Consider the following 70975-nt stretch of genomic DNA (forward strand, 5'->3'; position numbering starts at 1 on the left):
CTCGACTACAACGGTTTTATTTGCTTTTTGCTAAGTTTCTTTTTCTTTTGCTAAGATTTGTGATGTTTTCAAACCAGTGTTTATCAACCCGGTTGGGCTGTCAACTACAAGTTGTCAGTACTTGACCAAGTTATAATCCGGAGACTATCAGCCCGGTCTGGTTTTGACTCATAGTCACCAGTATGGAATAAGCCGGTGTTTATCACAACCCAGAACGGTTTTGTTGTAAACCGGCATTATATAACAGGAGATACTTTTACTCCGGATTAAGGTTATTACCTTCATTACAAGGTTGGTCAGCCAACACTATGCCTAAAGGTTGCAGGTATCATATATTTCCATACTTGGTTATCTTTTACAACCTTGGTTATAAAGCTTGGTCATATCTATAGTTGGGTATCATGACCCGCCCGGTGGTAAACCGCCAGGGCGCTTTAAGCTTTTTATCTGCATGAACAACTGGAATAAATAGCTATGGATTATGAACACCATATCTCAAGCATGGCGGATTAATATGCATCAGTTGCAGATAAATATGCACGAAGGCATAACAGACCAAGTGTTTTAACTAGCCTATTACAAGGCGGTTCAGTGCCCAAAGGAATAATTGTTTCTCAATAAACATTGCAGTATGGAAGATTAAACCGGCCCCCGGGTTATGATCACTGAGCAGCTTGACCTGACGGCTGCGGGTCATCTTGCACCGGTTCTTCTTCTTCGTCCCTACCCAGCGACTGGATGTCAACAGTTGTCCAGTCGATCCCAGTTAAAGCTTGGAACACAGCTTCGTCGCTTATAAGGGTGGACGGTTCAATATCAGGGGCATAAGTGTGCTTACGGATTGGAGGGATCGGGTTTTGAGCCTCAGGAGACGGTGCAGCAACCCGCTTGTTATTGATATCATAACTCGCCTAATAATGTGAAAGATCAGCCTCTTCAGCAAGTTGACAAGCCAGTGGACGTACTTCCCGGTTTATGGCACAGAGACCTTCAGTGCAAAATTCTGATCCGTCTTCTTTCAAGCTTGGGTAGCCTTTAGCCACGTCCGTCGGGTCAAGATCAGGCACCCATGCTTTTGCCCGGGTTATCGCGGTCAGAGCGCCAGCCCTTGCAGCAGACCTCTTCAGCTCTTCTACCTGGGCAGGCAGCATAGATAGCATGTCTAAGGTATCTTTGATTAACGTCGGGGGCGGCTTATTGTGAGAAGCGGTGCAGATAATCCGTTGAGCGCCGGTATATAGTTGTTCTATCAGCGTATAGGCAGCCTTCAGCTTCTTCTGAACATCAGAGCCCAAATGACCAATGCGTTCCTGCATCATTGCAAACATCGGTAAACCGGCAACGCATGGGAAGATATGTTGACAGTATTGAAGACAAGATGCTTACCAAACACAGTAGCGGTCATAGCATGCACTTGCCGCTTTACACCAGTCAGCTCATCAACCGCGGGTTCAAGAGCGGCTTCTGCGTTTTCAGCCCTTTTTATCAAAGCGGCTTTTTCAGTCTCCCAATCCGCCCGCTCTTTGTTGAAGCCCTCTTTTAGTTTCTCCATAGCGCCTGGAGCGCGGGTCAACTCTTCCTTCGCTTTGGAGGCTTCAGCTTACCGGGTTTTGATGTTCTCTTGCAGATCAGCGGTTTGGCGTTCCTTCTTGCTCAGCTCCGCCTGTAAGAGACAGATACATAATGAATTGACAGTACATATTTGAAGTACCAAGCACATAACAAGTTATGCCCTTAGTACTTAGGGGCTAATGCATGTTTGCTTTTACTCAGAAATTTTTACAAAGTCCCAAGCACAATACAAGTATTAAGCTTGGCACTTGGGGGCTAATGTATGTTTGCTCAAAAAACTGTTGATACGGGAATTCTTCTACAGTCCCGGTTCATCTTTATAAAGTTAAACCGGCCCTTGGGGACTATACCAGCGAAAGAGCAGTATGGCAAATTTTAAGGAACCAGTTCATATTAACAAGGTAATCCGGTCCCTGGAGGCCACATATCCAAAGTTAAGTTATGACAAAAGTCCCGGTTTAGATCGGTATCATAAACCGTCACTTGGGGGCTACTAGGAATTGATGAACTGCAATTGGACAAAGGAGAAAAACAGTAGTTACCTCATATCGCTCCTTCATCAAGTTTACCAAACTAGCTTCATAATCATGGCTGGTATACAGACGGTTCAAGAAGCCAGAGTGAATGTCTTGAGCATTGAGATGGGCATAGCTTGATAAATCGGCATTCCATTTGCCTTTGCCGATAGCAGAGAGATCATCCTTGGCAGTATGTTTTGACAAAGCTACAGGATTGCCAGGAGTGGTGTGGCCAGTGCCAGTAATCATAATATCATCTTCTTCTTCGTCAGCAGCCTTCACCAGAGTTGGCGGTTTATCAGTGTCCTTAACTGGACTGACCGGTTTGTCATCAGTTCGGACAGGGCTGGTTGGCCGGTCTGCATGGCTGGTACTGTCAACTTGCACTTGTTCAGCTTGGAAGTCATGGTCTTGAAGCGGCGGATCATGAAGCATGGCATCAACATCGGTTTCTTCCGTCTCTAGAGCTGTTTCCGGTTCAGCAGCTACATTATCATCAGACGGTTTGTTTAACCGAGCTTTTTTGCTGGGTCTTGGCTTGGCGCTGCGAAAAGATAGACATAAGGATCAGTACAGTATGTAAAACACATCAAGAATAAAGACATGTGCATAACTCACCCAGGAACTGTTTTGAGGGGTGGAAGCTGTGTGGCCGAGGACTCGCCAGAGGATGAGTGAGAAGTACCCTGATAATTTGAATCAGACGGGTTAAGAGGCTGGCAAAAACAACCTGCTTTTGGGCATGAAGTATCAATGGGATAAGAGACCTCTGATCGGCGTTTCCGAACCGGACTGTTCGGTAAACTGGCGGAGGTAACTACCTGGCCGCTGTGCCGGGTTGTACGGCGAGCTTCGTGCTGCTGCTTCTTCAAAAGAAAGTTTGGGTCCAAATAAGCAAGAGGGTGAGAAAATTTTACTTTCCGGTTTGCTTGACGGATTTTTGATGTTGGCAGAGGATCTGAATCGGAGGAAAGAATAGTTACCTCTATGTCCTCAGCGTGACTGCCTTCAGCGTCGTCCTGATAATAATCATTGTCAATGAGATGTACGAAAAATGAACCAAGAGAGTCAAGTTCTACCTCTGATTCCGGATTACGCACATTGTCATCAGCTGGTAGATCGGAGGATGCAGTGGTCCTTCTCTTGGCAGGTTTCTTAACAACCTTGGTCTTTGGACGAACTGGCTTGACCGGTTTGTCTTGCGGTTTTGCCGGTTTATCTTGTGATGGTTTCTTGTTCCAAAACGGATCATCACCCTGTCAGAAAATAATCACATTCTCAGAGAATATTTGGACAGAAGCAAATTCAGATATAAAGGATTGTATGATTCTTACAGCTGGTGGTTTGTTGAAGGTGCATAAAGGGAGTAGTCCGATTTGGGCACAGACGGCCTCCGGTTCGTTCAGTATTTTGTTTACAGCCTCAGTGACTTCTTCGTCTGTAAGCTGAATATCAATGTGCCGCTGAGCATCCTTCAGACTACCCGTGTATTCACACATTAAACCGGGGCGCCGGCTTAAGGGCAGAATGCTCCAGCTTATCCAGCAACGAGCAAGATCAACTCCTGTCAAACCGTTCGCCATGAAGGCTCTAAGCTTTGATAGTTGGGGAGCGTAGTTGGCCCGTTCTCTTGCTGTCAAACTCTGAGGAAACGGGTGTGTGTTGCTCAGGCGTTCAGGGCGGTAACCCGGCAGGGGGTTTTTGTCAGATGGAGAGGTATCCATGCAGTAAAACCAAGTTTGGTTCCACTCTTTGGGGTGACTGTGGAGTTTGGGATGGGGGAAGGTGACTTCTTTCCTTTTCTGAACCGCCATTCTGCCCAGTTCAGTATTGGGTCCATCTGAGAACTCGGTGCGATGGTTTAAGTGAAAGAAATCCCTAAACAGTTCGACTGTAGGTTCCTCTTGGAGATAAGCTTCACAGAAAACTTGGAAGTGGCAGATGTTGGTAACAGAGTTGGGACCGATATCTTGAGGGCGCATCTGAAAATTGGCTAGCACATCTCGGAAATTTTTTGAACAGGGAGGGCTAAAACCTCGTCCGAGATGATCAGCAAACATGACTACTCCTCCATTCTTGGGTGTAGGAGGATTTTCCAGGCCAGGGACCCTCCAATGGATGACATCTTTCTTGGCTAAAGCGCCCGTTTTAACAAGGTGGTTTCATTGCTCCTCGGTTACTCGAGAGGGAGCCCAATTGCACTCATAGACTTGTTTAGCCATGACAAGGAAAATCTGAAACATGAGTATTACCGGTTTAAGATTTACATTGGACAACTATACAGCGGTATGAGGATACTAGCATATTGGTAAACCGGAGACTGGAAATTGAACGGTATAATGCATTGGCAGTTCAACAGGGGACTAATGGTATCTACCGGGGCATCATTTTTTCTGTGAGGTTAAACCGGCCAATCTGGTATTCAAAGGGTGTAAGAGAAGGAAGAAATAAGTTTCACATCTTGCTATGGTAATTTCAGATCTACCACGCGTAGGAAAAACAAAATATATTCTGACCTAAATTCCAGTGTACTGAAGGTTCACCAAGATGAGATGAGTTGGATATCAAACAGGTGCTGAAGCTGCTAAAGCACGAGATCTATGTGGTTTAAACTACTACCGCACGAGACCTATGTGGTTTCTGGATCTAGCCCATGGATATAAATAAGGGAAAAGAAGGGCGGCGACGAACACCGATGAACGACAGAAACCCTAAGTGCAGATCTATGGTAAGAGAAAGGGGAGACTTACAGATGATGTTGAGCAGCGGCGGCGCGCGGAGGAGCTCTGGTACGTTCAGGTTGATGCAGCGGCCAAGGTTGGTGCAGCAGTCGAAGGTTGACGGCGGCGGCTGAGGTTGAAGGTTCGGGCGTCGCGAGGATGAAGATGAAGCGAAGAGGCACGAGGGGAAAACTGGAAAGACCCCCTGGCCCTATTTATAAGGAGATAAACGACAGATGCGAAAATCGAGGAGCCGGATTTTTGGATATGAGGCGATGCTGTCGCCTCGATTGTCGGAGGCTCGTTAATGACAGGTGACATCACGGCGGTTTACCAAGATCCTAGAAGATGATGTCATGGCGGTTTACAAGATTGTGTGAAGATGTTGAAGAAGAAATTTTCTCAAGTATTGAGGATTGACATGAACCAGTTAAAATCAATCTGGGGCCTAATGTTGGGGATATTACTACTGGGCGTAAACCGGCCAGGAGAGGCCGGGTTAACTTCATAAGTAGTTCATCTGTATCTGAAGCCCATGAAGACAGACGGTGACGCTTCATGAAGGCCCAGGGCCCAAAGCCGGTTTAAGGCATGTAGACACAAACCGGCATTGAGATGCAAACTTGTGTTGTAAGATATGCGTAGCAGAGACCGAGTCGGGCACGATTATGAGCCGGCCTCGGAGTCTGTAAACCGACGGGCGTCAACCCATGTATATAAGGGGACGACCCGGCGGTGGTTCAGGGACAACAGACAACAACTCAAGACTCAGGCAAAGCGTATTTGCTCCCTGGTCATCGAAACCCCATCAATTCCATCACAACTAGACGTAGGCTTTTACCTTCATCGAAGGGGCCGAACTAGTATAAAACTATCTTGCGTCCCTTGTCCGCTTTAACCCCTTCAAGCTAACCGGTAGCGATGGCTCCACGACTAAGTCCTTTCTCTAGGACATATGTCGTGACAAAACCACGACACTAGTCGAAAGGGCTGTGTGGACGTGATGACCCACAAGTGTAGGGTATCTATCGTAGTCCTTTCGATAAGTAAGAGTGTCGAACCCAATGAGGAGCATAAGGAAATGACAAGCGGTTTTCAGTAAGGTATTCTCTGCAAGCACTGAAATTATCGGTAACGGATAGTTTTGTGATAAGGTAAATGGTAACGAGCAACAAGTAATAAAAGTAAATAAGGTGCAGCAAGGTGGTCCAATCCTTTTTGTAGCAAAGGACAAGCGTGGAAAATTTCTTATATGAAGGAAAACGCTCCCGAGGACACATGGAATTATTGTCAAGCTAGTTTTCATCACGCTCATATGATTCGCGTTCGGTACTTTGATAATTTAATATGTGGGTGGACCGGTGCTTGGGTGCTGCCCTGATTTGGACAAGCATCCCACTTATGATTAACTCCTATTGCAAGCATCCGCAACTACAAAAGAAGTATTAAGGTAAACCTAACCATAGCATGAAACATATGGATCCAAATCAGCCCCTTACGAAGCAACGCATAAACTAGGGTTTAAGCTTCTGTCACTCTAGCAACCCATCATCTACTTATTACTTCTCAATGCCTTCCTCTAGGCCCAAAAAATGGTGAAGTGTCATGCAGTCGACGTTCACATGACACCACTAGAGGAGAGACAACATACATCTCATCAAAATATCGAACGAATACCAAATTCACATGACTACTAATAGCAAGACTTCTCCCATGTCCTCAGGAACAAACGTAACTACTCAAAAATCATATTCATGTTCATAATCAGAGGGGTATTAATATGCATTAAGGATCTGAACATATAATCTTCCACTGAATAAACCAACTAGCATCAACTACAAGGAGTAATCAACACTACTAGCAACCCACAGGTACCAATCTGAGGCTTTGGGACAAAGATTGGATACAAGAGATGAACTAGGGTTTGAGAGGAGATGGTGATGGTGAAGATGTTGATGAAGATTGACCCTCTCCCAATGGGAGGATCGTTGGTGATGATGATGGCGATGATTTCCCCCTCCCGGAGGGATGTTTCCCCGGCAGAACAGCTCCGCCGGAGCCCTAGATTTGTTCCGCCAAGGTTCCGCCTCGTGGCGGCGGAGTTTCGTCCCGCAAGCTTGCTTATGATTTTTTTCAAGCTAAAAGACTTCATATAGCAGAAGATGGACACCGGAGGCCTGCCAGGGGGGCCCAGGAGGCAGGGGCGCGCCCCCACCCTCGTGGCCAGGGTGTGGGCCCCCTCTGGTATTTTCTTCGCTCAGTATTTTTTATAATTTCCAAAAATGACTTCCGTGGAGTTTCAGGACTTTTGGAGTTGTGCAGAATAGGTCTCTAATATTTGCTCCTTTTCCAGCCCGGAATTCCAGCTGCCGGCATTCTCCCTCTTCATGTAAACCTTGTAAAATAAGAGAGAAAAGGCATAAGTATTGTGACATAATGTGTAATAACAGCCCATAATGCGATAAATGTCAATATCAAAGCATGATGCAAAATGGACGTGTCAACTCCCCCAAGCTTACACCTCGCTTGTTCTCAAGCGAAAGCCGAAATCGAAAAATATGTCCACATGTTTAGAGATAGAGGTGTCGATAAAATAAAATACGGACATGAGGGCATCATGATCATTCTTATAACATCAACATATATGAATATTGTCATATGAATTCTTTTGATAAAGTAACAATCTATTCACAATGTCAAGTATGAATCAGAAACTTTATTGAAAACTAACAAACTATAATCTCAATCATTGAAGCAATTGCAATTTATCATAACATCGGAAAGAGTCTATGTAATAGCTTTTCAGCAAGTCCACATACTCAACTATCATTTAGTCTTTCACAATTGCTAACATTCACGCAATACTTGTGGGTATGGAGTTTTAATCGGACACAGAGAAAGATAGGGGCTTATAGTGTTGCCTCCCAACCTTTTACCTCAAGGGTAAGGTCAACAATAATAACTCATGCTGACTTACATCCAATTGGATATATATATCAGGATCGTACCAACACAATGTGCTTGCCAAAGGATAAAATGTAAAAAGGAAAGGTGAAAATCACCATGACTCTTGCATAAGGTAGAAGATAAAAGTAAAAGATAGGCCCTTCGCAGAGGGAAGCAGAGGTTATCATGTGCTTTTAGGTTGGATGCACAAAATCTTAATGCGAAAGAACGTCACTTTATATTTCCACTTGTGATATAAACCTTTGTTATGCAGTCTGTCGCTTTTATTGCTTCTACATCACAAGATCGTATAGAGCTTATTTTCTCCCACACTTATAAATCATACATGTTTAGGGAGCAATTTTTATTGCTTGCACAATGACAACTTACTTGAAGGATCTTACTCAACCCATAGGTAGATATGGTGGACTCTCATGGCAAAACTGGGTTTAAGGGTATTTGGAAGCACAAGTAGTATCTCTACTTGGTGCAAAGAATTGGCTAGCATGAGGGGGAAAGGCAAGCTCAACATGTTGGATGATCCATGAGAATATACTTTATTTCAGATATAAGAAAACATAACCCATTACGTTGTCTTCCTTGTCCAACATCAACTCTTTAGCATGTCATATTTTAATGAGTGCTCACAATCATGAAAGATGTCCAAGATAGTATATTTATATGTGAAGCCTCTCTTTCTTTATTACTTCCTATTAATTGCAACGATGACCAAAACTATGCTTGTCAACTCACAACAACTTTTAGTCATCATACTCTTTATATGTGAAGTCATTACTATCCATAAGATAAATATGATCCCTTTATTTATTTTTACTTCTTTCTTTTTCTTATTATTCACCCAAGATCATAGCGAGATAATCAAGCCCTTGACTCAACACTAATCTTTATTATATAGCTCACGGACTCGATTACAAAGAAGGATCATAAAGCAAAACTCATAACTAGATCAAACTAAAACTTTATTCTACTAGATCAAGATATTACCAAAAGGATCGAACTAAGAAAAAGGTAAAGATAGGAGTGTGATGGTGATACGGTACCGGGGCACCTCGCCCAAGCTTGGCAGTTGCCAAGGGGAGTGCCCATCCCATGTGATTATGTCTCTTTCTTCGGAGGTGGAGAAGATGGTGGTGATGATGGATAGTCGCACACTGAGCGTAAGAGATCCTCCAACTTGCGAATAATGCCCTTGAGTGCGACGATATGCTCCTTCAACAAAATATTTTCACTTGTGAGATACTTGTTTTGTATACGAGCTAGCTCAATCATCTTGAAAGCTTCAATCTCAGTCGGGGTAAAGAGAGGTGGAAGGATGTTTTCTTCTTCTGCTGCCGGAGCTTGATCCTCCGTGGCCTTCTTGATCCCATCATCCTTATTGATCTTCCCGGGTTCTTCTCTCTTCAGCTCTATCTTCATTAGCCAAGCATCGTTGTCACCATTGTTGGAGGAGGGGGACGACATGATGCCTGGCCTTGACAAATCTAGCAGAAAACAGCTCGAAACAAAGACAGAGGATATTTGCGTGATACGGTGGTCAAAACCTTCGGAGATTATATAATGAATTTTTACCGACTGAAAGAAGTAACGTGCAAGAAAACGGAGTCCGGAGAGCGCACGAGGTGCCCACGAGGCAGGGGGCGCGCCCAGGGGGGTAGGGCGCGCCCTCCACCCTTGTGGAAGCCTCGTGTCCTTCTCAGAGTGCTTCTTATTTTCCTATTTTCTTAAATATTCCAAAACAGAGAAAAATTGCTATTAGGACTATTTTGGAGTTGGTTTACTTACCGTACCACATACCTATTCCTTTTCGGAGTCTGAAACGTTCTGGAAAGTGTCCCTTATGTATTCCTCCAGAGTTACGGTTTCAATAATATTGGTTTCAACATTTATGGGATTACCTGAGATGTAATGTTTGATTCTTTGACCGTTCACCACCTTCAGATTTGTGCCTTCGAAGTTGTTGATTTTTATGGCACCAGAACGATAGACCTCCTCGATAACGTAAGGACCTTCCCACTTAGAGAGAAGTTTTCCTACAAAAAATCTTAAACGAGAGTTGAATAGCAACAGATAATCACCTACATTAAACTCACGCTTTTGTATCCTTTTGTCATGCCATCTTTTAACTTTTTCCTTAAACAGCTTGGCATTCTCATAAGCCTGGGTTCTCCATTCATCAAGTGAGCTAATGTCAAATAACCTCTTCTCACCGGCAAGTTTGAAATCATAATTGAGCTCTTTAATAGCCCAATATGCTTTATGTTCAAGTTTGAGAGGTAAGTGACATACTTTTCCATAAACCATTTTATACGGAGACATACCCATAGGATTTTTGTATGCAGTTCTATAAGCCCATAATGCATCATCAAGTTTCTTAGACCGATTCTTTCTGGATCTATTAACAGTCTTTTGCAAAATTAATTTAAGCTCTCTGTTGGTTAATTCTACTTGACCACTAGACTGTGGGTGGTATGGAGATGCAATTCTATGATTAACGTCATACTTAGCAAGCATTTTACGAAAAGCACCATGAATAAAGTGTGAACCACCATCAGTCATTAAGTATCTAGGGACTCCAAACCTCAAAAAAATAACTTCTTTAAGCATCTTAATAGAAGTGTTATGATCAGCACTACTAGTTGGAATAGCTTCTACCCACTTAGTAACGTAATCAACAGCAACTAAAATATGTGTATATCCATTAGAGGCAGGAAACGGTCCCATATAATCAAAGCCCCAAGCATCAAATGGTTCAATAACAAGTGAATAATTCATAGGCATTTCTTGACGTCTACTAATATTACCAATTCTTTGACATTCATCACAAGATAAGACAAACTTACTGGCATCCTTGAAGAGAGTACGCCAATAAAAACCGGATTGCAATACCTTATGTGCAGTTCTATCTCCAGCGTGGTGTCCTCCATAAGCCTTAGAGTGACACTTGCGTAGGATCTGTTCCTGTTCATGCTCAGGTACACAACGTCTAATAACACCATCTACTCCTTCTTTATAAAGATGTGGGTCATCCAAGAAGTAATGTCTCAAATCATAGAAAAACTTTTTCTTTTGCCGGTATGTGAAACTAGGTGGTATGAATTTAGCAACAATGTAATTAGCATAATCAGCATACCATGGAGCAGTACGAGAAGCATTTATGACAGCTAATTTTTCATCAGGAAAGCTATCATCAATAGGTAGTGGGTTATCAAGAACATTCTCTAACCTAGACAAGTTGTCTGCAACGGGGTTCTCAGCTCCCTTTCTATCAAAAATATGCAAAGCAAATTCTTGCAGCAAGAGAACCCATCTAATAAGTCTAGGTTTAGCATCTTTCTTTTCCATAAGATATTTAATAGCAGCATGATTAGTGTGAATAGTTACTTTAGAGTCAACAATATAAGATCTAAACTTATCACATGCAAATACAACTGCTAAAAATTCTTTTTCAGTAGAAGCATAATTTCTTTGGGCACTGTCTAGAGTTTTACTAGCATATTGGATAACATTTAATTTCTTATCAACTCTTCACCCAAAAAACAACACCTACAGCATAATCGCTAGCATCACACATAATTTCAAAGGGTAAATTCCAATCAGGTGGCTGAACGATAGGTGCATAAATCAAAGCTTTCTTAAGTATTTCAAATGCTTCTACACAATCATCATCAAAGACAAAAGGTATATCTTTTTGTAATAGATTAGTCAGAGGCTGAGAATTTTTTGAGAAGTCCTTAATGAACCTCCTATAAAAACCGGCATGACCAAAGAAACTTCTTATACCTTTGATGTCCTTAGGACACGGCATCTTTTCAATAGCATCAACCTTAGCTTTGTCAACTTCAATACCTCTTTCGGAAATTTTATGCCCCAAGACAATGCCTTCATTAACCATAAAGTGGCACTTCTCCCAATTCAAGACAAGATTAGTTTCTTCACATCTCTGCAAAACTCGGTCAAGGTTGCTCAAGCAATCATCAAAAGAGGATCCATAAACGGAGAAATCATCCATGAAAACCTCACAAATATTTTCACAAAAATCAGAGAATATAGCCATCATGCATCTTTGAAAGGTAGCAGGTGCATTACATAAACCAAAAGGCATACGTCTATAAGCAAAAGTACCGAAAGGGCAAGTAAAAGTGGTCTTTTCTTGATCATCCGCAGACACGGGTATTTGAGAGAAACCAGAATAACCATCTAGAAAGCAAAAATGTGTATGTTTGGATAATCTTTCTAGCATTTGATCAATAAAAGGCAGAGGGTAATGATCTTTTTTAGTAGCTTTATTTAATTTGCGGAAATCAATTACCATCCTATAACCTGTAATAATTCTTTGCGGGATCAATTCATCTTTATCATTAGGAACGACAGTAATACCTCCCTTCTTCGGGACACAATGGACAGGACTTACCCACTGACTATCAGCCACGGGATAAATAATACCTGCCTCAAGGAGCTTTAATATTTCCTTTCTTACCACTTCTTTCATCTTAGGATTCAGCCGTCTTTGGTGATCAATAACAGGTTTGGCATGTTTCTCCAAATTTATTTTGTGTTGACATAGAGTGGGACTAATGCCCTTAAGATCATCAAGAGTATATCCAATGGCAGCACGGTGCTTCTTCAGAGTTTTCAATAATCTCTCTTCTTCATGCTCTAAAAGGTTAGCACTAATAATAATAGGATATATCTTCTTTTCATCAAGATAAGCATATTTAAGAGTATCAGGTAATGGTTTAAGCTCAAACACGGGATCACCCTTGGGTGGAGGGGGATCCCCTCGGATTTTGACAGGTAAGTTGTGTTTCAGAATAGGATCCTGTTTAAAGAATACGTCATCTATTTCCCTTCTTTCATTCATGAACATATCATTTTCATGGTCAAGCAAATATTGTTCTAAAGGATCATTAGGAGGCACGGCAATAGAAGCAAGACCAATAATTTCATCTTTACTAGGTAATTCCTCATCACGGTGTTGTTTACTAAATTTAGCAAAGTTAAACTCATGAGAGATATCATCCAGACCAATAGTAACAACATCCTTTTTGCAGTCTATCCTAGCATTAACAGTGTTCAAGAAGGGTCTACCGAATATAATGGGACAAAAGCTATCTTGTGGGGAACCAAGAACAAGAAAATCAGCAGGATATTTAACCTTCCCACACAAGACTTCAACATCTCTAACAATCCCAATCGGTGATATAGTATCTCTATTGGCAAGCTTAATTGTGACATCAATTTCTTCTAACTCAGCGGGTGCAATATCATGCATAATTTCTTGATATAAAGAAATAGGTATTGCACTTGCACTAGCACCCATATCACATAAGCCATGATAACAATGATCTCCTATTTTAACAGAAATAACAGGCATGCCTACAACAGGTCTATGTTTATCTTTAGTACCAGGTTTAGCAATTCTAGCAGCTTCATCACAGAAATAAATAACATGCCCATAAATATTATCAGCCAAGAGATCTTTAACCATAGCAATATTAGGTTCAACTTTTATTTGCTTAGGAGGTGTATAAGTTATAGTATTACTCTTACGAACCACAGTTGAAGCTTTAGCGTGATCCTTTATTCTAATAGGGAAAGGTGGTTTCTCAACATAAGTAGTGGGAACAATAGGATCATTATAAGTGATAGTCTTTTCTTCAACTTTAATAGGTTCAACTACCTTTACTTCTATGGGAGGATGATATTTAAACCACTTCTCCTTAGGGAGATCAGCATGAGTAGCAAATGATTCACAGAAAGAGGCTACTATCTCAGAGTCAAGTCCATATTTAGTGCTAAACTTACGGAAAACATCGGTGTCCATAAAAGATTTAACACAATCAAACTTAGGTGTTATACCTAACTCCTTACCTTCGTCGAGATCCCAATCTTCAGAGTTGCGTTTAATTCTTTCCAATAAATCCCATTTGAATTCAATAGTCTTCATCATAAAAGAACCAGTACAAAAAGTATCGAGCATGGTGCGATTGTTGTCAGAAAGCCGAGCATAAAAATTCTGGATAATCATTTCTCTTGAGAGCTCATGATTGGGGCATGAATATAACATTGACTTAATCCTCCCCCAAGCTTGAGCGATGCTTTCTCCTTCGCGAGGCCAAAAATTATATATATATATAATTACGATCACGATGAACAAGATGCATAGGATAAAACTTCTGATGAAATTCCAATTTCAATCGTTTGTAGTTCCATGATCCCATATCATCACATAGCCTATACCATGTCAATGCATCTCCCTTCAAAGATAAAGGGATGACCTTCTTCTTGATAACATCATCGGACATACCTGCAAGGTTAAATAATCCACAAACTTCATCCACATAGATTAAGTGTAAATCGGGATGCAATGTTCCATCTCCTGCAAAAGGATTAGCTAGCAGTTTCTCTATCATACCCGAAGGAATTTCAAAGTAAACATTTTCGGTAAGTTCAGTAGGTTGAGGAGCAACTATTTGCTCTACTAGACGGGGTGAAGATACCCCAAACAGGCCCCTCAAAGGATTACTTTCCATAGTAACAAGTGACAGTAAATTTCAGCACACTATATAATTTTTTCCTTACCAAGTTCTACTTACCAAAGGCGCTTCACTCCCCGGCAACGGCGCCAGAAAAGAGTCTTGATGACCCACAAGTGTAGGGGATCTATCGTAGTCCTTTCGATAAGTAAGAGTGTCGAACCCAACGAGCAACAGAAGGAAATGACAAGCGGTTTTCAGTAAGGTATTCTCTGCAAGCACTGAAATTATCGGTAACAGATAGTTTTGTGATAAGGTAAATGGTACGAGCAACAAGTAATAAAAGTAAATAAGGTGCAGCGAGGTGGCCCAATCCTTTTTGTAGCAAAGGACAAGCCTGGACAATTTCTTATATGAAGGAAAACGCTCTCGAGGACACATGGGAATTATTGTCAAGCTAGTTTTCATCACGCTCATATGATTCGCGTTCGGTACTTTGATAATTTGATATGTGGGTGGACCGGTGCTTGGGTGCTGCCCTTACTTGGACAAGCATCCCACTTATGATTAACGCCTATTGCAAGCATCCTCAACTACAAAAGAAGTATTAAGGTAAACCTAACCATAGCATGAAATATATGGATCCAAATCAGCCCCTTACGAAGCAACGCATAAACTGGGGTTTAAGCTTCTGTCACTCTAGCAACCCATCATCTACTTATTACTTCCCAATGCCTTCCTCTAGGCCCAAACAATGGTGAAGTGTCATGTAGTCGATGTTCACATGACACCACTAGAGGAGAGACAACATACATCTCATCAAAATATCGAACGAATACCAAATTCACATGACTACTAATAGCAAGACTTCTCCCATGTCCTCAGGAACAAACGTAACTACTCACAAATCATATTCATGTTCATAATCAGAGGGGTATTAATATGCATTAAGGATCTGAACATATAATCTTCCACCGAATAAACCAACTAGCATCAACTACAAGGAGTAATCAACACTACTAGCAACCCACAGGTACCAATCTGAGGCTTTGGGACAAAGATTGGATACAAGAGATGAACTAGGGTTTGAGAGGAGATGGTGCTGGTGAAGATGTTGATGAAGATTTACCCTCTCCCGATGGGAGGGTCGTTGGTGATGATGATGGCGATGATTTCCCCCTCCCGGAGGGATGTTTCCCCAGCAGAACAGCTCCGCCGGAGCCCTAGATTGGTTCCGCCAAGGTTCCGCCTCGTGGTGGCGGAGTTTCGTCCCGCAAGCTTGCTTATGATTTTTTCCAGGGAAAAGACTTCATATAGCAGAAGATGGACACCAGAGGCCTGCAAGCGGGCCCACGAGGCAGGGGGCGCGCCCAGGGGGGTAGGGCGCGCCCCCCACCCTCGTGGCCAGGGTGTGGGCCCCCTCTGGTATTTTCTTCGCTCAGTATTTTTATAATTTCCAAAAATGACTTCCGTGGAGTTTCAAGACTTTTGGAGTTGTGCAGAATAGGTCTCTAATATTTGCTCCTTTTCCAGCCCAGAATTCCAGCTGCCGGCATTCTCCCTCTTCATGTAAACCTTGTAAAATAAGAGAGAAAAGGCATAAATATTGTGACATAATGTGTAATAACAGCCCATAATGCGATAAATATCAATATCAAAGCATGATGCAAAATGGACGTATCAGGACGCGCAGCCAACTAGACTAGCATATGACATGGTCGATGGCTTGGTCTCACTAGCCATGGAGCATTGGATGCTAACCGGATAATATGGACTCGGAAGGATCTGGTCGGATTCGACGTAGTCGGATCCGAGTCGAGATAAGGTCCGAGTCGGACTGACCCAACTATGAGACGCAACGATATGTCATATGTGAGTCTCTAGTACAACATACGTTCTATGTCCTAAGACCTGAGCTGGTGAATGTACTCGGGATGGTGACAGACCTGCTTTGGGCCGACCAAACGCTACTCCGTGATTGGGTAGTTACAAAGGTAGGTTTCAGGCTTGTCCAGACCCATGCTGCAAGACATGGTCGAGCAAGATGGGACTTGCCCCTCCGATCAGGAGAGATATACTTTGGGCCCCTCGTGTGATCCGACCAGGAGAAGCATGGCCATGCGACAAGGATTATGAGATAATCCGGATAGTGGTCGGCATCACTGGAACGGGAAAGAGGTCGGGCTAGCACAAGGATGACAATCTCGCCTTGACCCCGACAACATATATCGTGTGGCAAAGGGAACAGAAGTGTGACATGTTGTACAGGTTCGCCTAACCAGCTTCATAGTCTGCTTGGTGTTCCCCATGCCTTGCTAGGGGCCGCTACCAACCGTGCAGTTCAGAGATGATCCGAACTGCGACCAAGCCGACTTGAACCTAAGGGGTCGCGCGCTTAAGGGAAGGAACCTGTGAGGCCGGATCGGACTCCAAGAGTCAGATGTGATTCTACTCGGACTCGGATCCCGGCCGAACAGATTTTAGGCTTAGGGTTCATGCGAGGCCCAAGTGTTGAGCCCGCGATGGACGCCTATATAAAGTGGAGGTGCCGCACACTCATGCGGTTGATCGCTTCGGCACTGCCACTAGGGTTTGCATGTGTTGCGAATAGCCACCTCCACTCGTCGCCGACTGTGTGATCGGACCTAGCAGTCCGCCGCATGGTGTTCCTCCTGCACGCGCTGATACCATTAGAGGCGGTGCACCTGTGCCGCTCTGGCGAACTTGTACTTGGGATCGGACGACCGGCTGTTACGAGGGAGATCGGACGAGGAGGAGACGATCCACGCGTACGCGCTGCCCCAACTCTTCTTCCGCTGCACGGCACTGCGTGTCTAGTGGTAACGATCTGTGATCCATCTCCCGTAGCATGTTCCTGGATGTTCTGCGCGTAGGATTTTTTAATTTGCAGTCGACGCACCCTACCGTAGAACCCAACAAAAAGTTTGGAACACATCTTGACACAACTTGATCCATGCTTTGAAATCAATCTATTTAGCACATACAACGAAATCCCAAATCCCCCTCCTCTAATCCACCCAGCCATGGGCCTCCTGTTCTTCTCCACAAGCTATTGGAATTCTTCTGATCTCCAGCAAGACACGACCGCGAGATGCAGCGCTGGCTCCTCTATCACCTCTATCACTCCTCTCCTCCCAACAACACCGGCGGCCCACAGCTCCTCCCCTCCACCGACGTCTGCTGCACATCACAACCCCCGCTACAGACAATGGCCACTCCTCTAGAGTCCAGACACAAGCTAGAGGGCAGTAATGTCTACTACACAACCTTCTTCTTGTAGACGTTGTTGCGCCTCCAAGTGCAGAGGTTTTTAGGACAGTAGCAAATTTCCCTCAAGTGGATGACCTAAGGTTTATCAATCCGTGGGAGGCGTAGGTTGAAGATGGTCTCTCTCAAGCAACCCTGCAACCAAATAACAAAGAGTCTCTTGTGTCCCCAACACACCCAATACAATAGTAAATTGTATAGGTGCACTAGTTCGGCGAAGAGATGGTGATACAAGTGCAATATGGATGGTAGATATAGGTTTTTGTAATCTGAAAATATAAAAACAGCAAGGTAGCAAGCGATAAAAGTGAGCGTAAGCGGTATTGCAATGCGTTGAAACAAGGCCTAGGGTTCATACTTTCACTAGTGCAAGTTCTCTCAACAATAATAACATAACTGGATCATATAACTATCCCTCAACATGCAACAAAGAGTCACTCCAAAGTCACTAATAGCGGAGAACAAACGAAGAGATTATTGTAGGGTACGAAACAAACTCAAAGTTATTCTTTCTGATCGATCTATTCAAGATTCCGTAGTAAGATAACACGAAGCTATTCTTTCCGTTCGATCTATCCTAGAGTTTGTACTAGAATAACACCTTAAGACACAAATCAACCAAAACCCTAATGTCACCTAGATACTCCAATGTCACCTTAAGTATCCGTGGGTATGATTATACGATATGCATCAAACAATCTCAGATTCATCTATTCAACCAACACAAAGAACTTCAAAGAGTGCCCCAAAGTTTCTACCGGAGAGTCAAGACAAAAACGTGTGCCAACCCCTATGCATAGATTCCCAAGGTCACGGAACCCGCAAGTTGATCACCAAAACATACATCAAGTGAATCAATAGAATACCCCATTGTCACCACGGGCATCCCATGCAAGACATACATCAAGTGTTCTCAAATCCTTATAGACTCAATCCGATAAACTTCAAAGGGAAAAATCAATCCATTACAAGAGAGTAGAGGGGGAGAAACATCATAAGATCCAACTATAATAGCAAAGCTCGCGATACATCAAGATCGTGCCAAATCAAGAAAACGAGATATAGAGAGAGATCAAACACATAGCTACTGGTAGATACCCTCAGCCCCGAGGGTGAACTACTCCCTCCTCGTCAGGGAGAGCGCCGGGATGCTGAAGATGGCCACCGGTGATGGATCCCCCCTCCGCCAGGGTGCCGAAACAGGGTCCCGATTGGTTTTTCGTGGCTCTGGAGGTTTGCGACGGCGGAACTCCCGATATATTCTGCCCCTCGATGTTTTTAGGGTATATGGACATATATAGGCGAAAGAAGTCGGTCAGGGGAGTCACGAGGGGCCCACGGGGGTGGGGGCGCGCCCAGGGGATAGGGCGCGCCTCCATGCCTCCTGGCTTCCTCGAAGCTTCCCTGACGTCTACTCCAAGTCTCATGGATTGCTTCCGTTCCAAAAATAACTCTCCCGAAGGTTTCATTCCTTTTGGACTCCGTTTGATATTCCTTTTCTTCAAAACACTGAAATAGGCAAGAAAACAGCAACTTGGGTTGGGCCTCCGGTTAATAGGTTAGTCCCAAAAATAATATAAAAGTGTTTAGTAAAGCCCATAAACATCCAAAACAGATAATATAATAGCATTAATACTTCATAAATTATAGATACATTGGAGACGTATCAGCATCCCCAAGCTTAATTCCTGCTCGTCCTCGAGTAGGTAAATGATAAAAGAAATAATTTATGAAGTGTGAATGCTAGCAGGTGCACAAGTTTGATCAATGATAATTTCAATCACCTTTTCTAGCATCATTATATGTCATAACAGTAGCTCATCTCATAAAACTTCTCATGATCAAGTAACAAGCTATTCACATGTTAAAGCATAGACCATAAACTTCTTGAAAAATATGTTCTCAGTCATGAAACAATTGCAATTCATCTTATTTTCAGGAAGGGTCTATGTAGGAGCTTTGATTTAGCAAATCCCACATACTCAACTATCATATAGTCTTCCATGATTGCTACCACTCAAAGCATATTTTTAGAACAAATAGCATCCATCGAACACAGAGAAAGATAGGGGCTTAATGTTTCGCCTCCCAACTTATTTATCATATAGATAATTGTCAACAATAATAATTCATGATCAAATATATTTGAATGGCCATATATGCTTAGGTCTTCCATCACATGATGCTTGCCAACTAAAGAGTAGGTTGGAATGGGAAGGAATACTACTGACTCTTGCATAAAAGTAAAAGATAGTCCCTTCGCAGAGGGAAGCAGGGATTTGCAGAGGTGCCAGAGCTCGAAGCTTTTAAAACAGAGATGAAAATAATTTTGAGAGGTATCCTTTCATTGTCAACATAACAACCAAGAGTTCCCAATATCTTCCATACTACATACATTATAGGCGGTTCCCAAACAGAAAGGTAAAGATTTTACTCCCCTTCCACCAACAATCACACTCCACGGCTTGTCCGAAACAACGGGGGCCGTCCAACTTATCAACAATCCTGGGGGAGTTTTGTTTAAATTATTTGCGATTTTGTTTTTGATCTTTTGATCATAGGACTGGGCATCCCAGTTACCAGCCATTTTCTCGTGAATGATGAGCGGAGTCCACTCATCGTGAGAATAACCCACCTAGCATGGAAGATACTGACAACCCCTAGTCGCTACATGAGCGATTCGGGCATAAAAAACGGATTATTATTTGAAGGTTTAGAGTTTGGCACATGCAAATTTACTTGGAAGGCAGGTAAATACCGCATATAGGTAGATATGGTGGACACTCATGGAAGAAACTTGGTTCAAGGATTTTGGATGCACAAGCAGTATTCCCGCTTAGTATAGAAATTTAGGCTAGCAAAAGATTCTAAATAGCAAGCACCACATGTTGAAGGATCCATAACAATATAACTTCTATACAAATATACCCAAGCATAACTCATTATGTTGTCTTCCTTGTCCAACTTCAACTATTTGCTCAAGTTTGAAAATAATTAATGGGGCTCACAATCATAGAAGATGTCCAAGATAGTATATTTATATGTGAAATCTCTCTTCCTTCAATATTCTTTCATGAATTGTTCAAGTGACCAATACAATGTTTGCTAACCTTCAAAAAATTTACCACCTCTACTTCTTATATGTGAAGGTATTACTCCTCATGGGAAAGGCATAGGAAACATATATAATTTCAGATTTATGACATTCAAATCATTCAACCATTTACTCATAGGATATAAGTGAAGCACATGAGTAAATGACAAACTACTCCAAAAAGATATAAGTGAAGATCAATGAGTAGTTAAATAATTATGTAGCTACAGGAAGACTCTCTCTCCTTAAGAATTTCAGATCTTGGGATATTATTCAAACAGTAAGCAAAACAAAATAAAATGACATTTCAAGGATAGCACTCATCATGTGAAGAAGCAAAAACTTAGGCTCAACCGATACTAACCGATAATTGTTGAAGAAGAAAGGTGGGATGCCTACCGGGGCATCCCCAAGCTTAGATGCTTAAGACTTCTTGAAATATTATCTTGGGGTGCCTTGGGCTTCCCCAAGCTAGAACTTTTGTGTCTCCTTAATTCCTCTCATATCACGGTTTCCTAAATCTCGAAAGCTTCATCCACACCAAACTCAACAAGAACTCGTGAGATAAGTTAGTATAAACCAATGCAAAAACCTTATCATTTTCTACTGTAACAAATCACTAAAATTATTATTCAACATTGCATACTAAATGCCTCTGCATATTTAACACTCCTATCCTCAAATAGAATCATTAAACAAGCAAACATATGCAAACAATGCAAACATAACTGCAATCTGCCAAAACAGTACAATCTGTAAAGAATGCAAGATTCATCATACTTCCCTAACTCCAAAAATTATGAAATTCTACCACACTGTAGAAAATTTATCAGAGCTCAATATGCAAAAAGTTTCAACACTTTATCATATTCTGAATTTTCTAGGGAATTTTTGCAACAGCGGTAAACTTTCTGTTTTGAAACAGCAACATGTATACTTGCAAAATAAGCATGGTAAGGGCTATCCTTGACATTTTTATTGGAAATAGAGATGCAAAACATTATTCTAAATAACAGCAAGCAAATACTAACAAAAGAAAATGACGCTCCAAACAAAACACATATCATGTGGTGAATAAAAATATAGCCCCAAATAAAGTTACCGATGAACGAAGACGAAAGAGGGGATGCCATCCGGGGCATCCCCAAGCTTAGGCTCTTGGTTGTCCTTGAATATTGCCTTGGGGTGCCTTGGGCATCCCCAAGCTTAGGCTCTTGCCACTCCTTATTCCATAGTCCATCGAATCTTTACCCAAAACTTGAAAACTTCACAACACAAAACTCAACAGAAAACTTGTAAGCTCCGTTAGTATAAGAAAATAAATCACCACTTTTGGTACTGTTGTGAACTCATTCTAAATTGACCAAAATTGAAATTCTGTAAATTTTGAATGTACGAAAAAAGTGAAAAGGAAAAATATTGTAAAAGGAAAAAATAAATAGGAAAAAAAGGAAAATACAAAATACAGAAATAATAAGAAAATGGGCCGGCCCAGTCTTGGGTGACATGTGCAAAGCCGGGACTAATATGCGGCGGCGAGCGACAAATAGGGTTTTCCCCACTACCTGGGCAGTAAATTAAGTGGGTTGGCTTCGCCTGGGCCAGGAGCACGCATGGCCCATATACAAAATTCTGGTGAAACCATTATTCTTTTCTAACAGACGGACACACAAAAATTTAGTACCACCTCAAATAAAAAAATAACTTTTCAGCGGTGATCGGATGAAACTTTTTTGCTACATTTTTTGTCTCCAATTTGTTTGTGCGCTATTTTTTAAGGTTTCACGCTGAATAACATTTTAAAAATGGTTAAGAGGTAAGAGTAACATTATATTCGAATCCTAGAAATTTTTCAAATCAAATTTCATGTATAACATGTTGAAATTGGGGTTATGGTTTAAAAGATATGGGTATTTAAAAAAAACGTAGACTACGGGTTAATTAGTATAGAAGACATGGTGTTTTCTGTAAAACGCAAAAAAGATTCAATTTATCACTTAAAAGTGAACTGCGGGTTCATTACCTAAAAGTGTAGGGGGTTTTATGTAAAAACACAAAAAAAATGTATTTAATACTTTGTTGAAGCTCCTTTCGGAGCCACAACTCAGTCACTTGTAGTTGTTCATAGGGGTAAGGTGTGCATGCGTGTATTTATAGGGGTGAGTGTATATGCATATGTATGAGCATCTACGTATGTACTGTGTTAAAAAAATCTCAGACATCAATATCTAAAATTTACGGCCAATATAATTTAATCTATGTAGATGAATGTAATGCCTTGTTTGCCTCTTGTTTTAAATATACAATGATAGATAGATAGATTAACGTCACAATAAAGATGGTTGTGTGCATCGCTTGGTATAGAGGCCGGACGTTATCCTACTTTTCGTAAAAGAAAAAGAGATTAATATCATAATTTCCAACGATTCATTAAAAAACATTTTATAGTAGTCTGGCTAACTTTTCTGTTGTATTTGGTCATTGCGCCATTGACGCAAGGGATCATCTAGCAAGATCGGTATCCGAGGACGTTCCACCATAGGGAAGACAGAGATTGGCACTTCTCCCTGCGCATACGTTCTTGTTTGTACAGCTCCAATGCCTCCTCCATGACCTCCTTTCGTGATAACATCCGTGATCTTGTCTCAGACGAAGGATGAGTACCGATGTAGTCCATTAATTTGGTGTCTCCAATGATCTCTCCAATCTTCTTGCGGAACTCAGGGGCTACGCGTGGATCGAAACCAGCAGCGGCCATTATCATCAATCCGATGTGATCCGCCTCCAATTCGGCCCTACAATGTATATATAGATAAGATATACAGCTGCCTCGACAATAAAATATCCTTGCATACATAGAGCACCTAGTATTTGGCAAACCAGCATGTTTCAGTTTCCATACAAAATGTAGTTTTTTTAAGAGAGAATGCAATTACTAATTTCAAGAACAATGTAATTAATTATTAAATCACTGTACCTTCGTGAGAAGGGCATTAGTTTGTAGAACGGAATTGACCTCAACAACTCCATGCTATGCCTTGCAACAACATGTGCGGCCTGCAAAAAAATTGCGTCAATGACTGTCCCACTTGAAAACAACCAAACTTCCGTCTGATACTCCAGTAAGGGAGACCTACCTCATGGCCAATAACGGTGGCAATCTCGGCATCGGTCTTCAAATGCTTGAGGTATCCAGTGTGGATTACAATCTTCCCGCCCTTTGAGCTGAAAGCCCTTACTTTGTCATCTTCGACAACCATCACCTCCCAGTTAAGGTCATTGAGATGCCCCGTCTGTGGCCGCATCACCACCTTCCCCTGCTTAACATCATCGTCATGGATGCCGTTGTTGGGGAAGAGGCGGCGGACTCCGTGGATGATGTCTGAGGCGATGCGGCGGACGAGGACAGTCCTCAGGTCAGACGGGCCAAGGATGTCTTTGCCGCGCTTCTTCTTCCAATCGTTGAAGTCTTCATCGCCAAACTCGCGCTCCTCCGACGAGGTCAGGAGGACACGATGGGCCCGGTTGGTGTAGGGCACGGTCTCTTTTTGGCTTATCGCGGCAAAAATACTGAACTTGGCAGCGTAGGGCAGGACAACCACCGCAGCGGCCACCTTCCACGGGTTCGGGTACCACCGCGGTCGGCTCCGTGAGACGACTGCCGGCAGTGACCGCGCATGGGCCATATGGGAGGCGGCGTGGCGGAAAAGAGCCGTCGGATTGAGCCCATGACATTGGAACGCGATCGAGGACCTGGTAGTGTCTGGGCAGGGTTGCAGTAGCGTCGGACGATCTGGAGCCTGGAGAAAATTAAGCGCGAGTTCCTGAGCCAGTTCATGCTGGCGGGACAGGCGGCGGCGCTTGATTGTTGGAGGGACACGCCGGGGGCTAACTTTAAGGGCACAGCGCTTCATGAGAGTAGGACGAAGTGGACTCGAGTTCAATAATACTCCTATAAGACGATCTTGCTTCCTTCATGAGAGTGTGTCCGAGACGGACTGCGTGGCTTTGGTTTGAGTTTAAGACGGATTGCGTACGTTTTGCTGCCTCGTCCCCACATCCTGCTCTACTCTGCTCATCTACACTCCTGCTTCGTCCACGTCCCTGTTAGCCATCGGGTGCTCCTTTTAAAGCCAGGAGACTGGCAAAAATGGAAAAGGCTTACGATCAACCGACTGATCCATTGGCCGCCTAAACGCATGTCGTTAAGCCAGGAGACCATCGGGTGTTCGTTCCATCACGAGCTCACATGCAGACTTAGGTATGTGATGAAGCTAGTGGTCATCGTCTCATCTCCGGCCGATGTTTCTCCAGGCTGTTGGACATGGAATGGAGCCTAGCTTTCTTGCCGAGGCGATGAAGGCCACAAGAGAGTTCTTCAACCTCCCACTAGAAGAGAAACAAAAGTACTCGAACATTGTCGACGGCGTGAAGCTAGGCATGTATGGATACGGTAACGACATGGTCGTGAAAGAGAATCAGGTCCTTGACTGGAACGATCGGCTCAATCTTCTAGTGGAACCCGAATCCCTAAGAACCTACAGACTGTGGCCAACACAGTCCCCCTTCTTTCAGGTACTTGCGTCTAGCTCTAGGTTTTTACCATATGCATGGTACATGCACATGTTGCTGGAGACACTGCAATAATGCCTAAGGCGATATCTATTTTCTCAAACTTATACTACCTCTGTACCAAAATATAAGACGTTTTTGTCGGGTAAACTAGCCTAAAAAACGTCTTATATTTCGATTCAGAGGGAGTACATCAGTACTCCGTCAGATGATGAGTAAACCTATGCAATTGTCTTAATTATCATCCATAATTGTGCAGAGACATTCTGTCTGAGTACACCATCAAGTGCAAAGCCGCGGCTAACCTTGTCTTTCAAAACATGGCCAAGATACTCAATTTACAAGAGGAACACCTGGTAAACATGATCGGCGAGAACTCCATCACCCAAGCTATATTCAACTACTACCCTCAGTGTCCAAGGCCGGACCACGTCTTGGGCCTGAAGGCCCACACCGACGGCTCCATAATCACAGTCAACTTCGCCGATGCTGAGGGGCTCCAACTTCAGAAAAACGGCGTCTGGTACAACGTGCCCGTCGTTCCAAATGCATTGGTTATGAACATAGGAGATATAATGGAGGTACGTACTGTGTGTGTAGCCTGTAGGCAGCTACATGTATAATTGTTTGACCTTGTCTTGTGGATTGTCAAGCTGAGATATAATACATCTCTCTATTCCATCCTGATGATGCAGATTTTGAGCAATGGGTTTTTCAAGAGCCTGGTGCATAGGGTTGTGACCAATGCAGAGAAAGAGCGCTTATCGTTGGTGCTGGTCTATACATTGGAGCTAGAGACAGAGCTTGAGCCGGTGTCAGAGCTGGTGGATGACAAGAGACCTGCGCGATACATGAAGATCAAGCTCCACGACTACATGGAAAAATACCATGACACTTATGCCACAGGGACACTAGCCATCGACGGCGTGAAGATCTCAATATGATTCCGATGTGTGCAAGTCCGCTAATGAAGAACTATGCATGAAGTATCTTCTGTTGACCAGTTTGTAACGAGTTTATATTTTTACGTACCCTTTTCCCCAATTTCTGTGTGTGTACTCCTTCATGTAAAATGTTCGGCAGCTTGTCTGGCTGCATGAAACAATAAAATAAAATGTATCCGCTGTGTGCAACATGCGGATGCAAAGGATGGAATAAAACTTATTGGTTGTGTGCAACATGCGGATGCAAAGGATGGAAGGATAGTTTATTGGTGGTATGTATCACTTCAAAGATTGATAAGTACCATTGTGCCTCCTTTTTGAGAGAGAAAAAAGACCATTATGCATGAAAAATGTGGATTAACCATAATAATTCCATGTGCATCTTTCCTAAAAAATAGAAACCCACTACTATAAAGCGTGTCATCACTAACCGGCAAAAACTGCTCATCGCTTCTTTGCTGACTATGTTGGCTGGCACTGACTAGTTATTGGAGAATTAGGCCATTCCATTATTAGTTCCGATAAATAAATCATCACTAGAACAGTAATTAGCATGCATAACTCTAGCATATTTAGATGAACAGAACAGCAGTATCGCACATGCAGCACCAACCATAAATAAAGACATGATGATTAGATCAAGATGCACATATTGTTCGTTTGTAGCCGCGGGTGTTGCAGAAACAATGTTACTGGCGACAACGTTAGTGAAGACCGATCTAGGCAGAGGACGTTGAAGATGCTAGTACACTGCACTGCCTGATTTGGATGAAAGACGATCCGTGATGGCAAATTTGAGTAATCGCGTCTCCACTTTCGGGGTGGGACTAAAAATTGCGCCTCCGGTCGCCATTTACACATGGTCATCCTTTGAGATTTACATTGGAAATTTCAGAAATTATTCATGGGCCAAGCCCTTAACTCATTACAAACTGATCGTTGGAAGAAACATGACCATAGTACTCATTGAACTTCTTTTAACACAGTATAATGAAAGTCGCTCTCATACACGAGCATACACTCACTGAACTTATTCATATTGGATTCCTAATTCAGATCCTCATGGAGTCGATGGCTAGTTTCCCTGTTGCATAAGTGTCAAAGAATTTCGCTAGGTAGTCCTTGCTCTTCATCTTCCTGTATCGTCTAGGTCTCTGGTCATCCACCAGCTCTTGCACCGGCTCAATCTCCGCCTCTGGGTCCAACGCGTAGAACATCACCAACGACAAGCGCTCTTTCTCCGCATTGGTCACGACCCTATGCACCAAGCTTTTGAAGAATCCGTTGCTCACTATCTGCATGGATGCACCAGGATGAAACAGAGAGATGCATATATATCTCAGATTGACAATGTACAAGACATGATCATACAGCTATGTATGCAGCTGCCTACGCACACAATAAACTTACCTCCATTACATCCCCTATGTTCACAACCAATGCGTTTGGGACGATGGGCACATTGTACCAGATGCAATTCTTCTGGAGCTGGAGCCCGCTGACGTCGGCATCAATGAAGTTGACCGTGATCATCGAAGCATCGGTGTGGGGCTTAAGGCCCAAGACATGGTCCGGCATGGGGCACCGAGGGTAGTAGTTGATTATAGCATGGGTTAAGGACTTCTCGCCGAGCATGGTTGTCAAGTATTCCTCCTGTAAATTGAGAAGCTTGGCTAGGTTTTGCAGGATAATGTTTGCCACCGCTCTGCATCGGACCGTGTACTCACATAGAATGTCTCTGCACAGCACAATATACTATGGATGATAAAGAGAAATGTATTGCATCGGTTACTCATCAGTTTAGGGTTTTTTTTATCATGGATTGCAATTTGAAAATGTACTCATCAATCTATATTCATATGTTATGACCTGGCGGCATTTTATTGTACAACTTGTAACAAAAACTCAAATGTTGGTAATAAATCAAGGACAGATTTGACCAATGTCGCATATGCATGCTTAATCACATCGAGACACGGAAGATAATTTCTGAGCCATATTACTTCTTGAAATGCAGCCAATGGGGTCCCGGCAAGAAAGTTCTTAGGGCATCTCCAAGAATGATCCGCAAACGGCCCGCATCCGTCCGGTACACGCTGTCTGGACCGCGGAAGTCATCGAACGCGGGTCTGTATCGGTCCGTGGGATGGTCCGGACGCAATTTCTCCCGCAAACCGGAGACAGTAGTGGGAGAGCTTTGCAGAAGTCCGGGCACAAGAAACGTACGGATCCGACACCCCCGGCCCACCCAAAACCCTCCCCGAACCCCGTGACTCCATCCTCCCCATTTTCTCTCCTTCCTTCTTCTCTCTTGCCTTCGCTGCCGCTCCACCATCCCGGCCACCACCCTGCAGGAACTCTACGTCTCCGGCACCTCCAGCGCTCCAGCAGGGCTCCACCCCGCTTCCCCTCCGTCTCCGTTCAACCCCTGTCCTCCAACCGCCCCACCAGGTACCATCTGCTACTGCTATTCTCAGCAAGCCCGGCAACTGTTCGATGAATTGCCGGAGCTAAAAACAGTTGTGGCTTCTTCTTTCTAGCAATGGAATTCGATTACATATACGAGCAGTATGTTGAGTCGTACGACGGCTCATCGAATGAGGAGATGTACTCTGATGAGACGACGACGACGCATGCGATCCTTGAAGATGCAGCACGTGCGGAGGAGCATGTTCTCAATTTCAAGGGCTCAATCAAGGGTCATTGAGTGCTCAACCGCAACAGGGCACGCGGCCATTTGACACTGATGGCCGACTACTTTGCCCCCGATGCACTATTCGCTGACCATTTTTGCCGGCATTTTCAGATGTGTAAGACTGTTTTCGACCGTTTGTACCATGATGTCCAGTCCTATGATGACTACTTCATCCTGAAGAAGGACGTCGTGGGAACGAGCTGCACTCCGGATGCTTGTATATTGGACGACCGATGATTCGTGGGACGAGTACCTACGGATGTCTAAGAGCACATTCGGTACCTAAGAGAGCCATTATGACACCGAGAGGCTCTTTGCAATCTCAAAGGCAAGAGGGTGGCCATGTTTGCTTGGATCTCTTGACTGCATGCATTGAAAATGGAAGAACTGCCCAAAGGCTTTACACGGGCAATATCAGGGTCATGTTAAGAAGGCCATAATCATTCTTGAAGCAGTTGCATCACAGGATCTTCGGATTTGGCACGCTTTCTTTGGCATACCTGAGTCTCACAGTGACATCAATGTGCTGCAGCGATCACTGTTGTTTGCGAGGCTGACTGGAGGAAAAACTCCTCCTTGCCAATATACTGTCAGTGGACATGAGTACAATATGGACTACTATCTGGTTGACGGTATCTATCCTTCATAAGCTACCTTTTCAGCACCAAACACAATTGGCCAGAAAAAGGCTTACTTTGCCCAAAGACAAGAAGCAGCTAGAAAGGATGTTGAGAGGACATTTGGAGTTCTGCAGGTCGTTTTGCAGTTGTTGTGGACCTTCTAAACAATGGGATCTGAAAACCTTGTGGTATATGGTGTGTGATCATGCACAACATGATTGTCGAGCATGAGGGTAACGATGCTGCCGTAGCTCTGGAATTTGAGAACATGTGTGATCCTATCCAACTTCCGGACCAGAATCCAGCCACATTTGAAGAGGCATCAACAAATTCGGCATTGACCAACTCATGAGCAGCTAAAGAAAGATCTTATTGAGAATCAATTGACGGTCAAAGGGGACAACAATGTTGGGATGCAATATTTGAATTTTTTTTTTAATTTGAGCTGGTGCTGCATGCGGCTATTTAAACGTCTGTACCCTTCGCATGCGGCTATTTGATCGTGCGGACTTGGAAAAAAATTAGGAAGGCTAAATGTATGCGGCTAGGATTGGATGGCGTCCTCCTGCATTCATGTTCGCGGACTGGTTCCTCTCTGTTCGTGGACGGGTGCAAAGAAATTTGCGGATTGCCGTTGAAGATGCCTTAGAGGCCCAAAATGCCTTAGAAAGATCAGATATTACGATGAGCTGTAATTGGGCGAGTTGTTGAGCTACTTTTTCCTTCTTTCATTCCATCTGACCTTCTATGCTTGGGTGAAGTGATAAGCAGATTATTACCATTTACATGCATAATTGGTTGTATAGGTTTCGAAGACAAGTCTAAGATTTATTTTGACATTATACTAGAATCTTGATATTCTGTATACATGAGTGGGTTAAATAAAGATTAAAAGATTTAGCTGCACGTGTTTTGGAAGGATATGTATTTCTGAAGTAGATCTATGTGTCGTTCCCCCCCATCGCTCCTGCATCTGGCGACTCGGGCGGGTCGCTACCCTAGCCGCCGCCGAGCCCTGATCTACTCCCTCCTCTCCTCTCGCCGCCGGTGCGTGACGCCGCCGGGCTAAGCCCAGGGGCAGATGGCGATGGCGGGAGTCTCACCTTCTCTCCCGTGGCTTGTGGAGGCACGACTGGTCGGGTCCTGCAGCGCGGTGGCCGGCCCTGCCTCGCAGCGGCGGCAGGTGGCTTTGCGGCCGGTCCGATCTCGGATCGATGGCAACGACATGGAGGGCCTGCCGGATCGATCTGTTGTACATGTGGTCTGGCCTCCGGTCAAATCTGATCTAGCTGATGTGGCCTGCTCCATGCGCGGCGGCGGTGATCAGAGGCGACCCCGTGCACACGAGGCTGGATGGAGGTTCCTCGAGCGGGTCCAAGTGAAAATCCTACTCTTGGCTCATCGCCAAGGCCTGCGATGGCGGCGTTTTCTGCATCGTCCCCTTCTTGAAGGCATCGTCATGGAGAAGCTCTAGACCCCTATCCGCCACCTCCAAGGGGAACCCTAGATCGATCGATTGGATGACGGCGGTGCTCTTGTGTCGTATCCCTCTTGGGGGCGTCATTCTTGGAGGTATGCATAGGCTCGAGGGACTAGTGCACAGCATATACGGTGGAGTGGCGTTCCGTGTGAAGCATCGACAACGTGGAGTCTCGGCGGCGCGGCGCGGCAGGGCCTCGGCGACGGATGTGTGATGATGGACGCGCATAGGGAGGAGGCGTTGTCTGGCGCCGTGGTGGCGTGGACAGCAGGCCTGGCAAGGTCGATGCGTCAATATCTGCTCTGAAGATGGATCGATGAAAGACGGCGGTGACGACCTATGAGAGTGCGTCGGACCGGTTTGTGCCTCAGATATACCTGGTATGTGGCTTGGTTGGGGTCTCCGGCTTTAGATTTCAGGCATAGGTGAGAGGTTTGTGTGTTCTGCTCACACTTTCTGCATCCCTTCATTAATGGATAGGAGTAGCGACAGATGTTGCCAAGATGACGGATTCAAACATACTGATGTATTACTTTGTAAGGTCTTTGTGAATAATTAATAAAGTGGTTGCATGCATCTCCCGGATGCAATGCAGATGTCGGGGGTCATCCTCCTTTTCAAAAAAATGTATTTCAATTAATGAAGATATATAGCAGTAACCCAAAAATGCAACTACTTACGCTGTTTTTCGTTGAATCTCAATGCCAACAGGTCGGGCTTTCCAACCAACAAACAGATCATGGCAAAAACCTAGAGGGTACGATACCTGAAAGAAGGTGGTTGTGTTGGCCACCGTGCATAGGCTCTCTCCGACTCGGGTTCCAATTGGAGGCTGAGACGGTCGTTCCAGTCAAGGACCTGATTTTCCATCACGACCATGTCGTTGCCGTATCCATCCGAGCTCATCTTCTTGCCGTCGACAATGTTCGAGTACTTCTGTTTCTCTTCTAGCGGGAGCTTGAAGAACTCCCTCATGGCCTTCATCACCTCGGCAAGAAAACTAGGATCCATTCCATGTCCAACGACCTGGAGATAGATCGAAATGACCACTTCATCACATCACATGACGACAAGAAGACCGAAAGAAAATTTGAGAATAAATTTACCAGGAAGAGGTCCCAGCTCTGCAGTGCGGACTGCAGCTTGGCGAGCTCGTCGGCGCTGTTGGCGGACAGCCGGCTGAGGTCGACGACTGGGATGGGCTCGGGCATCTCCGAGACCGCCGCGGTGGGACGGTCTTGCTCAGGAACCACGTACTGGCGCGGTGGCTCCTGCACGCCGCCGGCCACCAGCTCCTGCACGATCGGGGGCACCTCGCGGATCTTGAATTGTTGGCCGTATGACATGGTTGGCTGCTTGGTTTTTGTTGGTTGTTACTGCTGTTAGACTGTTAGTGGTGAGCTCCCGCTTTGGCAGTTTCTCCTGGGCGCAGCGCAGCGGCAGCAGCACGCGGGCTTGAAGCTGGGCTTTGTGGCACCGCCTGGACGATCATGCGGTAGCATTCAGCGGACGACGGCGGCAGTTGGACGCGCGAGCAAGATAGGATCATGCATGGGTGTCCCCGGGCGCACGGCTACAGCGGCACCGCCTGGACGGGCGTGGAGCTGGAGATCATTCAGTGACGTGAGAGATTGGTGACCATTTGAACCAAAACCAAAACCAAAACGGTGGTGCTCGAGCGGTCGACGTTTCCCTCCCGGGTCTGGCACGTGCCGCCTGCCTCCCTGCGTGGTTGGACGACACGTATCCTTTGTGTCACCGAGCTCACCTGCATCTGGATGGATGAACGGTAAGTTCGAAAACAATAGCAAAAGAAACGAATAATGTTTAGCAACAACATGTTTGGGTGTCCTATAGCTGCGTCTGAGATTTCGTGAAGAAATAGCTTTGTGGTGCTTTACGCACAAATAAAACAAAATCGGTGCTCCAAAAAGCTTCAAATTAATTAGACTTGAGCAGCGAATTTTACAGACCATCATGAATGTCAAATCTTGTTACTCCTTTTGCTACATTGTTTGCAATTTTTTGTTGGTAATTTACCAAGCTGACGAAAAATTCCACCTTGTGAATTCTAGTGATCTAAAAAGATTCTAATGGAGGTCCCCCTTTCCCCTTTTCCCAGCCCCGCTCCCGCGAGCGGACGGGGAACCCTAGGTCGCCGCCTCTCCACCCCTTCCTCCGGTCCCCTCCTTCCCCGCCGCCGCCTGGAAGCGCCGTCGGGCGAAGCCCGGCCGGCGTGGGCAGCGGCGGGGCCGTTTCTTCCACTTCGCGCGAGCGTACTGGCTGGTGCGGGACGGCCAGCCGCCAGAGGCGCTGGGCTTTGGCGGGGCTCGGCGGCGCGGCGTCAGGCGCTCGTGGTGGCGGCGGCGGCGTCGGGTGGCGGCAGTCACTGGGTTGCATCCCCACGGTCCACCGGGATCGGCAGGGGAGGCAGGTGTGGGCACCTCCTACTGTGGAGGCGCTGACCCAAATAGGATGGCTGATGTCGGGCTAGGAGTGAAAGGAGATCCCTTTGGCTCCTACTACCGTGGTTGGGGGCTGTGATGTGGATGGCGGGTGGTGTCCGGGGCCATGGATGCCGGGGTGGTGGTCTCGGATGGCGGGCTTCACTGTTAGCTTTCCGGCAGGCTCCGTGGTGGCGGTGCCGACTCCACTTTTTGGTCGTATGGGCGGCAAGGGGTGGAGTGGCGGGAGGCCTTGGTCCGCTATGGCAGTGCCCAGATCTGGTGTGGATGGGCTGGCCCTCATGGTGGTGTTGATCGGGACTCCTCTTGGTGACGCATGCGAGTGTCCAAGCGAAAGCTTCGCGCTATCTGGCGCCGGCGTCGGCGGTGCTCTTGGGTGCCGCTTGCTTCTTGAAGTCGTCGTCGTGGATCTCGTTATGTGAGGGCTTCGGGTGAAAATCTTTGTCTACAAGGACTCGGCAACGGCGACGCTGTGCGTCGTTACCCTCTTGGGGACATTGTCGTGGAGCTCAGGAGTCGTCGGTCCGGCCTCGGCGAGGTGTTATCTTGTTCTAGGTTTATCTTGTATCTTTGGATTTGCATTGTAAGAGGGCCTCCTCACCACATTGTATCGTTTGACCGTTTACTTTGTTGTGTTGCTTTATTTTTAAAGCGGCGTTAAAGCCTATTTCGAGGAATTTACCAAGCCGACCGCTTGGCTGGTGCATGTGAGCTCGGAAGCAACAACATCATGTTTGTCATAAGCCTTATCTTTTAATCAATGCAGCATTGTTCACAAGGAAGATACTCCCACCCTCTTTGTTGTGAAGTTGTCAAGTTGCCAAAATCCTCTATCCGTAGTAAACCTTATCTTTTAATCAGTGCAACGTTGTTCTCAAAACTTGCCTTGGAAACTCTCACCATCGTCATTGTTACAAGTTGCCAAAACGCTCTATCTGTTGTAAGCCTTTAGATCACTTTCTCTTCTTCGTCTCTCTTTTTTTTAGTGAACTTTCAATCTATTCATCAAGATCAAGGTGGTATAAAGACCACCAAAAGTAACAAAAATTGCATTTGGGTCTGTACACCACCTAGTTTTTTCGGAAAGGAGGATTTGCCCTGGCCTCTCCATCAAAATAAAGCATGCAGCCATTTTATTGATCTGAAGTTCCACCTAGTGACGACTACAAAGCACTAAAGCGAGTCGAATGCGCGCCACCGTCATCACCCCTCCTTCACCAGAGACGGGCAAACCTTGTTGAAGTAGGCAGTCGAAAATCGTCGTGCTGAGGCTTCATATGATCAGCGCGGCGACTCGGTTGGCAACCCCCCCCCCCCTACTCGCCGTCCCAGGCCGGACCTCGCGGCGCGTCTTCCTCATCCTCATCCACGGTCGGCATGTCGCCCTCCCTCGTCCCGTCCCCCGTTCCCCCTCGTCCCGTCTCCCCCCGCTCGCGCAGCGCTCCGGACGCGGGCTCGAGGTGGGCCGATTGGGTGGCGGCCGAGGACCTCGCTGACGCGGCTGCGGTGGAGGCTAAGCTGCGACCCGCAGTGTGCCGCTTTGGCGACCGACTGGCGGAGGCTGTGGCGACGGAGCTCGCCTTCCTTTCGCCAGATGGCGTCCCCCAGGTTAGTCCCCTTCCCACCTCGTCATCTCTGTGGCAGACCCGCGATCCCGTCGTGCATAGTGGTAGGGGTCATCGTCCGAGGGCCTGGGGCGTGGTTGGCCGGGACGACCTCGGCGCGGCGGCTCGATCTTGGTGTCGCCTGGCGGGTTCCGGTGATCGGCTTGGTGGCGTCGAGGCGGGTCAAGGCGCAACCTTACCGCCTCTGGCTCCGTTCTTGCCCTGGACGGCCCCCCTCTAGTGTTGCACGTTCCGTCCTTTCGCGTGTTACAGTCATCATCGTCGGTGGCTGGCCGCCTGGGAGGTGGCCAGCTTGAGCCGCCACGCCGCTCCTGGATGTATGTACGCGAGGAAACCCTTCCCTCCCATCCCGTGGTGGTGCGCGGTGGGTTGGGCCCGCGTTTGGGCCGTGGGCCGCAAGCACCGGGGCGTGACTCTGCCCCTGCCCAAGGGGTGGGGTTGGGCCTGGCCTGTGGGGTGGGGCTGGGCTTGTCCTGCGGCCTGGTGGAGACGGATGGGCCGTTGGTGCCGCAGGGCCAGTCGGGTGGAGTAACCCTAGGGGCTCCCCCTGTTACTTACTCTGACCATCCTGCTTCCACGCTCATCCCCCCGTGCCGCCCACAGCACAGCCTTCCCCTTCCCATCCCCGCTCCTGCCTAGATCTGTGCGACCCCATGCCGTGGGACGTCAACGATGGAGCCCCGCGTCCCAAGCGTTGGGTGCCGGAGCGGGAGGACGAGCGGACGGCCAAGCCGCGGCGTCCCTCTCCTACGGCCAACCGGTGGGAATCCAAGCTGCGCAGCTCCCTCCTCAAGGGCAAGGCGGCCGCTGTCGATGAGGCCTCGACCTAGCGCGACTCCCGCCAGCGCGAGCGTTTCCCTGACCACTGGAGGGGACGGGAGTACCGATCCTCGCTGCACCGGCATTCTTGGTCTCCGACGCGCTCGAGCCGGGCGGATGCATCCCCTTCCCGCCGATACAACCCTCCCCAACGCCAACCCCAATTCCCTCCGGTGGGCCCTGGTGGGCGGAACAACAAAGGGGCCTTTGCAAAGAAGAAGAAGGGCAACCAGCCATTCAATGGTGGCACCGGCCAAGCGTCCTCAGTGACCCACCCCCTCCTCCAACGGCTGATGCGCCTACTTCGATGGCTCCTCGCGGCTCATCCATGGTCGGCTTCAACTGTGGTATTGAGGGTCACTACCAAGTGGACTGCAAGCTGCCCCCGACGTGCCACAAGTGCAAGAGTCCCGACCATCCAGCTCTGCTCTGCCTGGAGGGACCGATGGAGGGGGAGTTGGCGCTCTATGGACATGCTCTTGATGACTTTGGCTACTGTCAGATGGAGATTTCGGAGCCGACAGCTACCCCGTCCCTCACCACTCTCATCTCGGTGTTGGGCGGAAAGACGGCGACCCCGGCAATCATTATGGTGGAGTTGCAACACCTGTTTCGATCGGACTGGGACCGGGCGGTGGCTCCAATCTCGGACCACGAGTTTACCGCCGTCTTCCCTGATCCGGCAAGTCTCTGGTTCGGCACGCACAGTGATGAGCTGACCCTAGCCCTCAACAAGCTCACGGTGAACATCTCTGTCCCAGAGGTTGATACGTCTCCAACGTATCTACTTTTTCTAACGTTTTTCCTCTTGTTTCGGACTCTAATTTGCATGATTTGAATGAAACTAACCCGGACTGACGCTGTTTTCAGCAGAACTACCATGGTGTTGTTTTTTGTGCAGAAATAAAAGTTCTCGGATTGGAACGAAACTTTGCGAGCATTTTTTATACAATAAAATAGAATTTCTGGAGCCAAGAACCACCGGAGGGGGGCACCTGGGTGGGCACAACCCACCAGGCCCCCCCTCCAGGCACGCCTAGGTGGGTTGTCCCCACCTGGTGGCCCTGCAGACCTCAACCCTGATATTATAAAGTCATATTTTCGAAGAAAAAATCAGGGAGAAAGAATTATCACGTTTCACGAGATGGAGCCGCCGCCACCTCCTGTTCTTCATCAGAAGGCCAGATCTGGAGTCCGTTTGGGGCTCCGAAGAGGGGGATCTTCGATCTTCGTCATCACCAACCCTTCCCCATCGCCAATTCCATGATGCTCCCCACCGGGAGTGAGTAATTCCTTCATAGGCTCGCTGGTCGGTGAGGAGTTGGATGAGATTGATCATGTAATCGAGTTAGTTTTGTTAGGGCTTGATCGCTAGTATCCATTATGTTCTGAGATTGATGTTGCTATGACTTTGCCATGCTTAATACTTGTCACTTTGGGCCCGGGTGCCATGATTTCAGATCTGAGGCGTTTATGTTATCACCATTATATCTATGTTCTAGATCCGATCTTGTAAGTTATAGTCACCTACTACGTGTTATCATTGTTGGGGAACGTAATAATTTCAAAATTTTCCTACGCACACACAGGATCATGGTGATGCATAGCAACGAGAGGGGAGAGTGTGCCCACGTACCCTCGTAGACAGAAAGCGGAAGCGTTAGCACAACACGGTTGATGTAGTCGTACGTCTTCAAGATCCGACCGATCCAAGTACCGAATGTACGGCACCTCCGAGTTCAGCACACGTTCAGCTCGATGACGTCCCTCGAACTCCGATCCAGCCAAGCTTTGAGGGAGAGTTCCGTCAGCACGACGGCGTGGTGACGGTGATGATGATGCTACCGACGCAGGGCTTCGCCTAAGCGCCGCTACGATATTATCGAGGTGGAATATGGTGGAGGGGGGCACCGCACACGGCTAAGAGATCAAAAGATCAATTGTTGTTTCTAGAGGTGCCCCCCTGCCCCCCTATATAAAGGAGGGGAGGAGGAGAGGGCCGGTCAGGGGACAGGCGTGCCCAAGGGGGGGCAATCCTACTCCAAGTAGGTTTGGCCCCCACCTTTCCTATTCCAAGAAGGAGAAGGGGGAAGGAGGAGGTGGAGAGAAGGAAGGAGAGGGGGCCGTCGCCCCTTCCCCTTGTCCAATTTGGATTGGGGCAAGGGGGCCGCGCGCCACCTCCTGGCTGCCCTATCTCTTCTCCACTAAGGCCCATAAGGCCCAATAGCTTCCCGGGGGGTTCGGGTAACCCCCGGTACTCTGGTATGTGTCCGAAACCTCCCGGAACCTTTCCGGTGTCCGAACATAGTCATCCAATATATCAATCTTTATGTTTTGACCATTTCGAGACTCCTCGTCATGTCTGTGATCATATCCGGGACTCCGAACAACCTTCGGTACATCAAAACACAAAACTCATAAAACCGATCATCATCTAACTTTAAGCGTGCGGACCCTACGGGTTCGAGAACTATGTAGACATGACCGAGACACGTCTCCGGTCAATAACCAATAGCGGAACCTGGATGCTCATATTGGCTCCTACATATTCTACGAAGATCTTTATCGGTCAAACCGCATAACAACAAATGTTGTTCCTTTTGTAATCAGTATGTTACTTGCCCGAGATTCGATCGTCGGTATCTCAATACCTAGTTCAATCTCGCTACCGGCAAGTCTCTTTACTCGTTCCGTAATACATCATCTCACAACTAACTCATTAGTCACAATGCTTGCAAGGCTTATAGTGATGTGCATACCGAGAGGGCCCAGAGATACCTCTCCGACAATCGGAGTGACAAATCCTAATCTCGAAATATGCCAACCCAACAAGTACCTTTGGAGACACCTATAGAGCACCTTTATGATCACCCAGTTACGTTTGTGACGTTTGGTAGCACACAAAGTGTTCCTTCGGTAAACGGGAGTTGCATAATCTCATAGTCATAGGAACATGTATAAGTCATGAAGAAAGCAATAGCAACATACTAAACGATCAAGTGCTAAGCTAACGGAATGGGTCAAGTCAATCACATCATTCTCCTAATGATGTGATCCCATTAATCAAATGACAACTCATGTCCATGGCTAGGAAACTTAACCATCTTCGATTAACGAGCTAGTCAAGTAGAGGCATACTAGTGACACTATGTTTGTCTATGTATTCGCACATGTATTATGTTTTTGGTTAATACAATTCTAGCATGAATAATAAACATTTATCATGATATGAGGAAATAAATAATAACTTTATTATTGCCTCTAGGGCATATATCCTTCAGTCTCCCACTTGCACTAGAGTCAATAATCTAGATTACACAGTAATGATTCTAACACCCATGGAGTTTTGCTGTTGATCATGTTTTTCTCGTGGAAGAGGCTTAGTCAACGGGTCTGCAACATTCAGATCCGTATGTATCTTGCAAATCTCTATGTCTCCCACCTGGACTTGGTCCTGGATGGAATTGAAGCGTCTCTTGATGTGCTTGGTTCTCTTGTGAAATCTGGATTCCTTTGCCAAGGCAATTGCACCAGTATTGTCACAAAAGATTTTCATTGGACCCGATGCACTAGGTATGACACCTAGATCGGATATGAACTCCTTCATCTAGACTCCTTCATTTGCTTCTTCCGAAGCAGCTATGTACTCCGCTTCACACGTAGATCCCTCCACGACGCTTTGTTTAGAACTGCACCAACTGACAGCTCCACCGTTCAATGTAAACACGTATCAGGTTTGCAATTTAGAATCGTCCGGATCAGTGTCAAAGCTTGCATCGACGTAACCATTTACGACTAGCTCTTTGTCACCTCCATAAACGAGAAACATATCCTTAGTCCTTTTCAGGTATTTCAGGATGTTCTTGACCGCTGTCCAGTGATCCACTCCTGGATTACTTTGGTACCTCCCTGCTAGGCTAATAGCAAGACACATTAGGTCTGGTACACAGCATTGTATACATGATAGAGCCTATGGCTGAAGCATAGGGAACATCTTTCATTTTCTCTCTATCTTCTGCAGTGATCGGGCATTGAGTCTGACTCAACTTCACACCTTGTAACACAGGCAAGAACCCTTTCTTTGCTTGATCCATTTTGAACTTCTTCAAAACTTTGTCAAGGTATGTGCTTTGTGAAAGTCCTATCAAGCGTCTTGATCTATCTCTATAGATCTTGATGCCTAATATGTAAGCAGCTTCACCGAGGTCTTTCATTGAAAAACTTTTATTCAAGTATCCTTTTATGCTATCCAGAAATTCTATATCATTTCCAATCAGCAATATGTCATCCACATATAATATCAGAAATGTTACAGAGCTCCCACTCACTTTCTTGTAAATACAGGCTTCTCCAAAAGTCTGTAGAAAACCATATGCTTTGATCACACTATCAAAACGTTTATTCCAACTCCGAGAGGCTTGCACCAGTCCGTAAATGGATCGCTGGAGCTTGCACACTTTGTTAGCTCCCTTTGGATCGAAAAAACCTTCTGGTTGCATCATATACAACTCTTCTTCCAGAAATCCATTCAGGAATGCAGTTTTGACATCCATTTGCCAAATTTCATAATCATAAAATGCAGCAATTGCTAACATGATTCGGACAGACTTAAGCATCGCTACGGGTGAGAAATTCTCATCGTAGTCAGTCTCTTGAACCTGTCGAAAACCTTTTGCAACAAGTCGAGCTTTATAGACAGTAACATTACCGTCAGCGTCAGTCTTTTTCTTGAAGATCCACTTATTCTCAATGGCTTGCCGATCATCGGGCAAGTCAACCAAAGTCCACACTTTGTTCTCATACATGGATCCCATCTCAGATTTCATGGCCTCAAGCCATTTTGCGGAATCTGGGCTCACCATCGCTTCTTCATAGTTCGTAGGTTCACCTTGGTCAAGTAACATGACCTCCAGAATAGGATTACCGTACCACTCTGGTGCGGATCTTACTCTGGTTGACCTACGAGGCTCAGTAGTAACTTGATCTGAAGTTTCATGATTGATATCACTAGCTTCCTCACTAATTGGTGTAGGTGTCACAGGAACCGGTTTCTGTGATGAACTACTTTCCAATAAGGGAGCAGGTACAGTTACCTCATCAAGTTCTACTTTCCTCCCACTCACTTCTTTCGAGAGAAACTCCTTCTCTAGAAAGGATCCATTCTTAGCAACGAGTGTCTTGCCTTCGGATCTGTGATAGAAGGTGTACCCAACAGTTTCCTTTGGGTATCCTATGAAGACACATTCTCCGATTTGGGTTCGAGCTTATCAGGTTGAAGCTTTTTCACATAAGCATCGCAGCCCCAAACTTTAAGAAACGACAACTTTGGTTTCTTGCCAAACCATAGTTCATAAGGCGTCGTCTCAACGGATTTCGATGGTGCCCTATTTAACGTGAATGCAGCCGTCTCTAAAGCATAACCTCAAAACGATAGCGGTAAACCAGTAAGAGACATCATAGATCGCACCATATCTAGCAAAGTACGATTACGACGTTCGGACACACCATTACGCTGTGGTGTTCCGGGTGGCGTGAGTTGCGAAACTATTCCGCATTGTTTCAAATGTAGACCAAACTCGTAACTCAAATATTCTCCTCCACGATCAGATCGTAGAAAATTTATTTTCTTGTTACGATGATTTTCCAATTCACTCTGAAATTCTTTGAACTTTTCAAATGTTTCAGATTTATGTTTCATTAAGTAGATATACCCATATCTGCTCAAATCATCTGTGAAGGTGAGAAAATAGCGATACCCGCCGCGAGCCTCAACATTCATTGGACCACATACATCAGTATGTATGATCTCCAACAAATCAGTTGCTCGCTCCATAGTTCCGGAGAATGGCGTTTTAGTCATCTTGCCCATGAGGCATGGTTAGCAAGTACCAAGTGATTCATAATCAAGTGATTCGAAAAGTCCATCAATATGGAGTTTCTTCATGCGCTTTACACCAATATGACCCAAACGGCAGTGCCACAAATAAGTTGCACTATCATTATCAACTCTGCATCTTTTGGCTTCAACATTATGAATATGTGTATCACTACTTTCGAGATTCAACAAAAATAGACCACTCTTCAAGGGTGCATGACCATAAAAGATATTACTCATATAAATAGAACAACCATTATTCTCAGATTTAAATGAATGACCGTCTCGCATCAAACAAGATCCAGATATAATGTTCATGCTCAACGCTGGCACCAAATAACAATTATTCAGGTCTAAAACTAATCCCGAAGGTAGATGTAGAGGTAGCGTGCCGACGGCGATCACATCGACTTTGGAACCATTTCCCACACGCATCGTCACCTCGTCCTTAGCCAGTCTTCGCTTAATCCGTAGTCCCTGTTTTGAGTTGCAAATATTAGCAACAGAACCAGTATCAAATACCCAGGTGCTACTGCGAGCTCTAGTAAGGTACACATCAATAACATGTATATCACATATACCTTTGTTCACCTTGCCATCCTTCTTATCCGCCAAATACTTGGGGCAGTTCCGCTTCCAGTGTCCAGTCTGCTTGCAGTAGAAGCACTCAGTCTCAGGCTTAGGTCCAGACTTGGGTTTCTTCTCTTGAGCAGCAACTTGTTTGTTGTTCTTCTTGAAGTTTCCCTTCTTCCCTTTGCCCTTTTTCTTGAAATTGGTGGTCTTGTTGACCATCAACACTTGATGCTCCTTTTTTATTTCTACCTCCACAGCCTTTAGCATTGCGAAGAGCTCGGGAATTGTCTTATCCATCCCATGCATATTATAGTTCATCACGAAGCTCTTTTTGAAGAATTCTGTCAATGACACTATCATCCGGAAGATTAACTCCGAGTTGAATCAAGTGATTGTTATACCCAGACATTTTGAGTATATGTTCACTGACAGAACTATTCTCCTCCATCTTGCAGCTCTAGAACTTATTGGAGACTTCATATCTCTCAATCCGAGCATTTGCTTGAAATATTAACTTCAACTCATGTACCATCTCATATGCTCCATGACGTTCAAAACGTCGTTGAAGTCCCGGTTCTAAGCCGTAAAGCATGGCACACTGAACTATATATCGAGTAGTCATCAGCTTTGCTCTGCCAGACGTTCTTAACGTTGTCAGTTGCATCTGCAGCAGGCCTGGCACCTAGCGGTGCTTTCAGGACGTAATTCTTCTGTGCAGCAATGAGGATAATCCTCAAGTTACGGACCCAGTCCGTGTAATTGCTACCATCATCTTTCAACTTTGCTTTCTCAAGGAACGCATTAAAATTCAACGGAACAACAGCACGGGCCATCTATCTACAATCAACATAGACAAGCAAAATACTATCAGGTACTAAGTTCATGATAAATTTAAGTTCAATTAATCATATTACTTAAGAACTCCCACTTAGATAGACATCCCTCTAATCATCTAAGTGATCACGTGATCCAAATCAACTAAACCATGTCCGGTCATCACGTGAGATGGAGTAGTTTTCAATGGTGAACATCACTATGTTGATCATATCTACTATATGATTCACGCTCGACCTTTCGGTCTTAGTGTTCCGAGGCCATATCTGCATATGCTAGGCTCGTCAAGTTTAACCCGAGTATTCTGCGTGTGCAAAACTGGCTTGCACCCATTGTAGATGAACGTAGAGCTTATCACACCCGATCATCACGTGGTGTCTCGGCACGACAAACTTTGGCAACGGTGCATACTCAGGGAGAACACTTTTATCTTGAAATTTAGTGAGAGATCATCTTATAATGCTACCGTCAATCAAAGCAAAATAAGATGCATAAAGGATAAACATCACATGCAATCAATATAAGTGATATGATATGGCCATCATCATCTTGTGCTTGTGATCTCCATCTCCGAAGCACCGTCATGATCACCAACGTCACTGGCGTGACACCTTGATCTCCATCGTAGCATCGTTGTCGTCTCGCCAACTATTGCTTCTACGACTATCGTTGCCGCTTAGTGATAAAGTAAAGCATTACAGGGCGATTGCATTGCATACAATAAAGCGACAACCATATGGCTCCTGCCAGTTGCCGATAACTTGGTTACAAAACATGATCGTCTCATACAATAAAATATAGTATCTTGCCTTGACCATATCACATCACAACATGCCCTGCAAAAACAAGTTAGACGTCCTCTACTTTGTTGTTGCAAGTTTTACGTGGCTGCTATGGGCTGAGCAAGAACCGTTCTTACCTACGCATCAAAACCACAACCATAGTTCGTCAAGTTAGTGTTGTTTTAACCTTCTCAAGGACCGGGCGTAGCCACACTCGGTTCAACTAAAGTTGGAGAAACTGACACCCGCCAGCCTGTGTGCAAAGCACGTCGGTAGAACCAGTCTCGCGTAAGCGTACGCGTAATGTCGGTACGGGCCGCTTCATCCAACAATACCGCCAAACCAAAGTATGACATGCTGGTAAGCAGTATGACTTGTATCGCCCACAACTCACTTGTGTTCTACTCGTGCATAAACATCTACGCATAAAACCTGGCTCTGATGCCACTGTTGGGGAATGTAGTAATCTCAAAATTTTCCTACGCACACACAGGATCATGGTGATGCATAGCAACGAGAGGGGAGAGTGTGTCCACGTACCCTCGTAGACCGAGAGTAGAAGCGTTAGCACAACGCGGTTGATGTAGTTGTATGTCTTCACGATCCGACTGATCCAAGTACCAAACGTACGGCACCTCCGAGTTCAGCACACGTTCAGCTCGATGACATCCCTCGAACTCCGATCAAGCCGAGCTTTGAGGGAGAGTTCCGTCAGCACGATGGCGTGGTGACGGTGATGATGATGCTACCGACGCAGGGCTTCGCCTAAGCACCGCTACGATATTATCGAGGTGGAATATGGTGGAGGGGGGCACCGCACACGGCTAAGAGATCAAAAGATCAATTGTTGTTTCTAGAGGTGCCCCCCTTCCCCCGTATATAAAGGAGGGGAGGAGGAGAGGGCCGGCCAGGGGACAGGCGTGCCCAAGGGGGCAATCCTACTCCAAGTAGGTTTGGCCCCCACCTTTCCTATTCCAAGAAGGAGAAGGGGGAAGGAGGAGGTGGAGAGAAGGAAGGAGAGGGGGGCCGCCGCCCCTTCCCCTTGTCCAATTCGGATTGGGGCAAGGGGGGCCGCGCGCCACCTCCTGGCTGCCCTCTCTCTTCTCCACTAACGCCCATAAGGCCCAATAGCTTCCCGGGGGGTTCCGGTAACCCCCTGTACTCCGTTATGTGTCCGAAACCTCCCGGAACCTTTCCGGTGTCCGAACATAGTCATCCAATATATCGATCTTTATGTCTCGACCATTTCGAGACTCCTCGTCATGTCCGTGATCATATCCGGGACTCCGAACAACCTTCGGTACATCAAAACACAAAACTCATAAAACCGATCGTCATCTAACTTTAAGCGTGCGGACCCTACGGGTTCGAGAACTATGTAGACATGACCGAGACACATCTCCGGTCAATAACCAATAGCGGAGCCTGGATGCTCATATTTGCTGCTACATATTCTACGAAGATCTTTATCGGTCAAACCGCATAACAACATACGTTGTTCCTTTTGTCATCGGTACGTTACTTGCCCGAGATTCGATCGTCGGTATCTCAATACCTAGTTCAATCTCGTTACCGGCAAGTCTCTTTACTTGTTCTGTAATACATCATCTCGCAACTAACTCATTAGTCACAATGCTTGCAAGGCTTATAGTGATGTGCATTACCGAGAGGGCCCAGAGATACCTCTCCGACAGTCGGAGTGACAAATCCTAATCTCGAAATATGCCAACCCAACAAGTACCTTTGGAGACACCTGTAGAGCACCTTTATAATCACACAGTTACGTTATGACGTTTGGTAGAACACAAAGTGTTCCTCCGGTAAACGGGAGTTGCATAATCTCATAGTCATAGGAACATGTATAAGTCATGAAGAAAGCAATAGCAACATATTAAATGATCAAGTGCTAAGCTAACGGAATGGGTCAAGTCAATCACATCATTCTCCTAATGATGTGATCCCGTTAATCAAATGACAACTCATGTCCATGGCTAGGAAACTTAACCATCTTCGATTAACGAGCTAGTCAAGTAGAGGCATACTAGTGACACTATGTTTGTCTATGTATTCACACATGTATTATATTTCCGGTTAATACAATTCTAGCATGAATAATAAACATTTATCATGATATGAGGAAATAAATAATAACTTTATTATTGCCTCTAGGGCATATTTCCTTCAATAATCCGGCAAACCCGGAGTGACAGAAGTCGGAACACTTCCCGATGATGACCGTAGTTTCAGGAGTTCATGTATTCACCGTGTGTTAATGCTTTGTTCCGGTTCTCTATTAAAAAGAGGCCTTAATATCACTTAGTTTCCAATAGGACCCCGCTGCCACGGGAGGGTTGGACAAAAGATTTCATGCAAGTTCTTTCCATAAGCACGTATGACTATTTACGAAATACGTACATGCCTACATTATATTTATGAACTGGAGCTAGTGCCGTATCGCCCTAGGTTATGACTGTTATATGATGAATATCATCCAACGAATTCATAGATCCAATGCCTACGAATTTCTCTCATATTGTTCTTGCTAAGTTACTACTGCCATTGTTACTGTTACACTTGCTACAAAATTATTGCTATCACTGTTACTGTTACTGTTGCCGTTGCTACTACTATCAAAACTATCATACTACTTTGCTACTGGTCACTTTGCTGTAGATAATTAATCACCAGGTGTGGTTGAATTGACAACTCAGCTGCTAATACTTGCAAATATTCTTTGGCTCCCCTTGTGTCGAATCAATAAATTTGGGTTGAATACTCTACCCTCGAAAACTGTTGCGATCCCCTATACTTGTGGGTTATCAGAGGTCGACCCTCTCGTTGTCGCGGTGCTTGAGACGGTGTGGATCCTGATTCAGGGCCTCCTCCTAATCGCCAAGCAAGCCAGGGTGATCCGCAAGATGTCTCGCCTCTTGGGCAAGATTATGGTGGTGGATAAGCCCTCGCTCTTCAGGGGGAGGCGGTGCACGCCAAGGTCATGACCCCGGACCCCTCCAAGCTCCAAACTATGGTGCGAGTCTTCTTCAACAAAGCTGGCTATGATCTCCACATCTTTGTTGAGGGGGCTGCGAAGGATGAGGGCATGAGCCCGGGACCAGGTGATGGCACGTCTGGACCTCAAGCTGATGGGGACAAGGGTGATGGGCGGAGCAGTCCTGATCACCGCCGCTCTCAATTCCCGGCCTCAGAGGACGAGGATGAGACTTCAGGGCTGGACGCCCCTCCCAGGCGCGACCTCAAGAAGGGCATGGAGCAGACGGCCTCGGACGACAAGCTAAACGATGAAGACCTGGAGGCGATCGCGGCAATGTTGGACGAGGCTTCCACGATTCCCCCCGACGCGTGTGTATCCCTGCTGCTTGCATCTCCAGAGCCCTCCGGGCAGGTGGTGGGGGAGAGTGATGCCAGCAGTGTGGGCATGGAGGTGTGCCTGCCTTCCTCCCACCGCATCGCTTCCCCTCCCACTTTCGCGGAGCCACCGCCTCCTCTGGTGATCCTCTAGGCTCCGGTCGCGTCGCAGGCCACACCCCCTCGGCTGGTGGCGGGGTTACCCCGAGCTCCTGACCCGGCCGCGGCGGTCAGGCCGGCTCGGCATTCCCTGTGCACCAAAGGCCGGCCCCGCTCTGCATCATTGCCTGCCACAACTGCGTGGAAGAGCATGCGCCTTTGCTCCTCGGGCTCGGTTGGGAAGTCGCCCAACGCCGTCGAGAAGGCTCTGCGGCGTGCTGCGGCCCGCAACCTTGATCCAGGTCTGTCTCATCCGCCTCCCCTTGCATCTATTGCTAATGATGATGATTCATCGTCCTTCTCGGCACTTGCGGGAGTCCCTCCGCGGTCGTCTTTCGGGGTGAGAAGGGCCTTGCCCTTGAACAACTCGCCGCCATCCAGGCTAAGGAAATCCTTGAAGGGTGTCTTGTGGCGGCACGGGCTTGGGCAGAGTTGGAGTTGGTGGCTGAGGTACCGTCCACTCCCTGGCCCCTGGCAAGAGGGGAGAGATTGGCCCTCTTGATCCTGAGGAGGTGCGCCGATGCACCCGCTCCCGCACTGTGCAGTTACGTCGCGCTCTCGGCGCTTCCACTACTCCAGGATCCAGGGAGGACCCCCTAGACAAATAGATGTGTGCGCTTTTCTGGAACCTGTGGGGATTTGGGCATGATGGCAGCCGCAGGCAACTAGTAGAGTATATGCGTGATGAAAACATCGACATTGTTGCCATTTTGGAGACTATGCGAACGGAGTTCTCCCTGGCGGAGCTTGAGCGGCTGAGTAGGCACTTGTTCTTGTGGCACTGGCTGCCCTCCTCTGGGGTAGCTGGGCACTCGGGTGGTATCCTGCTAGGTGTGAAGGATACCACCTTCGAAGTTGGCTCCATGGATCGGGGAGAGTTTTTCGTGAGTATGGAGGTTTGGGAGCGAGCAATCAACTTCAAGTGGGAAGTGATTGTGGTGTATGGTCCGGCCGACCATACCCGTTCCTAGGCCTTCCTAGATGAGGTACACCGGAAAGTCGCAGTTGCGATGTTGCCCCTAATCATCGGCGGCGACTTTAACCTCATCTGCTCCCCTTTAGATAAGAGTAATGCCTGGGTAGACATACGAGGCATGCAGGGTTTCAATGATTGGATCATTGGTCTCGGTATCCGAGAGTTAGACCGCGTTGGGGCAAGATTCACATGGACTAATTGTCAGTTGAACCACATGCAGAGTGTTCTTGACAGGGTGTTCATGTCCCATGACTGGGAGTCGCGGTTTCCCCTCGCGACTTTGCAGGCTATCACCCGGATTGGGTTAGACCATGTGCCCCTGCTGCTCTCCTCATCTGATGAGCGGCCGTGTCCTCCCCCCCCCCCCCCGTTCCACTTTGAGACCTTTTGGTTGCGGCAACCGGGCTTCATTGCGGAGGTAAAGGAACATTGGGTGGCGTCTAGGGGAGAACCACACCGGGTGATGTCGGCGGTGGACGATTGGCACTTCTTGGCCAAGCGGTCCAAGCAATTCATGAAGGTCTAGGGTGCCAATGTAGGGCGTGACCTGAAGCTCTGGAAGCGCGCCCTACTACTAGAGATCCAAGGTCTAGATCTAAGAGCAGATACGGCCGGCCTCACACCGGACGAATGGGCTTTACATTATAGTTTGGAGGATGAGTTGCTAGAGATCTATCGGAAGGAGGAGGAGTATTGGCGCCAACAGGGATCCTTTAATTGGGTCATCTTTGGCGATGCCAACACGGTGTATTTCCATGCAATCGCCAATGGTCGCCAACATAGGTGCACCATCCCGCTCCTTTGGGAAGGCGAGCGGTTGCTACAAGACCTGGGTGAGATCCAGGAACATGTGGACAGATTCTATAGGGCCCTCTTTGTCGAGCGACATCGACTGGGCCTCGCTCTCGTAGACTGTCGGGACCGAGAGTATATCGACCAGAGGGGGGTTAATGGGAGATTCAAAAATTCTTTCGAATGTTTTGAACTGGTCCCAAACACAGCAGCGGAAATAAGGTTCGGTAAACAAGAACTTAATCACACTCGATATTGAGGATCATTTCCATCGAGATAGCGAGCAACAATAGATCGAGCATAGGCTACCACGGGTTTGACAACAACGATGGTAATGCAATATGCGAGCAGATACAGTAACATAAGAGAAGGTATAAACTACGAAAGGAAAGCATGAGACAACATAATGACAAGGAGAAAGAAAGAACACGGGGAGAAGCACGCCAGTCTAAATATGTTCAGAACAAAGAGTAATATATGTGACTGGATCAACTAAACTGAATGATGATAATGCAATAGGGTAAGCAACGAACAACAAGGGATAGAATGACAGAGATGACAGAAACGAAAGATATGCAACAATCAATGAATGATCAGATAAACTATCATCACAGAGCACGAATGTAAACTGCTGAAGGTAATGCAGTAAAGTAGAGAGAACCAGTGGTGCTCGATGGCGACAGATGGATTTGGTAGACCAGTTCGCCCTTCTGCCAACCAACTACGTCTGGTTGGAGGGGTTGTCATTTAACACAGAAGATAAACTCTCTTCGCCCTATTCTCCTTCAACTCAGAGCTGATCAGACTCTAGTTGATTTCACTCGTGGTAGATACTTGTCGGCGATCTCAAAACCTTCGATCGACCTTCGGAAACCACAATCACTCTTGGTTGCTGAAGATCTTGCTCGGTGAAGACAACAACTCTTCAACACTTGAGCCGACACCTATCTGTCTAGAGAGTGCGCAGATCTCAAGAGTAATAGGTACAAGAACTCTAACTCAGAACTACTGTGATGCTCAACCACTGTCTAAGTTTGGGCTCTTGATTTTTCTCTCGGTGGATCTTAAACTCAAATCACTCGGAGAGGGGATGCTCAATCAATCTTCTCAGAAATCTTAAACGGAGCAGCCAACGGGCAACGTTGGAGTGGGGTGGCTATTTATAGCTACAGCCTTCCCTGAAGGGAAATGACAAAATTGGACATGTGGAGCAGCCAGTGGTCGAACGACACGAGTCCAACGGTCGGAAATTGAGCACAACGGTAACATTACTTGCGGAGAAGGTAATGCTAACTCCTCAGTTCGAAAGATATCTCCTGTGGCACGAAGAACAACGTCTACTGTTGTCAGGTAATCATTCGAAGCATAAAGAGATTTCTCTCAGTTTCGCATAGGTTTTGGGCTAAGCATCACAGCGGATCTAAACTTCGAGAACCTATACCCCTCTTAATAGTACGGAGGTCCTATGACTTAAATGAACAAAAGAAGAACAACAAAAAAGAATACTACGTCTTCACTTTGTCTTCGACTTCCGCTCGCTGCAGTCAGTTTCTTCAGACAGAATCTCCGAACCAATTGCTTCACATCGCAATAAATTTTCGAGGGGTTAGCTCCTTCACTTCAATCTTCTCGTCTACATGTCTTCAACTGATGAAGCTCAGTCTTCTCTGCACCGCAGATATTCTTCGGTGAAGTTCTTCGAACTTGGCACTAGCAAACACATCAGTCCATGCCAGTTTCTGTCAACAATCTCCAAAACACAAGAGGGCAAATGTTGCACCAACATAGACTCTATCTGGGGTGAGGGGAAGCAGGTCACTCGCGCAGAGAATAATGCTCTGCTAGCAGCCTTTGAGGAGGACGAAGTGGCCAAGGTTATTAAGGGTATGAACCCATCATCGACACCGGGGCCTGATGAGCTCCCGGTTAGATTTTTCCAGGTCCTCTGGCCCACCATTAAGGGGGGTATTATGGCGCTCTTTCACGAGTTCGCCCAAGGCGTTTTGGACCTCTCCCGGCTGAACTACGGGATTATCACACTTATCCCGAAGGTCCCTGGAGCGTCGGATATTCGGCAGTTCCGGCCTAACACTGTTATCAACGTGATCTTTCGGATTCTTGACAAAGGGTATGCCAGTAGGGCGGCCCTGATAGCGCCCCGGTTTACCCATCCGAACCAAATGGCTTTCATTAAGGGACGGCTCATCCTTGATGGGATTCTGGTTCTCCATGAGGTTATCCATGAAATCAAGTCGAAACACCAAAGGGCGGTATTCTTCAAGATCGACTTTCACAAAGCATATGACACGATACATTGGTCCTTCCTTCGGGAAGTGTTAATAAAGAAGGGCTTCGACCCGCAATGGATTGCTCGGATGATTGAAATGGTGATGTGTGGTCGGACGGTCGTTAACGTCAATGGCGAGATTGGCCCCGATTTTCCCACGGCACTAGGTGTCCGACAAGGGGACCCCTTCTCGCCTTTCCTATTCAACCTGGTGGTTGACGCCCTGGCGGCTATTCCAGATTTGGCCAAGGGGCCGGCCACATTAGGGGTGTCTGCCCCCACCTCCTCGGGGCTGGAGGAATCACCCATCTCTAGTACGCCGACGACACGATTCTCATGGTTGAAGGCTCTAACGAAGATATTGCCCACCTCAAGTTCTTACTACTTTGCTTCCAGGAGATGTCTAGCTTAACGATTAACTTCACCAAAAGTGAGGTCATGGTTATGGGCTACTCTGAGGAGGAAAAGACTCGTATAGAAAACCGATTAAATTGCCGACTAGGGTCATTACCGACCACCTTCCTAGGCATGCCCATAAGTGACACCCGTATCCTGGAAAAGGATCTGCGGCCCTCGGTGGCCAAGGTGTTGGGGAACGTAGCAAAAATTAAAAAAATTCTACGCATCACCAAGATCAATCTATGGAGTAATCTAGCACCGAGGGGAAGGGGAGTGCATCTTCATACCCTTGAAGATCGCGATGCGGAAGCGTTGCAAGAATGCGGATGAAGGAGTCGTACTCGTAGCGATTCAGATCGTGGTTGATTCCGATATAAGCGCCGAACCACGGCGCCTCCGCGTTCAACACACGTGCAGCCCGGTGACGTCTCCCACGCCTTGATCCAGCAAGGAGAGAGGGAGAGGTTGGGGAAGACTCCCTCCAGCAGCAGCACAACGGCGTGGTGGTGGTGGAGGAGTGTGGCACTCCAGCAGGGCTTCGCCAAGCACCGCAAGAGACGAGGAGGGAGAGGGGTAGGGCTGCGCCATGAGGGAGATGTTCTTGTGTCTATGGCAGCCCCAAACCCCCACTATATATAGGGGAAAGGGAGGGGCTGCGCCCCCACCTAGGTTTCCACCTCTAGAAATGGCGGCCAGCCCTAGATGGGACTTGGAGGGGCGGCCAAGGGGGGAAAGAGGGGGGCGCACCACTAGATGGGCCTTAGGCCCATCTCAGCCTAGGGTTTCCCCTTTTTCCCTTCTCTCTTCGCCTTGGGCCCTGGTGGGGGGCGCACCAGCTCACCTGGGGCTGGTCCCCTCCCACACTTGGCCCACGCAGCCCTCTGGGGCCGGTGGCCCCACCTGGTGGACCCCCGGGACCCTCTCGGTGGTCCCGGTACGTTACCGATAGCACCCGAAACTTTTCCAGTGACCAAAACAGGACTTCCCATATATAAATCTTTACCTCCAGACCATTCCGGAACTCCTCGTGATGTCCGGGATCTCATCCGGGACTCCGAACAACATTCGGTAACCACGTATATCTATTCCCTATAACCCTAGCGTCATCGAACCTTAAGTGTGTAGACCCTACGGGTTCGGGAACCATGCAGACATGACCGAGACGTTCTCCGGCCAATAACCAACAGCGGGATCTGGATACCCATGTTGGCTCCCACATGTTCCACGATGATCTCATCGGATGAACCATGATGTCAAGGATTCAATCAATCCCGTATACAATTCCCTTTGTCTACCGGTATAGTACTTGCCCGAGATTCGATCGTCGGTATCCCGATACCTTGTTCAATCTCGTTACCGGCAAGTCTCTTTACTCGTTCCGTAACACATCATCCCGTGATCAACTCCTTGGTCACATTGTGCACATTATGATGATGTCCTACCGAGTGGGCCCAGAGATACCTCTCCGTTTACACGGAGTGACAAATCCCAGTCTCGATTCGTGCCAACCCAACAGACACTTTCGGAGATACCTGTAGTGCACCTTTATAGCCACCCAGTTACGTTGTGACGTTTGGTACACCCAAAGCATTCCTACGGTATCCGGGAGTTGCACAATCTCATGGTCTAAGGAAATGATACTTGACATTAGAAAAGCTCTTAGCAAACGAACTACACGATCTTGTGCTAGGCTTAGGATTGGGTCTTGTCCATCACATCATTCTCCTAATGATGTGATCCCGTTATCAACGACATCCAATGTCCATGGTCAGGAAACCGTAACCATCTATTGATCAACGAGCTAGTCAACTAGAGGCTTACTAGGGACATGGTGTTGTCTATGTATCCACACATGTATCTGAGTTTCCTATCAATACAATTTTAGCATGGATAATAAACAATTATCATGAACAAGGAAATATAATAATAATTTATTATTGCCTCTAGGGCATATTTCTAACAGTCTCCCACTTGCACTAGAGTCAATAATCTAGTTCACATCGCCATGTGATTAATACCCAAGAGTTTACTAGAGTCAATAATCTAGTTCACATCACCATGTGATTGTAATGATTCCAACACCCATGGGGTTTGTTCATATCTCGCTTGTGAGAGAGGTTATTAGTCAACGGGTCTGAACCTTTCAGATCCGTGTGTGCTTTACGAATATCTATGTCATCTTGTAGATGCAGCTATCACGCGCTACTTGGAGCTATTCCAAATAACTGGTCTACTATACGAATCCGTTTTACTACTCAGAGTCATCCGGATTAGTGTCAAAGTTTGCATCGACGTAACCCTTTACGACGAACTCCTTTTCCACCTCCATAATCGAGAAAATTCCTTAGTCCACTAGATACTAAGGATAAGTTCGACCGTTGTCATGTGATCCATTCCCGGATCACTATTATATCCCTTGACTAACTCATGGCAAGGCACACTTCATGTGCGGTACACAGCATAGCATACTGTAGATCCTACGTCTAAAGCATAGGGGACGACCTTCGTCCTTTCTCTCTCTTCTGCTGTGGTCAAGTCTTGAGTCTTACTCAATACTCACACCTTGTAACACAGCCAAGAACTCCTTCTTTGCTGATATATTTTGAACTCCTTCAAAAACTTGTCACGGTATGTATTCATTTGAAAGTACTATTAAGCGTTTTTTGATCTATCCTTATAGATCTTGATGCTTAATGTTCAAGTAGCTTAATCCAGGTTTTCCATTGAAAAACACTTTTCAAATAACCCTGTATGCTTTCCAGAAATTCTACATCATCTCTGATCAACAATATGTCAACAACATATACTCATCAGAAATTCTATAGTGCTCCCACTCACTTCTTTGGAAATACAAGTTTCTCATAAACTCTGTATAAACCCAAAATCTTTGATCATCTCATCAAAGCGTACATTCCAACTCCGAGATTCTTACTCCAGTCCTTAGAAGGATTGCTGGAGCATTGCATACTTGTTAGCATCTTTCAGGATTGACAAAGCCTTCTGGTTGTATCACATACAACCTTTCCTCTAGAAAATCGTCGAGGAAACAATGTTTTGACATCCTATCTGCAAGATTTCATAAATAATGCAGTAACTGCTAATACAATTCCAACAGACTCTTAGCATCGCTACGAGTGAGAAAAATCTCATCGTAGTCAACTCCTTGAACTTGTCGGAAAACATCTTAACGACAAGTCGAGCTTTCTTAATGGTGACACTTACCATTATTGTCTGTCTTCCTTTTAAAATCCATCTGCACCCAACAGCCTTACGACCATCAAGTAGTTCTTCCAAAGTCTATACCTTATTTTATACATGGATCCTCTCTCGGATTTTATGGCCTCGAGCCATTCGTCGGAATCCGGGCCCACCATCGCTTCTCCATAGCTCGTAGGTTCATTGTTGTCTAGCAACATGACTTCCAAGACAGAATTACGTACCACTCTGAAGTAGTACGCATCCTTATCGACCTACGAGGTTTGGTAGTGACTTGATCCGAAGTTTCATGATCACTATCATAAGCTTCCACTTCAATTGGTGTAGGTGCCACAGGAACAACTACCTGTGCCCTGCTACACACTAGTTGAAGTCATGGTTCAATAACCTCATCAAGTCTCCACCATCCTCCCACTCAATTCTTTCGAGAGAAACTTTTTCTCGAGAAAGGACATGTTTACTTCCAGATCTGAAACAGGAGGTATACCCAACTGTTTTGGGTATTCTATGAAGATGCATTTATCCGCTTTGGGTTCGAGCTTATCAGTCTGAAACTTTTCACATAAGCATCGCAGCCCCAAACTTTTAAGAAACGACAACTTAGGTTTCTCTAAACGGTGTCGTCTCAACGGAATTGCGTGGTGCCCTATTTAAAGCGAATGTGGTTGTCTCTAATGCCTAACCCATGAACGATAGTGGTAATTCGATAAGAGACATCATGGTATGCACCATATCCAATAGGGTGCAGTTATGATGTTCGGACACACCATCACATTGTGGTGTTCCAGGCGGTATTAATTGTGAAACACTTTCCACAATGTCTTAATTGTGTGCCAAACTCGTAACTCAGATATCTCTATGATCATATCATAGACATTTTATCCTCTTGTCACGTCGATCTTTCAACTTCACTCTGAAATTACTTGAACCTTTCAATAATTCAGACTTGTGTTTCATCAAGTAAATATTCTCAGCATCTACTCAAATCATCTGTGAAGTAAGAACATATCGATATCCACTGCGTGCCTCAGCACTCATTGGACTGCACACATCAAATGTATTACTTCCAACAAGTTGCTCTCTTGTTCCATCTTACTGAAAACGAGGCCTTTCAGTCATCTTGCCCATGTGGTATGATTTGCATGTCTCAAGTGATTCAAAATCAAGTGAGTCCAAACGATCCATCTGCATGGAGTTTCTTCATGCATATATACCAATAGACATGGTTCGCATGTCTCAATCTTTTCAAAAACGAGTGAGTCCAAAGATCCATCTACATGGAGCTTCTTCATGCGTTCTATACCAATATGACTCAAATGGCAGTGCCACAAGTATGTGGTACTATCATTGCTATTTTATATCTTTTGGCACGAACATGTGTATCACTGCGATCGAGATTCATTTTAGGTGCAAGACCATTGAAGGTATTATTCAAATAAACAGAGTAACCATTATTCTCCTTAAATGAATAACCGTAATGCGATAAACATAATCCAATCATGTTTATGCTCAACACAAACACCAAATAACAATTATTTAGGTTTAACACCAATCTCGATGGTAGAGGGAGCATGCGATGCTTGATCACATCAACCTTGGAAACACTTCCAACACATATCGTCATCTCACCTTTAGCTAGTCTCCGTTTATTCCGCAGCTTTTATTTCGAGTTACTAACACTTAGCAACCGAACCGGTATCTAATACCCTGGTGCTGCTAGGAGTACTAGTAAAGTACACATTCATATAATGTATATCCAATATACTTCTGTCGACCTTGCCTGCCTTCTCATCTACCAAGTATCTAGGGTAGTTCTGCTTCAGTGACCGTTCCCCTCATTACAGAAGCACTTAGCCTCGGGTTTGGGTTCAACCTTGGGATTCTTCACTAGAGCAGCAAATGATTTGCTGTTTCATGAAGTATCCCTTTTGCCCTTGCCCTTCTTGAAGCTAGTGGTTTTACTAACCATCAACAATTGATGCTCCTATTTGATTTCTACTTTCGCGGTGTCAAACATCGCGAATAGCTCAAGGATCATCATATCTATCCCTGATATGTTATAGTTCATCACGAAGCTCTAATAGCTTGGTGGCAGTGACTATGGAGAACCATCACTATCTCATCTGGAAGATTAACTCCCACTCGATTCAAGCGATTGTGGTACTCAGACAATCTGAGTACATGCTCAACGATTGAGCTTTTCTCCCTTAGTTTGCAGGCTTAAGAAACTTGTCAGGGGTCTCATACCTCTTGACGTGGGCACTAGTCTGAAATCCCAATTTCAGCCTTCGGAACATCTCATATGTTCTGTGACGTTTCAAAACGTCTTTGGTGCCACAATTCTAAACCGTTAGCATTACGCACTGAACTATCACGTAGTCATCAAAACGTGTATGCCAGATGTTTCGCAACATCTACAGACGACGCTGAGGTTCAGCACACCGAGCGGTGCATTAAGGACATAAGCCTTCTGTGCAGCAATGAGGACAATCCTCAGTTTACGGACCCAGTCCGCATAATTGCTACTATCAACTTTCAACTAAATTTTCTCTAGGAACATATCTTAAACAGTAGAACTAAAGCGTAAGCTATGACATAATTTGCAAAGACCTTTTGACTATGTTCATGATAATTAAGTTCATCTGATTATTTAATGAACTCTCACTCAGATAGACATCCCTCTAGTCACCTAAGTGATACATGATCCGAGTCAAACTAGGCCGTGTCCGATCATCACGTGAGACGGACTAGTCATCATCGGTGAACATCTCCATGTTGATCGCATCTACTATACAACTCATGTTCGACCTTTCGATCTCTTGTGTTCCGAGGCCATGTCTGTACATGCTAGGCTCGTCAAGTCAACCTAAGTGTTTCGCATGTGTTCCGAGGCCATGTCTGTACATGCTAGGCTCGTCAACACCCGTTGTATGCGAACGTTAGAATCTATCACACCCGATCATCACGTGGTGCTTCGAAACAACGAACCTTCGCAACGGTGCACAGTTAGGGGGAACACGTCTCTTGAAATTTTAGTGAGGGATCATCTTATTTATGCTATCGTCGTTCTAAGCAAATAAGATGTAAACATGACAAACATCACATGCAAATCATAAAGTGACATGATATGGCCAATATCATCTTGCGCCTTTGATCTCCATCTTTGAGGCGCCGCATGATTATCTTCATCACCGGCATGACACCATGATCTCCATCATCATGATCTCCATCATCGTGTCTTCATGAAGTTGTCTCGCCAACTATTACTTCTACTACTATGGCTAACGGTTAGCAATAAAGTAAATTAATTACATAGCGTTTTCATTGACACGCAGGTCATACAATAAATTAAGACAACTCCTATGGCTTCTGCCGGTTGTCATACTCATCGACATGCAAGTCGTGATTCCTATTACAAGAACATGATCAATCTCATACATCACATATATCATTCATCACATCCTTTTGGCCATATCACATCACATAGCATACCCTGCAAAAACAAGTTAGACGTCCTCTAATTGTTGTTGCATGTTTTACGTGGCTGCTATGGGTTTCTAGCAAGAACGTTTCTTACCTACGCAAAAGCCACAACGTGATATGCCAATTTCTATTTACCCTTCATAAGGACCCTTTTCATCGAATCCGATCCGACTAAAATGGGAGAGACAGACACCCGCTAGCCACCTTATGCAACTAGTGCATGTCAGTCAGTGGAACCTGTCTCACGTAAGAGTACGTGTAAGGTCGGTCCGGGCCGCTTCATCCCACGATGCCGCCGAATCAAGATAAGACTAGTAAAGGCAAGTAAATTGACAAAATCGACGCCCACAACTACTTTGTGTTCTACTCGTGCATAGAAACTACGCATAGACCTAGCTCATGATGCCACTGTTGGGGAACGTAGCAGAAATTCAAAATTTTCTACGCATCACCAAGATCAATCTATGGAGTAATCTAGCACCGAGGGGAAGGGGAGTGCATCTTCATACCCTTGAAGATCACGATGCGGAAGCGTTGCAAGAACGCGGATGAAGGAGTCGTACTCGTGGCGATTCAAATCGCGGTTGATTCCGATCTAAGTGCCGAACCACGGCGCCTCCGCGTTCAACACACGTGCAGCCCGGTGACGTCTCCCACGCCTTGATCCAGCAAGGAGAGAGGGAGAGGTTGGGGAAGACTCCGTCCAGCAGCAGCACAATGGCGTGGTGGTGGTGGAGGAGCGTGGCACTCCAGCAGGGCTTCACCAAGCACCGCAAGAGACGAGGAGGAAGAGGGGTAGGGCTGCGCCATGAGGGAGATGTTCTCGTGTCTATGGCAGCCCCAAACCCCCACTATATATAGGGGAAAGGGAGGGGCTGCGCCCCCACCTAGGTTTCCACCTCTAGGGGTGGCGGCCAGCCCTAGATGGGACTTGGAGGGGCGGCCAAGGGGGGAAAGAGGGGGCCGCACCACTAGATGGGCCTTAGGCCCATCCCATCTGAGCCTAGGGTTTCCCCTTTTTCCCTTCTCTCTTCGCCTTGGGCCCTGGTGGGGGGGCGCACCAGCTCACCTGGGGCTGGTCCCCTCCCACACTTGGCCCACGCAGCCCTCTGGGGCCGGTGGCCCCACCTGGTGGACCCCCGGGACCCTCCCGGTGGTCCTAGTACGTTACCGATAGCACCCGAAACTTTTCCGGTGACCAAAACAGGACTTCCCATATATAAATCTTTACCTCCGGACCATTCCGGAACTCCTCGTGATGTCTGGGATCTCATCCGGGACTCCGAACAACATTAAGTAACCACGTATATCTATTCCCTATAACCCTAGAGTCATCGAACCTTAAGTGTGTAGACCCTACGGGTTCGGGAACCATGCAGACATGACCGAGACATTCTCCGGCCAATAACCAACAGCGGGATCTGGATACCCATGTTGGCTCCCACATGTTCCATGATGATCTCATCGGATGAACCACGATGTCAAGGATTCAATCAATCCCGTATACAATTCCCTTTGTCTACCGGTATAGTACTTGCCCGAGATTCGATCGTCGGTATCCTGATACCTTGTTCAATCTCGTTACCGGCAAGTCTCTTTACTCGTTCCATAACACATCATCCCGTGATCAACTCCTTGGTCACATTGTGCACATTATGATGATGTCCTACCGAGTGGGCCCAGAGATACCTCTCCGTTTACACGGAGTGACAAATCCCAGTCTCGATTCGTGCCAACCCAACAGACACTTTCGGAGATACCTGTAGTGCACCTTTATAGCCACCCAGTTACGTTGTGACGTTTGGTACACCCAAAGCATTCCTACGGTATCCGGGAGTTGCACAATCTCATGGTCTAAGGAAATGATACTTGACATTAGAAAAGCTCTTAGCAAACGACCTACACGATCTTGTGCTAGGCTTAGGATTGGGTCTTGTCCATCACATCATTCTCCTAATGATGTGATCCCGTTATCAACGACATCCAATGTCCATGGTCAGGAAACCGTAACCATCTATTGATCAACAAGCTAGTCAACTAGAGGCTTACTAGGGACATGGTGTTGTCTATGTATCCACACATGTATCTGAGTTTCCTATCAATACAATTTTAGCATGGATAATAAACGATTATCATGAACAAGGAAATATAATAATAACCAATTTATTATTGCCTCTAGGGCATATTTCTAACACAAGGTCCAACACCGGGTGGAGCCGTGGCAAGGACGTTGGTTGTCCAAAGCGGCACGGGTGGTCCTGATCAACTCCTCGATGATTAGCCTATTGATGTATCTGATGGGATTCTATAGTCTGAATGAATCCCTTCACCACGATATTGCCAAGTACCAGTCCTGGTTCTTCTGGACGGGGAAAGGAGATAAATAGAAGTACCACATGGTGAAGTGGTCCAAGATATGCAAACCCAAGGACCAGGGCGGTCTTGGGGTTATCTCATCCAAAAGGATGAATATTGCCCTCTTATCAAAATGGTTATGGAGGATCGCCTTGGGGGAGGGTGGACTGTGGCTAGATATTATTCGCGCCAAATACCTGCGAGACCAACCCTTGGTGTTTGCACAAATATCTGGTGGGTCTCAATTTTGGTAGGCGATTGTTCAGTTGATGCCGGTCCTACGCCTCGGCTCCTCCATCGAAGTGGGTTTGGGTACCTCCACCCTTTTTTGGCTACCGGTGGTCCGGACCCCGGCCCTTCGCCATTCGTTTCCAGATGCTCAACAATATTTGTGCGGATAAAAACATGACACTGGCATCCGCCTTATCCAACCTGGGGAATATCGCCTTCAGACGAACCTTTGGCCCCGTTGAGAGGGGCCTATGGAAGGAGCTGGTGACAAAAGAAAGTTTGGAATTTTCATAGAATGATCACCCTGGTAGTGCTCATTTTACATAACTTTTTCTTGATACTTACATTTTTTGGTCAAATGGTCACGTGGTAATGTGGATGGTTGACTGGGCAGGTCGAAACCAGTCAAGCTAACCAGAAACCAGTTTGAGTAGGGCTAGGTTAAAATTTGCATAGTTTTAAATGTTCAGAGCTATAACTTAAGACGGTTTTGAAGTTTATGGTTGTTTCTTAGACATTCATGTCAATTTGTGTCAATTCAATGTCGAAATATGGATTTCTTCTTTTGGATCTCTGCTGAGGAACTTCGTTACGGGGGCCAAAAGATGAATTTATTTTTGTAAAAATGTACGCACATGATATTTAGTATCGAAACTCTCGTCTGACACAAAGTCGATTTTAGATGGGTCGTAGACCAGATTTGCAGCTAAAGTATTTTTTAACTATCAAGCTCCAAAAGAAACTCGATAAGACAAGTTGGGTGGTTAGAGTATCTATAGCCGGATTTGGCAAATCCGGCCCTCTATATGTTCGGAGACATGCCCAGGCATGCCCACTAATGCATCCGGACGGGTCCTCATATCCCGTGTTCGGTATCCACGTATCTCAAATTCGGACTCTCAAATCCATGCATGTCGATCATACATGCCAATGTCGTACGTAAATAACAAATGTTCACCGAAAATACATAGTGTTTACATAAAATTTATTTGAAGTGCACAACTCAAACATCTGCTCTTTGTTTCCCATTGTGGGTACATATATGCTCCACAAGATCACTAAGTAGCTGCACGTGCACATGATGATCTCAAAGATTCTGATGCATCTATAGAAAGTTCATAAGCTGAACTGCATCTTGATCTTCCGGGATTTGAACTTGTTCTTTACGCGCTTCAAAATCATTGGTTTGGGCAACAACATCACCCTCATCCTCGACAATCATATTGTGCAAAATAACACAACATGTCATGAGTTGCCACAAGGTTTCTGATTTCCACATCATTGCAGCTCCACGAACAATTCCCTAACGAGCTTGAAGCACTCCGAATGCCCTCTCCACATCCTTCCCAGCTGCTTCCTGCATTGTTGCAAAGTGGCTTTGTTTCTTGCCCTGTGGATCCAATATGGTCTTCACAAACGCCGCCCACTGAGGATAGATGCCATCGGCAAGATAGTATCCCATGTTGTAGTCATAGCCATCGACAGTGTAGTTGCACGGCGGCGATTCCCTATTGCAAAGCCTCCTGGACACCGGAGATCGTTGATGTCATTATGAGAACCCGACATTCCAAAAAAAATGTCAAATCCATAAGTCATGTGATGCCACTGCTTCTAGTATGATGGTGGCCTCTTTGGTGTGACCTTGATACATTCCCCGCAAACCTTTGGGGCAGTTCTTCTATTGCCAATGCATGCAACCAATTGATCCAAGCATTCCTGAAAATCCTTGGCATGTCCAATACCAACAACTTTTCTTTGTCCTGCACATTTGGTTCTCTCAGATACTCTGCTCCAAACACCTGTACGACAACGCGGGTAAACTTGACAGTAGTCTTCAGGCATGTGCTCTCCCCCATCCTGACCATCTCACCAACGGCCTCTGCGGCAGTATCAAGTGCAAGCATCCTAAGAGCAGTCATGCACTTATGCTTAGCAGAGAAACAAAGTTGGCCGCGGCAATCCCTTGTGAGCTTGAAATAGTCATCGTGTGCCTCCACTCCCTCCACAATGCGCAAAAACAATGGTTTCCGCATGCGAAAACGGTGATGAAACCATGGATCATCCGAGAAAGTTGAGTTCGGAGCAAAGTACTCCCTCTGCAGTACCCATGCTCCGGACACCCTATCCCGATTAATCACTCGTATCCCTTTGATTGAGCCCTTGAAGTTGAGAATATGCTCCACTTGCCTGTCCATTTCCTCTTGCATGCTCATGAGCATGATCATGTCCACTTCTTCGTCTGAATCCGATAAATCGAATAACTCATCTTAAATCTTTTGATGGGTCCATACTGCTCGTCCGACGAAGCATCGGAATTCATCGTTTCCCTAAAAAGATCACAAAAAACTAGGTCGAAAAATGTGTCGAACACATAGAGCGCAAGGCGGAGTCAGAGAGTCGCCAGACGTATCACGGTGGCGTCCGGCCCGGCGACGACGTCCCCGGTGGCGAGGACAGGGGAGATGAGTGTTGTGCCGGTGGCGACGGCGCGGAGGCTCGGAACGGCTGCGGATAGCGCGCGGCGGGAAGCGGCGAGACTGACACCGCAGAGGAGAAAGAAGACAGCAGAGAACAAATGATCTGGTAGGGTGAGACGGTGGATTTGATGCAATTTGAGGTGTTGTAGGGCTGTCGGGTCCAACGTGGCGGACGCGCACGGGCGCCCCATATTTGAGCTGGATATGCGCGATGCCGGTCAGCTCGGACGTTTGTGGCGTCCATTTGGATCAAATTTTTATGCCTGGCCAGTGACCGGGTTGTACACCCGAACGTTTGAGGCGAGTTTGGGGCGAGTCGATGCTCTTATATTTGCTTGCGCTCGCGCTAGTTTTGTTCATCCCATCTTCCTCGTGTACATGCGTGCAACATTTTTTCGTAGCTTCGTAAGTTGAGCTAGCGCCGTATGAAGGTCACAGTGGAGTCATCCAAGTCCATCAAGCCTGACTATGGCGGCCACCGCCCGGTGGCTCCTCCGTTCACGGCGAACGTCGTCCCGCTGTCAGTGTTCGACAAGGCCAACTTGGACACGCAGGTCTCCGTCATCTACGCCTTCCACCCGCCGGCCCCGCCCAACGGCGTCCTCGAGGCCGGGCTCGCCAGGGCCCTCGTCGAGTACCGCGAGTTCGCCGGGCGTCTCGCCCGGGACGCCGACGGCAGCCGCCGCGCCATCCTCCTTAACGACGCCGGCTCGCGGTTCGTCGAGGCGACGGCCGGCGTGGCGCTCGGCAGCGTCATGCCGCTGCGGCCCACCCCCGCGGCGCTGAGCCTGCACCCGAGCGGCGGCGACGAGCTGATGCTGGTCCAGGCCACGCGGTTCGCGTGCGGGTCCCTCGTCGTCGGCCTGACCGTGCACCACACCGTCGCCGACGGCCGCGGGTTCTGCAACTTCATCCTCGCGTGGGGCCAGGCGACGCGCGGCGCCCCCATCGACCCCGCCCCGGTGCACGACCGGCCGTCGTTCTTCGCGCCGCGCAGCCCGCCTAAGATCGAGCACGAGCACCGCGTCGTCGAGTTCAAGCCATACGACGCCCGCAAGGACGACGACGCCGGCGGCGGCGACGACGACGAGGAGGTGGTGGTGGTAGAGAGGGTGCACTTCAGCGCGGAGCGCATCGCGAAGCTGAAGGCGCAGGCGTCGGCCGGGGCGCGGTACAGCACCGTGCAGTGCGTGCTGGCGTGCCTGTGGCGGTGCGTGACGCGGGCGCGCGGGCTCGAGGGGCGCGACGCCACCGCCCTGCTCATCGGAGTGGACGGGCGAGGGCGGATGAGCCCGCCGGTGCCGGACGGGTACACCGGCAACGTGGTGCTCTGGGCGCGGCCGACGGCCACCGCGCGGGAGCTCGTGGACATGCCGCTGCGCCGCGCGGCGGAGCTCATCCGCCGGGCGGTTGCGCGGGTCGACGACGCCTACTACAGGTCTTTCATCGACTTCGCCTGCTCCGGGGCCGTGGAGGAGGAGCGGCTGGTGCCGACGGCCGACGCGGCGGACATGGTGCTGAGCCCGAACGTCGAGGTGAACAGCTGGGTGCGGCTCCCGTTCTATGACCTGGACCTGGGCGGCGGCCGGCCCTTCCTCTTCATGCCCAGCTACGTGCCGGTGGAGGGCGTGGTCTTCCTCGTGGCGTCTTTCGTCGGCGGCAGCAGCGTGGACGCCTACGTTTCGCTCTTCCGCCAAGACAAGGATGCCTTCATGAACTGCTGCACATCCGACCTCTCAAAACTCTGATTTGTACTCCTACTTACTACTGTACCAAACGCCTCAAGTTCCAGATCTTCTTTCCTCAAAAGTTTCATCAAGTACAAATCTATCTATGATAGCATGCGTTATTCAAATGGAGCGAACAGAAATTCAACAAAATGGTAGTACATCCTTTTATTGCCTATCCAGCAAGAACGCTGAAACAAATAACATATGTTTGGTGACAAGAGTAGCCTATAGAGAATTATACAACTACAACCAACCAAGCTTGGAATATCATGTGGCTTTGCATCCAAACACAACGCGGCAGTTGTGGCAGTGCCATGTCGATACATTTCAGTAGATACAGTATATCCAACATGGATGGATAGGAAAAAGAATAGTGATAAAAATTATACCCCCCAACAAAAGAAATCAATCATACATAAGGGAAACCCAGGTGAGCAAAATCCGAAAGCCTGCTAAACTGTTTTCTCAAACCCTCGCTGTGCCTGTGTAATCTCACCTGTACCCGCCGTAAGGCTGCTGCCCGCCATATCCAGCACCCATCTGGTTGTAGCCAGCGCCAGGCATGCCGCCCGGAGCCATCCCCATCTGAGGAGGCCGCATCCCCATCCCCTGGTTCATGCCCATGCCCATGTTCATCCCCATACCCTGTTGGTTCATCCCCATTCCCATTCCCATCTGTTGTTGGTTCATCCCCATGCCCATTCCCATGGGTTGTTGGTTCATCCCCATCGGTTGCTGGTTCATCCCCATCCCCACTCCCATGGGTTGTTGGTTCATTCCCATTCCCATTCCCATCCCCATTGGCCGGTTCATTCCCATTCCGCCACCATAACCAGCACCACCAATACCGACACCCCGCCCGGCACCCATTGGGTTGGAAGGGGGTGCAACGGCACTCGCACCAGCTCGACCAATGCCAGAGCCAGATCCCATTGCCTTGCCCATGGTGATCGTAGATACTACAGGTGCTTGAGAGATCTTCTTGTCTTGTCTTTTATCCTTGCGGTTGATTGAATCAAAGTCCACTCCAATATCTGCATGTGGATTGGTTTTTGCTGTAAAAAAACAACATACAATTAGGTCAGGACACACAAAAACAGAACGAGGACATTGCAGGCGCATAGAAAAGCCACTTACCGCCAGAAATGTTGAAATCGACAAGACCCCGGGTCAATGTATCAGACCAAACTGTAGATTTGGGCTCAAATTTCTTCACTGGCTGGGTCTGACTAACTTGCAAAGCTGAAATTAGTGTTTCTGGGGGAGCTGATAAACTTGACTGCAAAGGAGTGCTGGCACCAGATGGCACTGAATTTGGGGCACCAAAGGGCTGAGATGCCCCTCGAGAAATTGATGGTGCCTGTGGTGCTGGTGCAGCAGTTTGTGGGTGGAAGCTTTGCTGAGGTGCATGTTGAGGTGGAAGATGAGAAGACTGTGGAGGAGCATAGGATGGTGGTGCTCCATTCTGCGAAGGAATCCCAGGCAGGCTATTAACGCCAGTCCCTGAAGCCGGTTGCATATAGAAGTTTGATGGGCCTGATGGTAGATTGGGAACTGCATGTTGAGGTGCCTGTGGAGGAGCAAATGATGGTGCAGCATGTTGAGGTGCCTGTGGGGGAGCAAATGATGGCGCAGCAGCCTGAGGAAATGATGATGGGTTTGTGGCTGCAGGATATGCTTGTGGCTGAGCAAACATGGGAGCAGCATGAGTAATAGGCTGAGATGCCTGGGAGGGAACATAAGCCGGGGGTGCCTGCTGGGACGGATTTGCATGTGAAACCCCTGAAGGTAAGGAGGTGGTGCTTCCAAAAATATCCTGTTGTCCAGGTGCGGCATTGGATGCAAAACTGAGATCGCCGAGAGTATCTTCAAAACCAAAGCTAGTGGATGAAGCAGGCTGGAAAGGATTTACATCTGCACCAGGTCCTGTGGCCTGGAATGAACCAGCAGGGGTCGCATTTGTCTGAGAAGCTGCATGATTCTCTTCTTGAACTGCCTTGAAAGGAGTAGGATCTCCAAAAGGATTTGAAGCATCAATTGCCTACAATGTTTAAATACAATAGAAAAAGCTGAATGTCTGCTTGTGTTGGCTATTATGACCATATTAAAACAGAACACAACAGTCATTCCATCACCAAAGGAAGTCACTTCACGTTTAATTCAGAAAAGTTATACTGCGCGAGATTTAGCCAACATTACTCCAGATGCACGAAGGATAAACACATTTTAACAACTATGCTAAGTAATATTTTTACCTTAACTTATCCAGTATGTCAAATTTCAAGGAATTGTATGGCAGTTTAAATTACTTTAAGTAAACTAGTGACACAAGAACTTATGAAACAGTCCAGTCTAAATTGTATCTTATCCCCATTATCATCGGCGCTAGTTTATGCAAATGGCAGTAAGTTACTAAGTTCTACAGATTCATACCTCACTGAATCCAGTAGAAGCAGGTGGCATGCCCATAAAACTATCCGTTTCAAAACCTGAACTTGATGATGGCTCAACACTTGGGACGTCAGTCGGCTGAGGCACAGAAACCAAAGCCAGCGCACCAATAGGATCTGACCCAAACAAATCCATCTCAAAGCTATTCATTATCGGTGAGGTATTCACCGGAGGTGAAGCATCTGAAAGAAAACATATATGAAAGAAATAAGTATTTCGTAACCACCAAAAAAGTTATAACAGCAACGTGCCAGTTAGTCAAAATTCTTCCATGCAACTGTTCTTCTTGTACAGTTTATAAAGAAACAGAACAAAAATCCTTGCTATTTTCCGTAACTTTGGTTTAGTCATGAGCACATTGACTGCTAAAAGAGTACAAACTATACCTGGTACTGATCCACGTGGATCAAACTCATCAAAACCATTCGGTTCAGCAGGCGTAGGTGGTTGTGCAGCAGGAGCAGGTGGTTGTGCAGCTACAACCTCGACAGGCTTATCATGAACACCATTCACCTGCCCTGGGGCTGGGGGAAAGCTTGTTCTAGGAACAGATGGAGAAGACACCTTTGGTGCAACAGCAGGCACACTCCCTCCATTTCTGAAATGGATGGATGGCTCAGATTCCCGATGTCATTATTCTATCTACAGATTATAAATTGTAGGATAGAATCATCACCTTTCATCATGATGATTGTCCTGGGTATCTCCTGTGACATCTTCGTAGTTTGGTGGTGAAGCAATCTGCTGGTTAGAAGCCTTCCGCTCAATAGGCCTGTTAAAGCAGGTAGAACTTAAGACAGCTAGCTCCGGAAGGACAAGCTAAAAGGTAAGTACTCAACAACACTACATTTTTACCTCTCATCCTGAGTAGGCGCATCAGCGTTGCTGCCACGACCACTGTAACAGAAACAGGAGGATGTTTAACATAAATGGCATTATATTAGTAATACACAAAAACAATCTTGAAAATCATCTGTTGACCCTCCTATAATCAGCGCTTAAGAATGTTAGATCGAAACAAGGGATGAAACGGACCGGGATGAATAAGCCTCCTCATCACCGTAGCTCCTGCGGCCTGATCCTTCTGCATACTCAGGGTTGCTATTACTTCCTCTGTATTCATCTTCCCTGTTGCGTTCATTAGAGTCCCTAGAATAACGATCTCCATCCCTATTGGGGGTATCTCCAGCGCCACTGTATCTGTCATCATCTCTATACCCATCTCGTTCCCTCCCATAGCCATTCCTGTTATCATATCTACCTCCTTCGTAGCGATCACGGTCATTGTCATATCCACCTGGACTCCTGTGTGGCCCACTCGTGGCAAATGCACTCCGATACCTATAAAGAAACACAGACAACTAGTCAGCATAACAAACATGTGTATGAGACAGTATGTGCCGATCAGATATTTGAAGCACACATAGTATAAAGTTACACTCACTTGTCTCTGGTAGCAAGTGCTTTCTGCCTAACTTCCAGTATCCTTTCCTTGTCATTAACTAAACTAACGAGGCTCTGGGATTTCCGTCGTACATTGCTACCTTGATCTCTCCCACTAGAATCGATATACTGGAAGTCAGCTAGTGCCTGCAATTCCAGTTATATTTGTTAGAGCATCAATCAAGTATGATGCAGGAACGTAAGATGAGATGCTTATGTGGTTCTTCAAGCAGGTAGTACGGAAGGAAAGAGGATCGATAGCATTACCGATATCTGATAAGAATGCTCCCTTATGTCATCAATAACTCGCTCGGTTCCATGTGCTACCAGGTAATCTAGGACAATCAATCCCTACACAAGAGCAAAATACAGCATCAGATTCAACTGTCCAGCGCATTATCAAGATTAGTCTCCCCCGCCCACTCGCGTTTGTAGAGAAGACCATACCTTGTACACATGCCGCCAATTTTTACCGGTATCACTGACCCTCTTCCACACGATATTCATTATCATCTGATACTCATGACTGCAAACACGCAAAGCACATTAGAACCAGGAAAGCAGGGCACTGTTCGGCGAGGCGGCAAACGAATAGCAGAAACATGAAATGCGTACTAGTTATGCGTTGCTTGGGCGATCTCCGCCAGGAGGGATCCATGTGGGCCCCACGGCTCGTTGCTTGTGGCATCAAGTATCTGTTTCAGGTGGTTTGCGTGGAAAGGATTAATACAAGAGCAGTCTCATATTAACATCATGCTTCATAGCAACTGGATGTATGCAGTGAGCAATCAGACGAATTTGGCAACAGCATGCTTAACACATGCTCGTGCATGAAAGAGGGCCTGAGATCTCCTCACCTTTTGTTCCGTGCCAGGCACCTTGAGGACCTTTTTATTCACCCCCCGCTTCCTGCAAGGAGAAAGACAAGAACGAATAAATACTATTGTTGGCAAACGAACAACTCTCTCTCGAATGAACACGGACAGATGGCATGGAGGTCACGTACAGGTCCCGGACCGTCTGGTCGAACACTTTCTTCATGGCGCCCTTCCGAATCTAGCTAGCCCCCTGCGCGCACCCGGGCGTCCCCTCCTCCTGCTCCTCCTCCTCCTCGGTAGGAGACCTGCAGAATCCATTGCTGGTGAGATCCAAGCTGCCACCTACCCAGACGGTACCATTTCGACTCCGATTGCCAAATGAAGCGTAGTGGACAGGCATATCATCGCCGCGAAGCAAGCTCAAAACAGCGAACGATCCTAACAACCAAACAGAGCAGGGAGAATCCGGCACGAAAAGCGGGACAGCAGAAACGGGCAGGAGATCCGCGTGAATTCGAAAACTCGCCGCGGCGTGCGTGCGTCCGTACGGCGCGCCCGCCCCAGATCTAGCGGGCGCCGCCGACAAGGCCCCTGTCCCCCGGGGTGAGATCCGGCCATTCCCCGGCCCCGAGCGCGGATCGGGCGGCGCCGCGCTGGAGCAGCAATCAGAAGCAAGCAGCAGCGGAGAGATGGAGAAGCTCGGGGCGTGCGGTCGGCGAACCTGAGTGAGGAGGCGGGACGGGCGGCGGATCGGCAGCCGCGCCGGCGCGGCTGGCGGGCGTCGGCGGGGGAAGCTGCGAGTCAAAGGGGATTCCACGCGTGGGCGCGAGGCGGAAGGGTGCGAGCGAGGAATGGGGGCGGGGCGGGGGCGCT

General features: G+C 46.7%; 5 protein-coding genes across 5 annotated transcripts in view; 2 read left to right on the top strand and 3 right to left on the bottom strand.

Annotated features, from left to right (window-relative positions):
- Positions 1-22565: 22565 nt before the first annotated feature.
- Positions 22566-24321, bottom strand: LOC123494549 (mitochondrial metalloendopeptidase OMA1-like). Its single transcript, XM_045230470.1, has 4 exons — positions 23773-24321; positions 23613-23692; positions 23213-23430; positions 22566-22600 (listed from the first exon to the last, which is right to left on the bottom strand). The coding sequence occupies exons 1-4, from the start codon at positions 24319-24321 to the stop codon at positions 22566-22568; spliced, it is 882 nt and encodes a 293-aa protein (XP_045086405.1).
- A 616-nt stretch (positions 24322-24937) lies between these two features.
- On the top strand, positions 24938-26151 carry LOC109745150 (protein LATERAL BRANCHING OXIDOREDUCTASE 1-like). The gene is made up of 3 exons (XM_045230471.1): positions 24938-25077; positions 25467-25788; positions 25903-26151. Exons 1-3 carry the CDS (start codon positions 24938-24940, stop codon positions 26149-26151), a joined length of 711 nt encoding a protein of 236 aa, XP_045086406.1.
- Positions 26152-27003: 852 nt separating this feature from the next.
- LOC109745168 (protein LATERAL BRANCHING OXIDOREDUCTASE 1-like) lies at positions 27004-32521 on the bottom strand. The gene is made up of 4 exons (XM_020304305.4): positions 32053-32521; positions 31713-31972; positions 27562-27889; positions 27004-27446 (listed from the first exon to the last, which is right to left on the bottom strand). Exons 1-4 carry the CDS (start codon positions 32290-32292, stop codon positions 27204-27206), a joined length of 1071 nt encoding a protein of 356 aa, XP_020159894.1. The 5' UTR covers positions 32293-32521; the 3' UTR covers positions 27004-27203.
- Positions 32522-63976: 31455 nt separating this feature from the next.
- LOC109745166 (agmatine coumaroyltransferase-2-like) lies at positions 63977-65515 on the top strand. The gene has a single exon (XM_020304304.4). The coding sequence runs from the start codon at positions 64086-64088 to the stop codon at positions 65406-65408; it is 1323 nt and encodes a 440-aa protein (XP_020159893.1). The 5' UTR covers positions 63977-64085; the 3' UTR covers positions 65409-65515.
- A 15-nt stretch (positions 65516-65530) lies between these two features.
- LOC109745155 (clathrin interactor EPSIN 2) overlaps positions 65531-70975 on the bottom strand; it is a 5686-nt gene continuing 241 nt past the window's right edge. Inside the window, exons 1-14 of the mRNA XM_020304296.3 lie at positions 70824-70975; positions 70291-70407; positions 70142-70193; positions 69900-69979; positions 69732-69810; positions 69552-69635; positions 69286-69431; positions 68877-69182; positions 68697-68738; positions 68518-68613; positions 68228-68439; positions 67824-68023; positions 66528-67431; positions 65531-66445 (exon numbers count right to left, since the gene is read on the bottom strand). The exon at positions 70824-70975 is cut by the window's right edge and continues 241 nt beyond it. Coding sequence (XP_020159885.1) covers positions 65883-66445; positions 66528-67431; positions 67824-68023; positions 68228-68439; positions 68518-68613; positions 68697-68738; positions 68877-69182; positions 69286-69431; positions 69552-69635; positions 69732-69810; positions 69900-69979; positions 70142-70193; positions 70291-70325 — 2799 coding nt within the window. The 5' untranslated portion in view covers positions 70326-70407; positions 70824-70975 and the 3' untranslated portion in view covers positions 65531-65882. The remainder of the gene's footprint in view (positions 66446-66527; positions 67432-67823; positions 68024-68227; positions 68440-68517; positions 68614-68696; positions 68739-68876; positions 69183-69285; positions 69432-69551; positions 69636-69731; positions 69811-69899; positions 69980-70141; positions 70194-70290; positions 70408-70823) is intronic.

Source organism: Aegilops tauschii, chromosome 6 (assembly GCF_002575655.3).
Source record: "Aegilops tauschii subsp. strangulata cultivar AL8/78 chromosome 6, Aet v6.0, whole genome shotgun sequence".
Lineage (NCBI taxonomy): Eukaryota > Viridiplantae > Streptophyta > Magnoliopsida > Poales > Poaceae > Aegilops > Aegilops tauschii.

What these genes read in the sequence shown, in the direction of transcription:
- LOC109745166 (XM_020304304.4), top strand. Translation starts at nt 64,086, where the DNA reads ATGAAGGTCACAGTGGAGTCATCCAAGTCCATCAAGCCTGACTATGGC.
- LOC123494549 (XM_045230470.1), bottom strand. Translation starts at nt 24,321, where the DNA reads ATGGCCCATGCGCGGTCACTGCCGGCAGTCGTCTCACGGAGCCGACCG. An exon ending in CCACCGTTATTGGCCATGAG is followed by an intron (nt 23,693 to 23,772) that starts GTAGGTCTCCCT and finishes ATTTTTTTGCAG; the next exon opens with GCCGCACATGTTGTTGCAAG. An exon ending in GGAGCTGTACAAACAAGAAC is followed by an intron (nt 22,601 to 23,212) that starts GTATGCGCAGGG and finishes TGCGTTTTACAG; the next exon opens with AAAACACCATGTCTTCTATA.
- LOC109745168 (XM_020304305.4), bottom strand. Translation starts at nt 32,292, where the DNA reads ATGTCATACGGCCAACAATTCAAGATCCGCGAGGTGCCCCCGATCGTG. An exon ending in AGAGCTGGGACCTCTTCCTG is followed by an intron (nt 31,973 to 32,052) that starts GTAAATTTATTC and finishes ATCTATCTCCAG; the next exon opens with GTCGTTGGACATGGAATGGA. An exon ending in ACACAACCACCTTCTTTCAG is followed by an intron (nt 27,890 to 31,712) that starts GTATCGTACCCT and finishes TGTGCTGTGCAG; the next exon opens with AGACATTCTATGTGAGTACA.
- LOC109745150 (XM_045230471.1), top strand. Translation starts at nt 24,938, where the DNA reads ATGTTTCTCCAGGCTGTTGGACATGGAATGGAGCCTAGCTTTCTTGCC. An exon ending in GACGGCGTGAAGCTAGGCAT is followed by an intron (nt 25,078 to 25,466) that starts GTATGGATACGG and finishes ATAATTGTGCAG; the next exon opens with AGACATTCTGTCTGAGTACA. An exon ending in ACATAGGAGATATAATGGAG is followed by an intron (nt 25,789 to 25,902) that starts GTACGTACTGTG and finishes CTGATGATGCAG; the next exon opens with ATTTTGAGCAATGGGTTTTT.